This window comes from Agelaius phoeniceus, chromosome 1 (assembly GCF_051311805.1).
Source record: "Agelaius phoeniceus isolate bAgePho1 chromosome 1, bAgePho1.hap1, whole genome shotgun sequence".
In the NCBI taxonomy this organism is placed as follows: Eukaryota; Metazoa; Chordata; class Aves; order Passeriformes; family Icteridae; genus Agelaius; species Agelaius phoeniceus.
The window spans coordinates 94,296,887-94,368,975 of record NC_135265.1 but is presented as its reverse complement, the minus strand read 5'-3'; the positions used below and the strand labels follow the sequence as shown (position 1 = coordinate 94,368,975).

Below are 72,089 nucleotides of genomic sequence, written 5' to 3'. Positions count from 1 at the left end.
ATCTCTCTTCTGGTCCTTTCAGTGGATGCCATTCTTCAAGTTACTTCTGGTTTCAAATTAGTTGTGTCTTTTCAAGGCCCTCAGCACTGGTTTGGTTTTGATCTATCTTTCTTTTCACAAAATTACATTTGATTACTTTGGCTCTAATTATGATAAAAATAAATTAGCATAAATTTTAAAGATGTTGGAACAATAGAGGACATGTAGCAGTATGCAAATTTTACCTGCTGTGCATCTTCCAAAGTTAAAAGTTTTAAAATGCTTTTATAATGGCTAAAACATAATAAGCTTTCATATTATTTAAGAAGGGAATATTGATTTTGTTTCTTTAGATTAGATATGCTGGATTTACTTACTTATTAATTACAAAGCTTACCTAGAAAATCATATCCAAATGAGTGCTTCAAACTTGTGGGCAATTATTTTTTAGGCACCATGGCAATTATTATTTGGAATTTTAATATGTTTTACAGCAGAAGCAATTTTTCCCTTCAGTAGTGATTGTTATCAAGGATTTGAATTTTCCCAATACTTTCTTCAGGCTATTTCTATGAATCTCTGTGTATCTGAACATCTCAAACAAATTTGTTTTGCATTTAGTGTGCAAACACCTTGCTAATCTTTTTCTTATAGGCAATATTTATTTTCCTTATAAGAATTCATCCTGTACATATAAATTTTTTTTAATATTATATTTATACCATTTAACCCTTTTAACCATCAGTATATTAAGCCATTTTAACCATCAGAAACTCTTCCTTGAATCCTTCCTAGAGAATCTGGTCTAATGTGACATCCCTTGACAAAACAGTGGGCAACCACCCAACTCCAGTACCCCTTGCTTTTCTAAAATTGTAGCCCAGAATATACGAAAGAGAGACTATGAAGTTTGTGTTATTAAAGAAATAGCAATGCTTTTAACATGGAGAAAGGTAACCCTAGAAAGTTAGGGATGGATAATACAGGAGTATCTATATCATAGTGAACTGGGGATTTATTCTTTTTCCATTTCCCAGTGAAAAGCTCCAAGTAGTTTGAAGCTTAACATGAAATGTAATAATAGTTTTATGTGTCAAACTTGGATGACCCAGTAATCCTTCATTCCGAAGGTGCTAAAATTTTGTTCCACAACTGAAGTCAGAAGTCAATTAAGAAAGTATGACATCACAATGTACATGTGTACAACAACTCTTCTCCATAAATAGTTTGTAGCACATAGGAGACACGAGGATGATTTGCTATCTTTGACTTATTTTCTATCAAGTCAATTTTCTATCATTGACTTATACTAAGAACAGCTACATCAATAATGGCATTTATTTTTTTTCTTTTGTTCAAGAAGTATATTGCTTCAGGGACTTATTGCTTTTCTGGATTTTGATTCACAAAAAAGAAAAAAGATTAATTTTTATGCCATAGAATTTACTCACTGAAGTCATTATTAAAAAGTAATAGTAATAGTAAAAGATCCTTTTACATTGTTTATATTTGTTGCAAGAGCAAATTATGTCTTTAGATGTATATCACTCTATGTTTCTTGAATATAACTCATAAGAAAATAGCAATTTAAAGTGAAAATTTCTGCATCCCAAAACAATCTTTTGCTTTTTGTTCTCTAAGATGGCATTGAAAGCAAACAGGAAATACTGGCTGTGGTTTGGTTAAATGCCTTCTGTGGTTTGGTTAAACTACTCAACAGTAGGCAATGCATATTTTGGGGGGCAAAGGCTTTGCTTGCCAATAGACTTCATGTTCTGAAACTTTTTGCATATTCCTGTTCACTTGCTTTTTGAAGCATGCTGCAATAGAAAGAACAATTCTACCATTTTTTGTGCTGTTTGTAAGCTTTTCTTTGTATGGTGTTTTAGGAAATTTGACTGAGTTGTAAACTTTTTCTAAATATTCAGAAAACATAAAAACAGTTTTTCAGCTGATTGCCACATACTTCTCTCTTAGTGAAGTTGGGCAGGTGTTGTTTTGTTAAACGATACCAAAAAAACCATTAGTAATAGTGTTCATTTAAACTATTTTTCAACAATCAAATGTAATTTTGTGTCTGCAAAGTGAGATAGATAGCTTTGAAATGAAACACAAAGCTGACCTGATGCATCCCCAGCTGAGCTATTTGAGCACATGTATTGCCATGAGGGAAACTGTTTCAGAATCAGCAATATGCTATGCATGTTTCCCTCAGATACAAACAAAATGTTAGAAATACTTATTTTGACATTAACATGAGAAATGCTTCCAAATTTTTTTCCCTTCATCAGCTTCTCATCATAGTTAAAATGTACTCTCCATAGTTACAGTATCCTATCATCTTCCTTGGCACTCAGTGATTAAAGGCCATAGATACCTATTAGTAATGAATGCTGTAAATCAGCTTCATGTCCTTAATTGTTAATCTACATTTGCAGGCTGTGTCAGCACTGTTAGGAAAATTTGGTGTGCCCATTTCCTACAAGAAGAGTTAGAAAACTTTCCCTTAGTTTTCCCTGAAACTTAGACTCACAGAAGCTGATCTCTGTACAAAGCTACTGCTCTGGTGGGCTGAAGCCACGTAAGTCATCGTTTGCAAGACTGATTTTTGATCATGCTTTATATTTATATTATCATGCTTTTTTATATTCATTAAAATTGACTGGAAATAAAGGGTGTAACAGAATGTAGTTTGTCCTAAGCAGAAGTACTGTGCAGTAACAGCACTCACTGACAACTTAAATGCAAATTATAGCAACATAAATTACTTGAAATTTGCCAAGTTTACAAAGTCCACCTATGACAAATGAGACTACTGAGCAATCACAAAGTCTTTTTAACCATCAGACAGCAATTTGATAAGCAATTTCTGTGGTAATTAAAAATTTAATGTATTAAGCTGTCAGAGGAGCTACTTGCTAATTAATAGCCATGGTTGTACAACAGTTTGCAACACTTGCAAACATTTTGGTGTTTTCATAATAGAAAAATATTCCTTAGATAAGGAAAAAGAATTTCTCATCAAATTCAGAAGAAAAGATTTCCACTTTCTTGATGACTCATAGGGAAACGGTATAGCTTAAATAAAAATAAAATATTGTTGCTGGAATTAATCTTTTCATTTTAGGGCAAAAAAGGAGATTTTTATTTCTCTTACTAGGGTTAAATCCCATCATTTTGTGTCTTGATATTACATTTTCTCTTCTCAATATATAGTAAACATTTCCAGTGTAAAAAAAAAAAAATTATCAAACTAGAGCCTATTCAGTTAAGAAATTCTCTTGACTTGCGTAACAGTAGAGTAGTTTTGCCACATCCCTTCCCAGCTGCAGCAGGGACTAAGATAATATCTGTATCGGTAAAATAGCAAAATCAAAACACAGGGTAACCAAAGGCAAGAGAAACTAAAATGGCAGAAATATATTTTCAGAAAAGGAATGCAACTTTGTAATCTGTCATTGTGGTAACATATAAGAAAACTGCTTGGAAATTGTCTGCAAGGGAAGCCTAGGAGAAGAAACTGTTCAAAACTACAGAGTTTGTAATGGTTAGACAACAAGTTAATTACACACAAAATTGAAATCTACACAGAACAGAACTACTTTAATAAAGGCTGAAAAAAATGAAATTATGCATGTATTTTATTTTAATGGAAATACTGTGTCTTATTAGTTAATACACTTAGGGTATCCAAATGATCATAGAAGGAATGACAGCAGATATTATTCTAAGCTATAACCCTTGATGCCCAAAATGTGTTTTCACATCATGTTGGAAAGTAGAAGTTAGTTTGTTTATAGGAGGGCATAGCATCTTCATTCTGGCAGTTTCTCTGTTCTGTTCACTGGTACGTGCTTAGTCTTCTACAAGGCTCATATCTTGGCTTTCAAGACTTGACTGATTTGTTGTCTGGATTGCAGTTTTCCAACAGCAGGGAGCTGGAATTTAATGGAGTCATCAAGCATCACAATGAGAAGCAGGTAGCTGAGTAGAAAGACCTTGACATTTAACAGCTTCTGTCAGTATTTTGGGGGACTTGATAAGATCGTTTGGTTTTTCTTCCATTTAAGCTAGCATGCTTTTTTTCCTCCTTCCTTTTTTTCTTACTTTATGCATTTTGTTAGAGCCTGGCAATACTTTAGCCTGCCATTATTAATTATCTGTAAATTTCATTGATGCAGAGGCTTAGGTGGAGTATGCAGTAACTTTATGTCTATACATTAGAATTTTATAGAGATAGTCTGTGTTTTGTATGTTCAGTGTTCTTTATATATTTTAGGATCAATAGTAAAGTTTCTGTCCATGTAAAACCTTTTTATTACACAGATTTTGGCAAGTTGAGTTATTAAATCAGAATTCTTCCTTCCAAGAGGCCTGATGAACTGTGGGTTGTATGCACAGTGTAAATGCTGTTGGATTGTCCTGGAACAGGGCCACAGAAACAAAAACCTTGTGTCTTCTCTTTACTGAAACATGGTCATTCTACTTCTGTAGAAAAGTACACATTGATGCTTTAATGCATGTCAGATTTGCACCTCTTCGATTTGATGTTTGTAACTTTGAGTTCTAAGTGGAGTGCTCTGTACATGTCACAGAGACACAGAATCACAGACTGGGTAATCTTGGAAGGGACCACAGTGGGGTCATCTGGTCCAACCTCCCTGCTCCAGGAGGGTCATCCTATAGTACATGGCACAGGATTGTGTCCAGATGGTTCTTGAGTATCTCCCTCGAGACTCCCCAACATCTCTGGACAATATGTTTGAAAAGTGTGATGAGAATATGTGAAATCCAAATTTTATATATGTTCACTGGAGTTTAAGCTGGAACAGATTAAATCAATTTAATGTTATCATTAATTTCAATGGGGAAAGATATTGAATCCAACCATAAAAGAGAAAATAGAGAAAGAGGGGGGAAAGGCAATTAAAAATAATGCTAAAGCACTGAAGTTTTATTTCAACTCTTTTTTAGGCTTTAATTGGCAGCAACCGAGGCCAGGTTAAAATTTTAAGCAAGTCTATAAAACACTTCTATAATCACCAACCTGGAGACTACTATCCAATTGTCCCAGCTTACAGGTTGGTTGGTTAGATATGCAAGGGGGGGAAAGGCAATCCAGCAGGGTGGATAAGATGGCAGTGTGATATCTGTGCACCTGGGACACACATCTCAGCTTGGCTGCTCCTGGGAGGAAAAAAAAATTTGATTTTGGAGAAGTGCAGATGGCGAACAAACAAAAAGATGTGCAGTTCTGGATTAGGTTTTGCTTCAATATTTTATTTCTCTTCAAGTCTGAACTGGTTCAAATCTGAACAAATGGTGTAGTTTAGATTTGTGATGCTATCGTACCCAGGCAGATATTTCAAGATTATATGCAGAAATGGCAGTGCTTGACAAGGATTAGTGATTCTGTCACATTGATTGGAAATAAAAATCTCATAAAACTAGATTTCAGTGTTCATTTCATCAGGACTAGGAAAGACACATCTCTCAATAACTTTTTTAAGTCCAACATGCTCTCTAAAAAAAAAAAAAGCTGAGAAGACTACTTCTCTTTCAGAGATATCTATCTATCTATCTATCTATCTATCTATCTATCTATCTATCTATTTGTCTCTCTATCTGTCTATCTATTTATCTATCTTTAATTAAAAAAAAAATTGGTCTCTAATTTATATGGATTCTTTCACCTCTATTTTGATCCTTTCCAAAAGCAATGTTTTAAATTCCTCAAATTTAAAATCTATTTCTATGTTTACTTTAGCATGAAAATTAAAAGAATATATAAAAGTAATCAGAAGCAAGTCATTAATACTATATTTTTTTTTAATGGAAAGTGCCATTATTTCCATAGCTTTTTAAATTTTTTTTACTCCACATTTATATGCCAAAAGATCTTTTAGAAAACAATATAACTAATTCCTAAGAAAGATCAGTAGCAGTGGTGATCTGCAATACTTTGTTTCTCAGCACTGTAGCTGCCAAAAAACTATTTCAAGCAACATTAGTTCTAAAATCACTAGTAGGGAAACACAATTTGTTCAATATCTTTTCATTCAAAACCAATTTAAATGCTCCATACTTAATTTTAAATTACTGAAAAGAAACATTCTTGATTTGGCTCAATTCTATAAAAGCAAACAGGACCATCTAAAATGAGAAACTTTCCCAGATGAAGATCTCCAGATAATAATCTGGCAATATTACCAGGGGAGAGTTTAGTTACTTCTTGAAGCCCTTCTTTACCTATTGTATGTTGTGCAAAGAGTAGGAACATACACAACTTGGGGAATTGATACATACTTGTTATAACATTTGGGAAGCAAAGAAGACTCAAAAAATTTTTTTAAAGCTGGATTCATTCAGCTATTTTGGGTTTTATTTGCAAATACTGCCATAGGGTGGTTTATAACAAATTAATGTCCTCTAAATACCATTGTGGTGATGTAGAACTGCTTATGAATCCATCTGAATGCATAAAGATTGTGTTGTGTTCTGAAATGTCTGATGAATATAATTTTTGGTAAATACTTTAACATGATTAAAAAATGTTAAATAACATAAAGAATTTTCAGGGAATTACTCTTGAGCAATGATCTTGAGATTTTGAAATTGTGAATAATAGCAACTGATATTAATTTCTTCTCAAAGTGCTCTTTTTTCCTGCCATGAAATTAGAAAGAACAGAACTCTTTATTTTTGAAAAGAAACAAGACTACAGATAGTTTCAATGAGCTAATGCTGACTTGAAAAAATGAGGTGACAATTATAGTTTCAAGAGAAAAATGGCCTTGCAGTCTGTGAAAGGAAATGCTAGAGGCAGCATGAGAGTGTGAGGTAAGATGGATGCATGAGGTAAGAGTATCTGAAAGCCACTGGCTTTTGATTTTCCTTAAGGAAAAAAAAGCTTAAATCCCTCAAATAAACCAACTCTGCAAAATTTCTAGAAAGCTCTTCAACATGCCCTCCTTCCTCAAAGCTTCAATACATTAAACAGGCAGATAAAACTGCCTGCAACAAAATATGCTTGGGTTGTAAATTATTGACATTTACATATTTGCTTCTTTTGCATTGCAGAGTGTGACTTTCCCTCTATCTGCATGGTCCTTTGGTAGCTTTTCAAATTCTAGCCCAGCCTATTTTATTGCTTTTTTATATATCATTGACTTATTTTTTACACCCTTTATACTCTCTCTCATGGGATTCATGCTCTGATTGGAAATAGATAAAACTAGTCTGAATATAAAATGGACAGAATATATTTTATAAAACATATCTGCAATGTGTTCTGTTGGTATGGTTCCCACCTGATTTTTTTTTGCAAGATCTGGCTAGTATATATTGTGGAAAAACCAGTCAAAAATATGTTCTAGATGGCTGTGTAAACATTCCTATTTCATGGTGACATAAGCTATGTTCACAGTATCAGGATAGAGATGCTAGTGAGTTATATTCTTTTTTTATTTTTTGAAGACAAATCTGGAACTTAGTACCTTGTCATGTTAGGTACTTCTGATACTTCTGAGAGTGGAAATTTTTGTTCATTCCATTATCCAACTCTATCAAAATTGCAGAGTGTGTAAGGCAATATGCTTCATTTCATTTCTTCTATTTTCTCTTGATCTGATGGCTAAACTACCTGTAATTCTCTTGACAACTCATCCAACCACCTGAGGATAATAACAGGTTCATAGAAAACCAGGTTTTTATTCTGAAGCTTTCTTTATTCAGTAACATAAATTTCAAGCAGTGTCCATATGTCTTGCCTCTTCACCAAGAAAATAAGAGTTTCAAATTAAACAATCTGCACAATCAGTACACAGTCACTCTCTGAATCACTTGCTCTGAATTAAAATAAGTTGCAATTTCTTTCCTCTTTCTCATCAACATGCTATGCCAGCATAGAATAACCCAGAGATTTAAAGGGTCAGAACTACAGCCAGACTTGTAGTTTACTGACTTAGTTTGCTTCACACTTAAAATTGTGGTTTACTTTGTGATATTTCATATAAAACTCTGTATTTAGTGGTTTTTCTTTTAAAGTTAGAAGTATATGATCTTTATTTATCTTATTCTACTAACGTCATCTTTCTTGTATTTTAATTTAAAGGAAAATTTTAACAGTTCACTGAAATTCTTCATTTTGGTTCTGAAAATGAAATGTTTTTAAGTATCTCTGTAACATTACCCAGCCCTGCCTAGCATTCATTATTTGAAGGACCCTAAGAATCAAAAACAGAGTTCATTTCTCTTTTCCTAATATAGGTATTTGTCTTCAAATGCATAAATTTTGTGCAGCATGGAAACCTACATCTTAGTAATATGACAAAGTAAGGCATAAAAGAAATTGAAACAGCAGTACAAATTAAGTAAATAGCTGATTTAAAGCACTCATATGTACAGTATTATTACTCTTAAAAATAATGTAAGGATTGCCTGAGGTTTTTGCTGTAAAGATAAGCACTCATATAGTTTGAATGTATGAAAATTTATTAAGCTGGTGAAAAAATTTAAATAATGATCGTTGTCCTCTGTGTCATTATTACTCTTAAATCACTTAACTGAGCTTGAGAATGCATTTCTAAATACATCCAGTGGAGAGCCATTGGATTGTTGGAGCTTATTTATCCCATGATTCAGGTTTAGTATATCTGTGTTCACATCATCAACAATCTGAAACCCAGATAGTCCAGACCATGAATTATAAAATTCATGTTAATGGCTCAGAATGATATGGTATTGTTAATAAACTAAGAGTGAAGGCCATAAGTGGGGTTTTGAAATAAACATATTTCAAAAACCTGAAAGCTACATACTCCATAATAATGTTCTTGATTAGCAGAGAGCATCAGTCCCTCTGGGGCACACACAGAAGTTCTTTGAAAAAGATTTGTCTGTGAGTGGTATCCTAAAAATCACTGAGCCACAGGAGTTGGAGTGAAAATGATGACAGAGAGTGCATAGTTACATTTTTATCTGCAGACTCCTGTGTATCTCACACCTTGCTTAACCCTATTTCTGATCCCTCCTGAGTGGACATTTTGGAAAAATCAGAATAAGAAAAAATCATACAAAAAAATCCTACTGGCAGTGTTATTTTGTTGTATAATAAGAGTCACCAACTTATTGACACTTTTTAAGAACAAGGAGGAAATGTGTTTGCTCCTACTGGGAAAGTGTTTCAGGATCTCACTGTGTGGTGATTGGAAAGTACTTTCCAATCTCTAGCCTAAATTCAGTCACAGCCAGTTTCTGCCTATTGTTCTGCTGCTGGCATCATCTTTTAATTTAAACATCCCTTTTCTACCTTTTTGGAAATTGTAATGATCAAAATCTCCAGCAAGATAAAAAAGCAAAACTTTCCCCTGGTTTTGGGAGGGCATTATGAAAATCAACATTGGTGTCCTCTAACTTGTGAGGGGAGAAGCCTCCTAAAATCCCCATTATGAAAATGCAGTTTAAAAAGGAAATTAATATTGAAGTGACTGAGCACTAAGGTACTTTAATATCTCAATAGGAATTTGCTGTATCTGGTTAATCTTCCTTAAGAATAAGCTTTTCAATTTCTGTAAACTTATTGAGTTGTAGGCAGAGCACTTCTGACCAAATACTGTGCTGTACCTGAGATCAGCATTGTGCAAGTTTGGAAGCAGGAAAGAAAGTTTTTGCTTTTTATTTACTACCCTAGCAAATTCAAGCATTTCTATTTCAGTATAGAATTCAGTTAAATATAAGACACTTTAAGTCCTAACAGTGAGGCTCAAAAGCTGGTTAAGATGTTTGCCATCAGGCAGCAAAAGTGCTCCTGAGATGCTGGAGAGGCTCCAATTAGCCAGCACTGATTAGATGGCACATGGGTGTGGGAGGGGGTGGTTGTCCCCTGGGAACAGTCAGCTCTAGGAGTGCATCTGCACCAACAGCTCCGTGCAGAGGTTTCCTTCAGCTCTGCATTTTCTCATGTCTGTACCTGATGCTCTGCACAGCACACCTCTTCTCTCCACTCATGCTCAGATAATGATTTTCAGGATTGCTCATTAGACCAAAAGCTGGTCAGGATGTTCCCAGAGATTGCCAGAGTGAGGTAATGCTTCTAGAAAGTTATAAAGAGCTTGGTTCAAACAAACTGGAATTAATGAGGTCCTTCTGTACAAACTCTCCAGACAAGGCAATCAGACTGAAAAATGTCTTAACTTAAACTCGTTAGCCTGAGCAGTCTGCACTGTCAAGCAGCTGAGCCTTCTACCCACTGCTCCAAAGCTCTTTGTACCTGGTGGGAGAAAAGAGGGCTTTGTCTTTTGTTTCAAAATCGCCTCACAAGTGTTTAACTCATTGTGTTAATATTATCTGCAAGTTTAGGCTGTGTAGCCTAAATTGGTTTTGCATTGGAGAAGGAAAACAGGGTTATGAAAATAATCTGTAGTGTTGAACTACTTTTTCCCTAAACTATTAAATATGTCCACCTCATATATATATGTGAAAGTAGGACATTTTAAGTTATGAACCTTTTCTCAGTGTCTAAGCTACATATCCCTTCTCTAAATTTAAGTCCTTTGCATCTTCCCTTTTCCATTTGGACATGGGGAGGCATTTTAGCATACATAGATTGTCCTTCAGTTTTACAGCTCTGAACGAGAATCTCAGTTGTGTTTAAGCCTTTTTTTGTGGAACCTTCTTACAGAGTTGTAATTATTCTTTTTGCTGGCACTTTGAAATCTCTTTGCTACCCATTACATGCAGTGTGATACAGCTGGATATAACACATCATCCTCTTGGTATAACTTGCTTTAGAGGAGAAGTCTTCTCCTTCCTGCCAGGATGATCTTGGAAGGAGAGGATGATGCTGATGCATCTTCAGCTTGCAAGATTCTAGCATGTCCCACTCCTCTTCCACAAACCATTGTTCACCAGCTGTGTCTTTGCGCAGCTGACTGCTCCTGCTTGAAGGCAGAAGCCTGTAGATAATAATTCCTGTAAAGCCTGTGGATAATAATTCCTTTGGTTCATAGGGACCCACCTGATTCTGCCCACCAGGAGACTGCAGCACTTCCCAGTTTGAGTTTTGCACTCACCTGTATTTTTACCTTTTTGATATCTGAAAACTTCCTTAAAAGACACTGTCAGGGAAGACCTGATTATATTTTAAAGGTTTGATTCAGAGTCTGGATATGAATACCTGCAGCTTCCTCAGGCCTTCTGCCCTCCTGTCAGAAGGGGGGATTTGATTGATTCGATATTATCAGGAGAGTTCTGTTAAGTGCATACATTTTGATGGTATTCTTCATTTTTTTCTTCCATACCTTTACAAATAGTTCACTGGATTATTTTTGCTGACAGTGTAGCACAATATATAGCATCTTCTAGTTCTTCTTTATTCTCTTTTTAAAACAGCCATTATCTTATCCCCTGCAATGTTATGCTTCTCAGTTCTCTGATATCACTTTATTCAATTCTTTAAGCTTACTAGCATTAGTTTTATCTACTTTATTATTTTATTTCCCACCATTTTCCCTTTCTCTAATATCAGTGGTTTTAATTCTGCTAACTCTCGGTTTATTACTTTTATTGAAGAACAAGATAAAAGTGCTGACATTTTCACAGTTATTCCTCATGACCTGTCACTTCCCAGGTTATTGCTAGCAGATTTTCTTCTTACAAAATCATCTGAGTAAGACCTTCCTTGGTATTTTCCCTATCCTAATATGCAAAGATAGAAAATTGTCCTTCCTCAAGTTTGTTGAGAAGAACAGGCCATGAATTAGCAGTAGCTGGACAATTGGAAATACTACTCATGATAAAAATTTTATTATCTACATTATAGACATTTTATTGCTGTCTCATCAAGTAACATTGCTACCTAACAATGCTAACCAACAGTGTTGCAAAGAAAAAAACTTTTCCTTTTTTGATATTAGGCATTTTTGAAATTCCACCATGTGGAAGCTAAACAAAAATCTTATCAAAATGAGAAAGACTACAATCACTACTAAAGTGATTAATTGTTCTTCTAAAGGGTGGAACTGACAAATCCTGCTATTCATATAAAAGAGTGAAAGAAAACATATGGCTAATTGTTCTAACCAGTAACACATATTTAAGAAAAACAAACTCAACAAATTACTAAGCAAAAAAATAAAACCCCAACTCAGATCACTGCAGTAGCGTATGAATGCAATTCACACTGAAACTTATGCAGTAAAAACACCCTGAATTACAAAAATATGGCACAGAATGTGAAAGCAGCAGGACAGAGGACAGCTGCCAGGAAGCCCCTTGCTCCACAGACAAGTGAACATTCACTGACCTCTAAGCCATGAGAACCAGGGAGTTTTTGTTGTGGGAAACACATTTGTGTGGCAATGGCCATTAAATGGCACAGAGTGAGAAAATGGCAGCTTTTTAGATGATGTAGGAGTATGTAGGAGCAAAATGCTTCTAATTCTTTCCTTCCCCTTGTTTACTCAGCTGTTTTCTGGAAGGCAAACTTCTCTCTGACAAAGGCAAATTTCTTTTCTGACAAAATTATTGCTTCAAAGATGAGGGGTTTTTTTTCCCCTTGGAACTTATGCATGGTTTTGTTGTTCTTGTTAGACCTAATGAAGGATGAAACAAAAATCTCACTTCAAAGAGATATGACTTAGTGCTTCAATACTCAGACCCATCAGTAAATTCATAAACCATAACCTACTTCCTCCATTTCTCATCTTTCCTACTTTTTGGATGATATTATTGTTCATCTTATCTCTATTCTTCAACCTTATTTTCCACTCAGAAATTTCTTGTGTATCCTAAGATTGATTCCATAAGTAGAGATGAAGCAAGAATTGAAATGTTTTTCTGAATTTTTCATTTTCCAGAACAATCCATGTGCTGTAAAACTTAGACTTATCAGAGTATTATTCATAATATTTCACAAGGAGAAATGAAAAATAAAAATAACAATTTTTATAACAGCTCTTACTACTCTTTATGCTGGGTTCTATTTATTCTGATAAATAAATTTTCACATAGAACAACATAATTGAAATGGGTTGTCAGTGAACTTATGCATATCCAGATTACTTAGTGAACATATGCAAATCTCCTTTAAGTCTGGTTTGTTGGAATTCCACTAAAATTTAAAAAATTTGCACTCTGTGTAGAAATACATCAGAAGACATGAAGAAATAACATATTAACTTCTTTAATGCTTTGTAGTCTCTTTACATGAGACTATCATGAGTCACATCCTAATAGAGACTTTCAACAAGTTCCACACCAATTCAAAAACTATTTCACTCTGTGGGGTATCTTAGGGTAATTTATTGCCTTCATAAACAATTATGATATAAATTTTGAAAATGTGAGTAGAAGCAAGTCCCATGATTTTAGGAATCTCTTTCTCAGCATCATAAAATGCAAAACTTCCTATTACAAAGTAATAGTGCCTATGCAAAGTTTGTTTACATCATGAGATACATTTATCATAAAGGCAAATAAAAACAAAATAGAGGGGGAAAATCATGTCCTGGAATAAATGAATTTGTAGTACTCCTTATGATATTTTTATATCAGGCATAGTTTTCATTCTTTAAAAATGGTTTTGCCAGCTCTATTGTGTATCTTAATTACTTATTTTAATCCCAGGGGTAACTACTTTTTCTGCTATATTATATGAGCATCCCCTTTTTAATGCAGGCACAGATTATTTGAAAAAAAAGTGTATTTTACCTGTGATAACTTTCCCTATCAACTAGTAAGTCTAATCAAAGAAGTTTTCATTTGAGAAAAAATTTACTAGAGTATAAGGAAAATAGCCATTTTTCCAAAAGTTGAAAAAATTCAGAACAAACAATGATATGAAGCTGCAAACAACCTGTCAAATTGTAGAAATATAAAGAGGTAGAACTCAGAACTACATGAAAAGGAGTAGGGATAGCAAAGACAAGAGCTAAACACTACACATTTAAAAATAATCTTGCTAGTACATCCTAGATATGTGGAAAGGAAATTAAACTCAGTTTGTAAATATTTTCCTTGGCTAGAGGAAGTTGTTCAGACATACAAATCTCTCAGATTTTTTTTGATTCTTAAAACGTTTTCTTACAGCCAAGAAGATCTTCTATTTTTTTAATGTCTTATTGTATATTTCGAATGTTTTCTCACCTTGATTAAAAAACAATATTTTAAATAGGCCAAGAATATAAACCTCAGTATTCTCCACAACCATTTCAGTGTTTGATTGAATCTCCTGTTACTCCAGTGCTCTGCATTTCTGGAGCAGCGCAGCAGGAGGGTGGTGCTTCCTTGGAATGGTGCTCATGGCACCACAGCTGCAGAGAACCAGGATGCACAGTGCAGAAATAACTCACTGGAAAGGTCTCTGCAAAGATGGGCATATAAAAAAATTCATAAATTACCTAGACAGTGCACTCTTCTGCAGAAAGCATAATAGTAAAGTGAAGTGAGAGTCTGAGAGATCAGCTACTTTACCCAACCTCATCTAATAATCCCATCATTTCTCAATGCTTTCTAACCTGCAGGTACAGCCCTAATCCTTTTTTATCATTGAAGCTTTCTACATCAGAGAGTGGTAAATATGTCCTTCAGGTTCATTTCTGAAGAAATACTGTCTGCCTGATTATTCCCCAATTTAGGTCTGTGCTGCTGGTTATTTCTCTTAGTTCAGGAAATCATGCCAGTTCCTGTTGTGTCCAAATGCTATTCAAGTGGTTCCAACTATAATGGTATCCTCAAAAACCCTAATCTGTCTCTTTTTTATGACATCTCTAGCTTTATAACAGGTCTGTTATCATACAGTTGTGCCAGAGAAACTACTAAAGAAAAAATAATGCAGTTCAATTGAGAAAGAAAAAAAAACGCAAAACAACACCCAACCTTTAAATGTTTTGGGTTTTTTTGTTGTTCTTGTTTCAGTTTTAGTTTTGTTTGTTTGTGTGGTTTTGGTTTTTAGTTTTGTTTTTTTGTTTTGTTTGGGTTTTGTTTGTTTGATTTTGGTGATTTTGTTGGTTTGTTTGTTTTATGAAGATCTGTCTTTTTTATTCGGGAGAACAAATAACCTGTTTGAACAGCATAGTGAAATGTGGACTTGAATAACTCAGGCTGGACCTACATTCATCTGTAGATACACAAACCTTACTAAATCCCATTTCCTTTAGAGGCTGGATATCAAAGTGTCTCAGATAAGAACTACACTTGCAATAGAAGAGTCTCTTTAAATCTCTGACATATCCAAACTTCCTTTTCTTTGGAATAAAGTAGCAGAATCTTTAGTGTCACTTAGCTTTGCAAGAGCATTTTTAACACAGGGGACTCTTCACCTTTATTCTTCTGTAGGGTTTTCAGACAGTGAAGAATTAGAAGTATCTATTTTCATAATAGTATACTTTATTTTTCTAGTGGTGCACTATAAATTTTCCACTAATTCTCTAGCTTAGAAAATGAAATGCTAAAATGCATGGCCACTTTTCATTAAAGTGAAATACAGTTTTATATGAAGCTCATTTCTTAGATTTAATATAAGGAAAAGACATTAGATCTGCCTCTCTGTCATCTTCCATTAATTCCATGTCATCTGAATTCACTGAAATTTTGTACTATGTTTTATATCAATAAATTTCAAACCCTCTCTTTTTGATTTATCAGTTTTAGAGCTTTGGAAACTCCATGAGTCTCTCAGTTAAACATGAATATGCTCATACATGTGCAGGGTCACTTAGCCTGTAGAAAAAGAAGGAACTTTGCTCCTTTATTACAGTCACCAGTGTATGACTACACAGACAATCAACCCACATGAAAAAGACCACATTTTTACACAGCCATTGAAGTAAGATTTCTGTCTGGAGATCCAATCCAAAGCTTTACATTGCAATTGCTTCAGATCTGGCCTAAGAATCTAAAGGAGACTCTCTTCACGTCTGTCTCTCTTTTTTTTTTTTTTTAATGAAAAGTAAACTGCATAACTGCCTTTATTTAAACCTATTGTGTGAATGAAATTTTCTGAACTACATTCCTTAACACATTTAACAAAAAAAAATTAATTATGACCTTGGCAGCTTTTATAATACAGATTTTCATAATCTCTTCATTTTGTGGCTTTGTATCTTTTGAAATCTTGTAAGCATGCCAAAAATCAAGCTTTTATAATAGGTATCTTTTATGACACACAGCAAAAAGTGGTCTAGATTTTCAGAGTTCAATTATGTGAATTTCTTTTAAAATTCAGAAGATAAAAGGGTATGAAAATTATCATACACATCAAGTTCCTGCACTTCAAAAACACTACTTTTAGGAATAAGCCCTGCATTAGGCAGATAACAGGAAATTTATTTTGTGTCTTTGTTCCCAAAGATTTGGTCATTACATTTAGGAACCTGACAGACAGAAATATTGCTAAAGGAAAATGAAAGGCAAAAGATTTTTTGCTGCAGTTTTGTGTGATGCATAGAAGACTCACTGCTTTTGCAGGGATGAGGATCAGGGGGCAAACAAAAATCAATGGAAATGCCAGTGGACCTCAACAGGAAGGAACAATAGGCTTTCAGATTAGAAACATGATGAAAATGCTCATCACACCAGCTCCATTTCTGGCTATTGCACTGCATATTTTTTCTACCACTTTTTAAAGACTGAACATATTACAAAATGGAGGATTGTACCCCAAAGCATTTGCAGTAGCAAAGTCAGATAGGCTTGGGATTTCCTAAGATTAAATTCATCCAGAGAACCCAGAGCTTCTGGCTGAATAATGCTCCATTGTTGGTGGATTGACGTTATTAAGCTTTGCAGAAGCCTACCAGCTCCCTAAAAAGGATGTGTTCAAAGTAAAACAAGTTTTAATTTCCACAAAGAACTTGTCGCAACATCTTTGTCTCTACTTCCATCAAACTTTCCCAGATGAAATTTATTCTGGACAAACAAAAATAACTAAATTTATCTGACAGCTGCTGATAGTTACACACAATCTTATGTTTCAGTTTTTACACAATGCTGAAAAATAATGCATGCAATGTGGTTTTAAGAGCCTCACAAAAGGAAGAAGACAGATGTGGATGTGGTTTTGATGCAACATTTTTCCAAGTCATTAATACTAAACATCTCCTATCCCACTTGTGTTTGAAGACAGTAATTTCCTGACAGAGAGATGGCCTTTCTTTGGTCCTTGCACATTTCTTAGCATATAGTCAGGCACACACATTTTCCTCAGCGCATGTAAAATGTTTTAGATGTTAAAGCTAAGCTGGGTTTGCTGTCTTCAGGTAACTTATGGAACAAATGGACAACTCATTTTGTCTTCCCTTAAAGGAACTGAAATGAAACATTTGCACTAAAGAAAACCTTATGTTACTTAAAAGGGACAAATTATTAGATACTTATACACAAGCAAAAATTGAATGTAAATTTTAGTAATTCTTTGAGCTTCTTATGATGATCATATCCTTTTCTGCCATCTGTGCCATTGGCATATAGTTTATAATCCTGATAAAATCTTTTGGGAAGCAACCTCATTGCTAGAAACGACAGTAACACCTGAGAAGATGTTTTTCATTTTATGTCAGTAAGACTGTGCTCTTGCTCTTGTTGAAACCTTATCAGAGAACACTGAGAGTAAGGCATCTGAGAGGGAAGAGAAACTCCCTTAATTTTTTTTGCTAAACACACTCAGAAATAAATTTATGTTTACTAGGTCCAATGCTAAGTTACTGAATTTACATTAAGCTCTTTTGAGAGTCTGAACTCTTAATGGTTACTTTGTTGTGAATAATTATGGTGGCCAAAGTTAAGCATGAAACATTGCAAATCTAAAATTTCAAAATCTAGCAGAGATGTATCTGATGAGCTTGTCAAGAAGAAAACAACAATGAATGTTCTACTAATATGTAACTGTGGTAGAATGGCACCAAGAAGACTGTGAGACTGTAAAAGCATTCAAGGTTAATGATATGGTGCCAAGACAATTGCTCTGCCTCATTTACATTGTCAGTCTAAGAAAATAGAAAGAAATCAGCCTTGACTAAGCAAAGCTGTGCCCAGAATCAGAGCCTGACATGAATCCTGCTTCAGACTTTCCAGGACATTCTCTGGCTTCCAGAGGAGAATGCAAGGCAAGTCCAGACCATGGGGACCTGTCAGAATTTCTTGTGCCCAGTCTGGTGTCTGTAAGCCTTGAACTGTGCAACCTCACTCTTTCTAAAATGAAATCAAACTGAGGCTTATTTTCTCTTGCTTGAAGCTGTTTTTCCTTGGTGTTTGAGATTATTAAAAACATTCAAACTGTGTGGTCTCCTTTTGTGGTTTTGATTTCCTTTTATTTTCTTTTGTTTTTTGTTCCTAAGACCGGTACTTTGAAGTGGTTCTTTAATCTCACTTGTCTGAAACTTTTTCTTGGAGGAAATAGAGTCTATTTTAGATTTAAGGTTAGATTAGAAAACGTACTTTTAGATGAAAATTTCTGTGTTAGTCACAGTACTGATTTCACAGTCTAAACTCTTCTCGGTGCAGTTCACAAGGACTGCAGTCTCCCTCTCACATTAACCTGTGTTTGATTTGACTTGGTAACAGGCTTCTTTGCTGGCAGGAAAAGAGTGAAGACCAGAAATGCAGTGCCTGCCCAGCCAAAAGGACAGAGCAGAAAGTAGAACCAGCTGCCTTGAAATGGATCCGGTCATTAGCGTGTGCAAGCAAAGAAACCTGGCACTTAAAGGCTGCAGTAGTTGCTTGTTAAAATTTAAAACAAAGCTGGTTGAACATTTCTGCCATTTGATTTAAAAGGAATGTGGAAATTCCAACCACTGCTTATCAGTTCTGCCACTTAATTTTTCATTTTCATTTTAAATAAATACATCTGCCTTTTGGATACTATCCTAACATCTTATGGAAAAAAAGTGGTTGTGTTCATGCTACAGTTAACAGCAGTGGAACAGGCTTAAACCTACTAAATACAAAGCAAGAAAACTCCAGTAACTACACTCAACTCTAGAGCATATATTTAAAATCTACAAAAAGTTCCTTGAAAATGTGTATTATAATATTCAGGATGTTACTTCTCAACATCTTTCTTTTTCTCTTACTTTCTCACTTATTTTTCCCTTCAGTACAAAGTGTTTCAGAGTATCAGAGGATTTTCTTGGAGCTCACTGGTAGAAATTTTATAGCAGGCTGTGCACTGCGTGTGCTGCTGCTAAAGGGCACTTGGAGGTGCTTGGAGGTGCACAGGCTGCTGGAAGAGCAGTGAAGGATGCAGTCACATCCACTATGCTCGAGGTGAGAGCTTAATGGAACAAACTATATCTTCAAAACTGTTTGCAGGCTTTTCTGCAGAGAAACATTATAGGAGCATTACAAAGCAGACCCAGGAGCAAGAGGATATGATCCTCACATTTGCTCCCTGGCCCTCTCTGAGAAGTGTAGTACACCCAGTTAAGAGCTACCCAGCAAGGTCACTAGAAGTCTAAACACTCTAAACCCTACAAAATCACTTTGGAACTTGATTCAGCATAATGTCTTGCATGTGTGTGAGTGCATGTGTGCAATCTGATCTGAAACCAAATGACTAATATCTTAGAACAGGTTCATAAAACACCTGAAAATGGAACAATTTATTCTTTTTCCTATAAAAGGGAGAGGACTAAAATAATTGGTGAATGAGCCAACAGGGTGAATTTAAGGCATAACATCTCAATTCTTTCATTTTGTTTGTTATGTTTGTGTCATAACAAACCATTGGGACAAGAAGTGAATCCATACTTCGGTTTGTGCAGCCTGTTTTGGCTGTTTGTGGCAGTGGTACAGAAATACCTATGCTTCAGGATTGCTGTTGGGTTGTCTTTTTTTGGTTTTGTTTCTCTTTTCTTTAATTGAACTCTCCCTCAGACACTGGTTTATCACAAAGAGGAGTTATCTTGTCTCCAATTTTTGTCTCCTAGGTAAAGGAAAATAACTGACAATGATCGCCAGGCTTGTATACACCAACAGAGCAGCAAGCAAAAAACAGGTGAGTAGTGCAAGCCAGAGGTGATGGAGAGGCAACTCCCATTGGATCTGAACCCCTCATTTTCTGTGTGTGACCAAAATCAAGAGCATTCAGAGCTGGGAGGATGAGAACTTTTTAAAGCTTTACAAGTTATATCTTTATCTCATTTTTTTCCTCTGGATGCGATAAGTTGCCCAGCTATGAAGCACTGGGAAAAAGAATAAAAGAAAATCAAATTTTAAAGTGTTTTCCTTTTTTCTCTAGACTACTAGAGATGTATTTGTACTATGGCAACAAAGAGCACAGCTCTAGTCAACATCTGGAAGTTAAAATAAAAAGTACCTTGAGGCAACAATATAACTTTCACTACTCTTGGCACTAAATATGTCATTTAATTTTTACTTATGGAGTCCTGCTGGTAATCTCCTGATTTATCTTCATCTTCCAATAGCCAATGCTTTAAAGTAGTATTTTTCACGTATCTTATTGAGTCACCTTACTTAACTTGTTGCCTTGTAAAAAACTCCAATAATGTTACTTTTCTTGGCTGCATTTGAAATAAAAATAATATCTTACTTTTGCTTCTTTTTATTTGTAGACAGTCAGAAAAATATACTAATTTGTTTATTTTCCTGTATTCCTTTGCTTCAGATCAACAGGACATATACAAAGGCATTAAGAATGAAAGGATAACTTTGGGAAATTCAAGCTTGCATAATTTAAGAATCTGGGAATTCCACATTATTTAGGATGAGTTTCTTTTTAACTTATAAGCATCCAACTACCTAAGAGAAAAAAAATTATATTATTAATTTGATTCTTTAGGTTTCACCACAAATCTTTTCTGCTAGCTAATTAAGTTCTGCCTTTCTTCTGTGAAAGCCTGAGGCTTCTTCAATTTAAATTCTCATTTCAGTTCTTACTCCTCATTCTTGCCCTCCATTAATCAAGATAATTACCATTAATGATAGTGTGCATGTAGGGGGGAAATAGACCTATTTATTGGATACCATTTTTTTTGACTGATGTTAAATAAAAAGTCATCAAAACACTGTTTCTGTTACAGTAGACAGATTTTTAAATTTTTCATTTATACAATCATACTTATCAAATTTCTGTCAAATCTTATATGGAAAAATAGTCCAAAAAGGAACCAAAATAAAAGGCAGCTGAGATACAGCTGATTTTGAGAAATTCATGACACACACAGAGGCAAGCAAATCTCAGTCATCACTGTACAGTAATTTGAAAATCCATCTTTTTTCTTTCCCTGATTTTATAGGGATTTTGTGTTTGAGTGATCTGCATTTCACATACAGCCTGAATGTTCATGTTTGCAAACCGTGGAAAGCAAATAGTAGGAGGGCTGCCGTGTGACTGACTCTTCTCCAAGATATGAATCAGACTGGAGCATGCATCTCAGGTCTTTTTTATTTTTACTTTTTCCCCTTAAATGATTAGAATATAAGAGGGAGTTCTGCATGAGTCTGTGAAGTCAGAAGCACTCTCACATTCATCGGTGTTAAGAGTGTAGCATGCAAGACGTCTTTGCATGAATCAACTGACCTGTGAGAGGCAAATCAAGTGCTAGTAATTCTCGGGCCGAGAACAGGTAACAAAAGAAGGGCATGATGACATTGTTTGGATGCATGCTTTGCCCAGCTCTTGAAGGTACAGTTCTGATCCTCTTCGTCACTGCAGAAGAAGTGAGAGAGTAGAAAAGAAAGCAAATTAATAACCTGCTTACACTTGTCTGACTGCTGAGACTCAACCTGCCAACCCAGTGGAGAAATAGCCCAGCAAAATGCAATGTCATTGAGCCACATGGGAGGGAAGGGGCAGAAGGCTCATTCTTTTAAAACAATCAATAATTCTCTACATGGAATTTAAAGAATAAATTAGACATCCTTCTTAATTTTCATGAAGATATTTAAGGCTGATAAAAACATATGAAATTTTAGAATAACACCACTTACCTTCAGTATTCTTTCCTACAACATAGCTGAGAGTAGGCAGAATCAGATTTTCATATCTGCTAGATCACTTGATGCCACTATGGCAGCATAAAAGAGATTGTAGAGGAGATGTAAATTACGTTGGCACACGCATTAAGGTAAGGTTGGGATAAGGTCAAGTGCCTTCAGTGTAAATGAAATACTTTTTTCAGCTATGGCTAGTAAGTGTATTCAATTATACTAGTCAGCACCACATTAAATGGACAAGGACTCTCAGACATTATGGAATAAGCCAATGAGTAATAAAGGAGGCATGAAAAAAAAAGGTTTTAACAACTGAATGTTAGCTTTGCATATATTTCTTCTCATTTCTATTTTTTGTTACATTTCTACATAAAATCTTGTTGGCTACTTCTGGGATACTGGACTAGGTGCAAGTACTGTTTGGCAGATTTTGGTGAAGAAACATTAAGTAGAGCAGTATTTTTACATTTTGGAGAAGGTCGTTAACTCATTTTTCCACTTTAGGGAACCTTTCACAGAATTCTGTCTTGCTCATGTTAGCAAATTCATATCAAACCATATATTGAGCAGGAATTGCTTTAGATTGTTTTTTCTGAAATTTTGCCTTCTTCTTTCCTGTAAAAATATTCTGTCATTTAGGAAAAATATTAATTAATTTAATATAAATATTAAAATTAATAAATTTTATTTATTAGTTGTATTTATAAGAGTTAAAACTTTCCAGAACTAGTTGCTTGCATAAAAGAGTGATTAGAAGATATGTTGTTTGCAGATCAATGTGCTGCTTCAAACAATAATAATCCCTGGGTGGTAGAGATGAACAAATCACAGCAAAATATATGACAGTAGAAACAGCATTTCCTCAGGCATCCAGTGATGCTCTAAGACATTATATTTTTCAACAGGAAAACCAGAAGTAACCCTAGAAGGCAAACAGCCCATTTATGTTCCCAATTGGGAACTCCAATATTTGGTCTCCTAGGTTTACAAAAAGAAATACCTTTTTATTTTGGACAAATGAGTCTGTATCCCTACATATCCAGGTCTGGATGGTTGATCCCCTACACATACACACACACACACACATATATATATATACACATATATACGTGCGTGTGTATATGTGTTTATGTGTGTGTGTATGTGTGTGTATATACATTTATTATTTATTTATTTAAATACATGTAAATATGTATACTGATATATCATATACATTATAATATATATAGAGAGAGAGAGAAAGAGGGAGATCTGTTTAAGGGTATTCAGGTACAAAGATGCTACCACTTCATAAACCAGGCTATTATGTTCCAGCCTAAGTCTGACAATTACTAAACCTCTAAATTTAATGTTAGGGTAGTGGGAAAAGAACTGTAGATAAGATAATGGCCTGTCTTAGGACTCTGACAGTTTTGTCATTATGCTAAAATAAGAAGACATACACAATAGATGTTGCACTGACCCAGTCCAGGCCTTTTGCCCAGATTCTCCTCACTAATTTTAGCTGTCAAAAATTTAGATGGCTGATCTAAGCTAGCTATCCAAGTGTCCTTTATTCAGCAGAGATAAAGGCACTTCTGCAGTGTGATTCATCTGGTTTATTTTGCAGAAGTGCTTATTGCATCTGTGTTGGTCCAGCTTAGTTAACTGAGTTGTTATAGTTTAAATAAACAACTTGACAGTGAACGTGGCAGGGGGTCATACAAATTGTCAGTGCTGGTCAGAGCCAATTCACAACACTGAAAGCAATTACGATCAAATAGGAGAAGTAATTTTTGAACAAACTCTGTGGATCGCACGTGTGATGACACGAAATGAGGAAGCCTGGTTTCTCACAGGTCTCTGCCAACGATGCATGAATACTGGCAGCAGCTCTTCCCACATATGGCACAGGTATAATGGATCCTCATGGATCTTCTGGAACAGGGGATTACCATGGCAGTCACCTCTGCAGGTAGATTACCTGCTTTACCTTGGCTGCTGCATTTTCATTAATTTGTTGCCCATTTGGGGTTATCTTACCCAGGCAAAATGAGGAAAAGCTGAGCTATGGGTTCAAATATTAGTGAGGCTATGGAAGAAGGAAAGGTACACGTACACACACACAAATGAATGCTTGTCATGACCACAAAAACCGTTTCATAACAGCTCATGCTTAGAGGAGTGGAGCACCTCTCCTACAAGGAAAGGCTGAGACAACTGAATTTACTCAGCCTGGAAAAGAAAAGGTTTCAGGATGACCTAATTGTCACCTTCTGGTACCTGAAAGGTGCTTTTAAGAAAGATGGAGAGGGAGTCTATGAGAGCAGTTGGTGACAGGGCAAGGAGGAATTACTGAAAGGCCAGGGTTAGATTAGATATTAAGAAATTCTTTACTGTGAGGATGGTGAGGTGTCAGAACAGGTTGCCCAGAGAAGTTGTGGATGCCTGACCGCTGAAGTGCCCAAGGCCAGGCTGGATGGGGCTCTGAGTGACCTGTTCTAGTGGAAGCTGTCCCTGTCTGTGGCAGAGGGGGTTGGAACTAGATGATCTTGTTCCTTCCAACTCAGGACATTCTATGATTTTATGATTCTAAAAAAGAAAACAATACTTCTTCAAGAAAAATGAGATGCTCTAAAACCACGATCTAGTGTTTAATCATCTCTGTCTGCCCACTAATTAAAAATGCTTTGGCTGGCCTACTTTCAACTTCAAGTAAGGGAGATGTTAACTAGGAGCTATCATAATCTTAACCACAAGACCTCCAACACTGCTCAAATGGAAAAAATTTGCACAGTGATACCAAAAGCTGTGAGTTTTATGTAGAAAATGATGTAAAAAATATCAATGAAGAAAAAAAAAAGTAGGAAGGGTTAAGGGCAGTCAGAAAAAAAATTTTTTAGTGATTAAAAAAAAAGAACTAATAACATTAGCATGTCATTAGGTAAACATTGTGGCAACATCAGTAATAATTCAGAGAAACTTATATTCTGAATTTAGGAGTACATAAATAATTTCTGTTGAAGAAGACTGATTAATAAATATGTGCTAATTGAACTGTTACTCAGAACAGGGTGATCAATAAAGACACAGGTTTCTAAGCCAGCAGCTGTCCAGGAAGATCCTTGAGCTGACAGAAGACCAGCATTGCACCTCTAGTCAATAAAATTGAAAAACATATGTAAAAGTTGATTAGTCCATCAGCCATGGCATCAATCTTGGGAAAAGTGTAAAAATTACTGCCGCAAGTTTTAGGAAAGATGGGGCTGAGAGGACTGAGGAGTAAAGTATCTGAAGGCGAGTCTTAGATCCACAGACTCAGTAAAGCCTCTTCCTGGGATCTTATCCAGTGATAATCTTTCAAAAAAATATATAACTGTCCAAATACTTTCGAGGATAAATTGTATATTGGAAAGTTGATGTACCAGTTTTGGATTCCACAAAGGTCATGTACAGTAAAAAATATTATATTAGAATACCTGTATGTGGGGTCAGTGGCCACCATTTCTTAGGGAAAATCGCAAAGCCAAATAAGGTTGTTACCTAGACAAGATTTGAAAGGTTTAAAAAACCAACAGCTTATCATCAAAATATCACAAGACATAGGAAGAAATATTACATAAGCTCCAGTTATTCCTGCAAGTTTCATTCACTTTACAGACCATCTGAACTCCTCTTCAATATCAACTTCATAAGCTGACTTTGCTAGCAAAGTAAACACAATAAAAGAACAGCCTGTATGTGCTTTCACAGTTTTAAAGATGTTCTTCTCTCTGCTGCTAGCACAGTTACTTCTTGATGAGATTGCAAGTTTGGGTGATAAAAATAAGATTATTGATGTAGCAGACTTGCTCCTGCAAGGCTTTTGACTTAGTGTTGATGATATCTTGATTAATTATCCAGGGTGGTACTGTATCAACATGGCACTAATGAATTTAGGACAGATTAAATTACAAGTCCCCATAGTAATTATAAATAAGAAATTATTACTGAGTGCTTGTGCTTCTTGTGATACCCTGCAGAGATTTTTGGCCTCTAATGTGTAATGATTTTATCTGTGTGCTGAAACAAAATCAAGTATTGGTGATGAAGTTCTCAGTTAAGATGGAAAATTAAGTGTTGAATTATAGGGTGTTTGATTATGAAGGTAACATGCATTCACAACAACTCTGTTTCTGCCTGTGCTGTGGAATGCAGTCAATCAACAGCTAAAATCAGAGCAGTGGGTTGCTCTCTGCAGATTTTTAAAGGATGTTTCAAAATCAGATTTCTGGTATGGTTGAGACAAAACAGTGAGGATTGTGCTTGAAGCTGTGAAGCTCATTTACATTCTTTTTGAGCACTGTAAATCCAGCTACAAAGAATAACAAATTGGTTTTTGCATGGTAAATGATCTGAAATAGCTCACTGCAGGCTGATGAATGCTGTGTCCAGCATGAAGAGGGCAAGGTGAAAGCACAGCAGAGGAAAGGGGTGCAGTAGAGGGCAGGACCATGGCGACCAAAAATCACATCATCTCCTGTGAAACTGTCTTGTACAGAAAGATCCTCAAACGTGAATTATATAACCTCATAATTCTATTTTATTTACTCATGGGGATAAATGCATGCAATAAATGCATGCAGAACTAGCCTAGCTCTCACTTGAAAGCAAACTGGAGAGCATGGCTTCAGTCTGAAGTGCCAACACAAATAAGTACACATGTCCTACAACACAGTGTCTTGGTTTGAAAAGACAGGTGTCTGCTAAGGAAGGCAGGAGCCTCTCCTGAAATGGAACATATAGACCCTCTCCCTCTGAATTATTATAATTTTGAAATTAAAGGGCTTTTAGGCAAAGATATGGGAGTAAGAATAATAGTTCTTTATTAGGAAAAAATAAAACTAAAATAAGAATGCAGCAATACAGAACAACACTGACAGTCAGAATATGACCTAACACCCTGTTGGTAGCAGTCCCATTAAATGGTGGCTGCAGTCCTCCTGGAGTGACAGGTGTGGTTCTGTTGAAACAAGGAGCTCATGGAAAGGATGTCGTTTTCTTCCGAAGGTCCAGTGGTGGTGTAGATTGGGCCTGATCTTCCTTTGGGAATCTAGTGGGAAAAAGTCTGATCCTCTGGGAATCCAGTGGGGAAAGGCTGATTGTGGAGTTCTAAACCTCAGATTATATCCAGGTAGGAATGCTTGGCTCCCCCCCAGGGCAGAGCACCTCCCAGTGGGATGATGTAATGTTATCATTCATGCAGTGTCACTCGGTAGCCCATTAACAGAAGATATCTCCCCAGAAGGGGGACTGGTTGTGGAAGAGACAAAGAAAACTGCCCCACCTGGTTTTAACAGGTGGCCCAACTAACAGAAGATGACTGCCCCACCTCTAGCAGGTGGCAAGAGAATGCACACCCCCGGCCACATCTTGCGTTTGCCGCCTAAGACACACTGATCTATTAGAAGATGACAACAAAGTTTCAAGGGGTGTCTTCAGGGCTTGGAAATTTCTGCAGCAGGGCTGCATTTGTTGCCCTGTTTGCAGCACAGGCGTGCAGGGTCACAACCTGCTGGAATGACAGTGGGCCTAGTGCAGGGCTACAGCTGAACATACAGCTGAGATAATTAAGCTAAAGGACCTTAATTGTGATTCTATTTAGAAACTAAGAGCACATGTTGTTTTTAATTTTTTTCCATTTTTTTCCATTTTCATTTTAACTCTGTTGGTTTCATTGGAGCTATTCCCTTTGAAAAGACATTGTGTGAAATGTGGTTCTAGTTCTGTCTCTTAGTGGAGAGAAGGTTAGTGGAAAGCCCACATGAATATAACATTTTGCCTTTCGAGGAGGGATTCTTTTAAATGAGAATGTCCCCATGAGAAAGCATTCCACAAAATACTCTATCAGACTAAATCTGTTTAGAATAAATCCTTCTGTGTGACTTTCAGTCTGAGAATACAAAATTAATCTAGCTCACAGAGGCATTTCAAATTAAGCCCTCTCACTGTGATATTTTAACTATACCAGTTAGTGAAGCAAAACTTCAACTTAAGTGATACTAAGATAGACATAGAGAGTAAGATGAGAAGTGAGATTGCTACGGTCTAGCTGGAAAATATTTCTCTGTGATGAAGAAAGTATTTGAAAACATATCTAATGTTATATGTCTTCACAAAGCAGTGTGGAAACTTTGCTGACTGTGAAGGAAATGGCAAAATATTTATACTTTCTGAAAGTTCAGTGGTATGTATATGTATCTTCTTCAAGATAAATAACTTCTATTAATGAAGTTGAACCTCTCTCAGCAAATAATAGGAGATGATAATTTTTGTTTTGGAGAGGTTTTTTTGTCCCTTGTGCTTTGGACTTGCCTTGATAACTCCATGGTGACTGGGGAGCTAAGGGAGAATTGTTAGAATTAATATTTAATGTGTTCAAAAAGTTAAAAGTTTTATAACACAGCAATGAGTTACCTCAGAGCAATTTTCAGTAACATAGTGCCTAAGTTTTCTCTGCTTCTTTATATAGACTCCTAAAAATTATTATTCACATATCACCACCATATGATTGTTCCATCATTTATGTTTTAAAAAAAGAATTAGATCATGTTTAGAAACTGTTAAAGGTACTTATAACAACCTGGACAGGCAACAACAAATATAAGCACATCTTTTTAACTGAAACATAAATAGAAATGGCATTTAATTGTTTATGGTGATATTTTTACTAAATTACAGGCATGCAGGTGGAAGCCATGGTTTAGAAATAGTTTTGTATTTCTAGGGCAAGATTCTCATAGTACCTACCTTTTGATACATTGTTTCATTTATTTTGCTTTCATATTTTATTTCACTTGAGCAAAATACATTGACAAATGAAAATCTTTCTTTACTCATAACCAATCCTAAGTGGCATGGGATAGTCTTGTTGAAAGAAGAAAATATTAACTGAAAGGCTCATTGCCTGAAGTCCTGCACTGTGTTACCACAGGTCAGCTATGAGACGGGCTGGTCCAAACATCCAACTTTATCCTTTTTGAAAGAGAGCTCTCCTCTCCTCTCCTCTCCTCTCCTCTCCTCTCCTCTCCTCTCCTCTCCTCTCCTCTCCTCTCCTCTCCTCTCCTCTCCTCTCCTCTCCTCTCCTCTCCTCTCCTCTCCTCTCCTCTCCTCTCCTCTCCTCTCCTCTCCTCTCCTCTCCTCTCCTCTCCTCTCCTCTCCTCTCCTCTCCTCTCCTCTCCTCTCCTCTCCTCTCCTCTCCTCTCCTCTCCTCTCCCATCCCCAGAAGGTTCCTGATGGACAGGGAGCAGGTCTCACTTGCCATCCTGGCATATGTATTTATTTTCTGACTTACTGGAACTAAGCCCAAAGGTTCCTGCTCACATTTTACATTTGAGGTGTAGCCAGGGCAAGATGGTAAGTGTTCAGCTGTGCTTTACAGTGCTTTTTTGTCTGGTGTGAATAATCCTCTGATGTTTATTGAGCTAATTTGAAAGAAAGCAAAAGGACAAAGCAGATTCTGGCTTATTGCCAGAGGAATGTTTGCAGAAGTCTGTGACTGTAAATCTGTACCAGATAGAGTCTGTGATTCTTTGGTATAAAAATGAAAGCAGAAAACTTAAAGCAGGACCATGCTGGGTATACAAGCAATAAACATGCCCCACTGGGATTACAAATGCCTACTACCACCAGCTTGAGCTTTTGTGGTGACAAAAAGGGAACTAAAGCTTTAGAATTTGATTTCACTCAACAGCATTTTGTAATGACTATAATGTCACTATAACAGAAATAATTTAGTTTCCAATTCCAAATGTAAAAAATTAATCTATTAATATAAAAATGAGTGAGAAATTGCATTAATTTTTGTCAAAGGTATTGATCAACATTATTATAGAAAAAAAGTCTCAAAGTATGAATTGATTTTTTTTCTTTGTCACTGGAACAGTAGAAGTTCTTAATGGTAGCCTGGTATTTGCTCCATACTAACAGAGCAACTAATATAACTTCTTACTCCTACAATTACACTTCAGAAAAGAGAAAGGTGGTTTAATTCAAGAGAGAACAATGCATTATCCCTGAAAGAGGAAATGCTGAGCCTGATCTTGCCTTGCCTTCTTCTTTTATCTGTGTGTGTTTCCACAGATTATAGCCACTTGTCTTCAAAGCTATAAAAATGGCTGCACAGAAGACAGGACTTTCTTGACTCTGTATCTGGGGGTTTCAGAGAGACATAAATTCAGGGATAGTTTCCTTTGATGCTGTAAAGGAAAACATCTTTGTTTCCTGTCTGCCATGTAATTGAAAGAATGGCTGATTTCCTAATATTCCACAAGTAGCTATCAGAACAATACTATAATACCTTGTAGGTAAACCTACCTACTCTTTCTATATTGTAACCACACCAATTCTTATGGAGTTTCTATGTAAGAGATGTCTTTATGTTTTTTTGGCCACAACATCATTTCTTTAGTTCTTAAACTCTGCAAATAAAAAATATCGCTTACTAAAAATGATGTAAAACAAACACATTTCTGTTTTTCCCACTCACCAGTGATCACAAATCTACTGTCCCACTCGTTCCCTTTTCTGGCAATAACAGAACATGCTGGAGAAATCAACATGTGTAATACATAACTGAAATATACCACAGCCCTGGGGTAACTGCACAGTTTGGATGTATTTGGATTGATCAAGTGAATATTCAAGTTTTTCACCCAAGCTGCCTGTATCTGACCAGGTATCTGGTCATTTAAACTACAGCCCAACACAACTGGAGTTCCTCTTCAGTCCTCAGCTACAAAAGCAACCTTCAATGCCATCAAACCTCTAACTGGCCTGGGCTCAAAAAGGTGGTTTCTGCAAAAAAAGGGGAGGGTGGCAAATTCAAAACTCACTCCTGGACTTTTCAGCTAACGAATTATTCAGATTACATGGAGGAGAATAACACATTGTGCCATTGCAGCTCTCTGTTGCTTTCATACTTCACATTTTAAATAGTGTTCTCCTGGAGTTTGACACATGAACAAAAAGCCCATAGCAGGAATCAAACTAAAATGGTGAAGGGAACAGATTAAACAGTCCTAGCCTCTAAACACCTTGAAACAAAATTACTGAGGACTACAGCATGAGGCCAAGAGAAAGGCAAGGGCTGTTATCCTGGCCCAGGGGCTGACTGGCAGGGAAGCAGGAATAAAGGACTGCACTCAGGCTGCCTCATTAATGAGAGCAATGGAGTAACAGCAGAGAATAATACCAGCTGCTAATTTTGTTCACATCTGTTGGCAAAAAGAGGCAATAGGAGATGGATGGGGCCAGCTCAGTCATTAACATCAATCGTATGATCTCCCCGTAACGAGAGGAAATACTGGAGAGGTCAGGCAGAAATCCTGTTGCCACACTCATGGCTCACACTACTCCCCTCAAACAACCTCCTGCACTTAAACTGCATCAACCTTCCTTGCTGCCCTCCTGCCTCTACCCAGCAACATTCTTCTCATCTTGTAAGTGTTCATCCAGAAACAACCACCTGCCATGTCCACAAATGGTTTAGTCAGACTTTTCTTTTTGATATCCCATGAGAGACAGCACACAGGTGACCCCTTTTTCCAGTTCAGTTCTTTTTTTGTCTCCACTAAAACATCATCTGAGAGGTTCAGTGGTTCTGAGCACAGACATGCACAGAGTGTTCAGCTCTTGGTCCTCTGGTTCAAGAAAGTAGGTGGTGACCCTGTCCAGAAGGCTGTCTCTCAGGTGGAGTGGGTGGGAATGAACAAAACACTCGTCAGGAACAGTCTGGGGAGAATTTACTGGCATTGCAGCAGCAGTAACATGTTTGGTCCCCAAAGTCCTGTCAAATAACATTCTTATGAAGGACATTTGCTCTGACATGTGGCACAAGCACTGCAGCTGAGTAATGGCCCATGGGACAGATTAGTTCCATATTTTCAGCTTGGTTGTATTCTTCCTCCATATACTATTGTGATATTACTGACCACAGATTCTTGTAACAACTGCCTTTGGGTTTCAATTCCTGCAGTTTTCTGCCATATTTTCCAGGATAATTTGCACTGCAAAACCAGAACCCTGTGAGACATGAATTTCAATCCACAGTCTGTTAAATGCTACTAAATTATTTTAGAGTAAACTTAATGTGATTTCATTGATGTATTCCAGGATGGAAGGAATCTGGGGGATGGAAGAGATGAAAAGACAGTCTCACATGATAAGAATGAAAGGAATAAAATTTGATGTAGCAAACAGCTGTGCAGAAGGGTAAATCTGAAAGCAAAATGTTTTAACTGAACATCAGACTTTCAGCCTCATTTACATAGTTTAAATGTTAGCTGCATTTGCAAAACATCAGATACTAAACAAAATTTAACTCCTTTTACTAAACGAACCCTAATTGGAGGTAGGAGGTTTGTTCCCTTCCAGCCAATCTAAAGACATGATACCACCAAAATGGGGGAAGGAGATGCTGGTGCTCCCACCCACACTTTGGTCTTGTGTCCCCTCACTTGCTCTTATTTAAATTAAAGATTTTGATTTAGCTGTGCAAGGACTGAAAGTAAATGTTATGCACAAAAGAAGGATTTATGTTCAATCAGAGTAATTAAATAGTCAAACTCATAAGGCTCAGCCATCACATGTGAATATAGAGTCACAGCCAGGGAAAGTGCAAAATCATTGGTAGCAGCATGGTTTTAGACTGCATGAAAAATATGCCTTCCATGCTCATACCCAAAATGTGATGCACAGAGGACACAGAAAGAAATGTAAATTTCACAGCAGGGGGTATTTTCATCTGAAAACAAGTATTAATTACATTGATTTCCAAAGCATGTGAGTCATCTCTTGTTGGGCAATGTTTTCACCAGGTCACTGACCATTAGTGCAGCCTTCTTGTGAGCTGCAATCTGGGGCAGTTCATTTGGTCAGAGAGCCTGGGAGAATGAGCTTCCTAGTCCAGAACTTCACTGGGTGCACCAGAAGAAGCAAAACTTGTTGGAAGTGAAAACTGGGGCAGGCAACCAAGTGATAACAGGTATAGACAGCAGTGTAAGACCCAAATCCCTGGCAAATAAATTAATTGAATCTATTTATTTATTCAAAACTTTGTGCAAATAGCTGTTCCTTATTTGTTTCTGTAACTGTCTTCAAAGTGAATGGATCTGGGTCTCTCAGATAATAGATAAATGAGTACAAATTCATCATCTCCTCTGTGTATTTAAAAAAAACCAGTACTATGAATAATAAATTCAGCAATTACATATACAGAATCGTATTGTCCCATTTGCATTCACCATAAAATTACAACAGCAAAAGCAATTTCAGCCATGTGGCAGGTTAGCAATTCTTATTCCCAGACATGTGTCTCCAAGTTTATCAAAAATAAATTATGATCTGGAACAGGAAAAACTGAACATGGGGAAAGCCCCAATCCAATGTCTTTATTTTTATTAAACCAAATGTATTGCAGCAATTAACTCAGTTTACCTTATGCATCTCATTAATTAACTTTTTGAATAATCTTTAATTTCATTCTTGTTAGTCACTGCTATTAGTTTCGTTGTTTTTTGATCTTGGATATGCTCTGATTCTGTTTTTCTTTTTATTTCTGTTTTATTTAGACAGAGACCAATGTCTCTAGAAATTAATTTTCCTCCCTGTAACTTTTCTGGGTTTGTTACTTAACCTAGCTTTGAGAGTTCTTTAACATTTTCTGTATGTTTTATTTGTACAAAAATATTTTTCTAGGGCTAGTAGTACCTCAGGTTAACTTTCTTGAATTTTGTGATCCATTTTTCAGTCACTAGCACAAAAAAGGGGGTAACTGGAAAGGAGCAGCTAACAAAGACATTTGAACTACAGTTTTGTTTAAAACCAGTTTGTAGGAGTAGATGGTGAGAGCTCATTCTTCTCTGTTGGATGAAAGAAGACCTCCTCAAGAGGTTGATCCCATTGTTTGATGCCTGACTTTAAACATCTAAATGATCATTTTCAAATAAATTTAGATTTCTATAGGAAGCAACAAAATTTCAGAGGCACTGAGACAGAGAACGGATTTTCAGAAAACCTTATTTCCACTACTGCTGGTTATTTTTAAGTGTTGAATGTTGAAAAGAACCCAGCCTTAAGAAATTTTTTGTTTGTCTTCCAAAAATGAGATCTCTATTCTACCAGTTTGTCTTCAGCTTACTGCCCCACTCCACGCTATTCTGTTCATGTTATCATTGTCTTTGAATTTGAGTAAAGCAACCTCAGTCTCTAGAGAACAAGGGTGTAGAGTAGATTAAGGAGATTATTTTAAGCCAAATCTCAGCAGTAACTGCATCTGGATTGTTGTCATCCATGAAATTGAATAAAAAACATCCTGGCTTCTGGCCCCACCATTGCCAGCTTTTTTCTGCTGGGGACTCAAAAGGTTTGAAATTATAAATGGAGTTAAAAGAAGTGAGCTGGAAATGACTGAAGGTTCTGCAAACATTTATAAATACCTTACCTATCACCTGTGGCTGTTGTATGAGATGTGAGTTTCTTGGCTCAGAGACCTACCAGTAGCAGATTTGTAAAATGAACTCATCTGTGTTTGATTCAACTCTGGATTAGCAGCCAATTTAGGAGAGCTACTGGAACAGGAATTTTGTGACTCATCATCATCTTTTCTTGGCTAAGAAAGATCCAAATTTTATGTTTGTCACAATTAATAGGCAATACTTTCCTGCTTGTTTTTTTTTTTTTTTTTCCTTCAAAAATCATAAATTCCAAGCAGCTGGGGCTGTTGCTTGATCTTGTTGATGTCATCTACAAAAGAGTCCCGGGAAAGGTGAACAATGACTGTAGCCCCTGTGTTCCTTAGCACACTCATCAAGAGCAGCCTGGGATGACCAGCAGCAGCAGCCACCACCCTGAGAGCTGTGCTGAGTTTCTCTGGAGTGCTGCAGTGTGTTGAGGACAGCAGTGAAGGCATTCTGAAGTTTCAGTCCCATGTCAGTCATGTCCAGTCAGCAGAAGCTCTCTTACCAGAGCTAGTGCTTGTGAGGCAGCTGGCAATCAACCACATGTGAAATTATCCTGCAGAGAATAATCCTTTATTTGCTGAAGAGTGGAGAGCATCCAAAGGCAAGGCTATCCTGCCCAGGATATTTCCCTGTGATGCTGCTGCAGCTGCCAGTGCAAGGACAGCAGGGTGGCAGCAGCAGCTGCAGCAGCACCATTGCCCCTGCTGCCCTGTACCCCATCCTTCCTGGGGAATGCTTGACATGGACAGGGTGACTGGCAACCTGGAGAGCCCAGATGGGGGAATGGCAAGCTCCTGCTGCTGCTGCTGCTGCTGTAGAGCCTGCTGCTATCACCTTGACAAGCTGTGGTGGGCTTTTGTGTCTGTGCATTAGAGCTACTGTAGCTTTTCCTTTCCCCTTGCACTGGCACACTTACAGCCAGCAAAGCTGCAAATTTGAAAATCATGACCAGTGCCACTGATGATGTGGTCTCAGAGTAATCAATCAGATCAGTGATCTGCACTTTGCTATTTCCCAAGAAATGCTCAGGACACTGCATGCTGAGTGGAGAAATGATGGTCTTTTTTCCTTAACAGTTTGTGTTGACTTTGGGCTGCTTAGGGGCTGAAAATTCCTGCTGAGGGTGACATCTACTGCAGAGTTTGCAAAGCTCTCAGGCATTGGCATATGTCACACACGCCTGTCTCTCTTGACTCGCCAACTGGACTTGCTTCTGCTCTTGCAGTGCTTCCTCCTGCCCTTATTGCCTCTACTGTCAAATTCAATTCATTGTCCTAGCTAAGGGTGGTCCTTTGTTCTTATATCCATCTACAGCTTGGCTAAAATAATTGTTATCAAGCATGCATTAATGAAGGGAACTATCCACATCATGGGGAATAAAAAAAATTACAATGTGGTGCTTTCCTAATGCCTAAAGTCTTAATATCATCAGGAACATCCAGAACAAGAATCCTAATTTGTGCTATAGGGGACACACTAACTAATTTACTTTTCTTATTTTACATTTTAGTGTATTTTTATTTTCTTTCAATAAATACCACTGATTCATTGGAACCTCCTGCTTGTTTTAGCAATGAAAATTATGAAAATAAGAAGATTATTTGGCTTGTTCTTTGTGTCCCTGGACATTTTCATGGCTGGATGACAGCCACCAACCACTGACAACTGCAGCAGTATGGATATTTCATAGAAGCCCCTGCTCCAGAAAATGAACATAAATGCCATGTTTTGTTTCCATACCAGCTGATCAAGCAAATGTAGGCTGTTTATCAGATAGCTGGAGGATGACAGAGATAAAATTATCAGCCTCCAGTAAGGATACTGAATATAGCCTATTGTGCTGCTCAAGGGCTATAAAATCTGGAAATTCTCCCTGTTATCAATTATATGCATATATGCAATAAAATCTTCTTCAGTGTCTATTAAAGAAAATCCAAAGTTAATTTCCTGGAACCAGGAAATAAAAACGTGGAGGAGGTAATTTATTTTGGTGTTTTTTTGCTTGGCTCTACAGAGCTAAACTCTGTCAGAGTGCTCTGAGTTTCCCATCTGTGCTGCTGTCCAGTCTTGCAGGTCAGCCTTTTGACCCTTCAGAAGTTCCTCCTTTGGTAGCAAACACATTATTTAAGTGTTAGCAAGAGATAGCCACAGCTAAGATATTTTTCTCCTCCTCCCCTCATGGTTTATGAGCTCAAAGGAAGGATCAGGAATCACCCAAAATTCAGAGTCACTTTGGAGGGCACTTTTCTGTTCATGTGCTGCTGTTACACGCTCTCTGCAACCACTAGAAGCTGAACACTTGCATTAGGGTTGGTTCAATGTGCTAGGTGTGCTTATTTGAGTTTGCTGTCATTGTCATTGTTTCCTCCCTTCTCCAAATGATGCTTGGTTTTCATTCATTTCTGCCAAGGCAGGTTTTCCTTCCCTACACAGCTCCAACATTTAAACCAATGCCTGTAGGACTACCTGGCACTCGTAGGTGGTGGCATTCTTAGCTCACCTTTCCAATTATGAAATATTTCCATTCCATTTTTCCATAACAAGATTGTAGCTGCAAACATTTTTCTAACTAGCCCTACACACCAATGGCATTTAAACAGCAGTAATACAGTCATGGTATATGCTTGTTATTTGAAATATTAGGTACTAACACTCTTTGCTACAAATATATTAATTTCTCTATTTTCTGCATAGTAATTATGAGGCTACACAACAGATGAAAGCTACCTGGTTTTCATTTCAAAAAGCATTAATTTCTACATGAAATGCCAAATTATAAAGGTCCATTTCAGAAGATTCCTGATGGCTAATTATTAAATTGACTTTCTGGTATATATTTATTTTTCAAAAACTCCTGGTTTAAATGCCATCCTGATGTTTTACTGGTGTCATAAACACTCACTTTAAATAACTGGAACTACTCTATCCACAAAAGAATAGCCTGATAGATAAAATACACATTGAAAGGAGAGGATCTCTTTGACACCTTTGGATAGATCAGCTGTACCTCAGAAAAATTGGCTGAAACATATTGAAAATAATTACTTCATAGCAGGTAAGTAAGGTATGCAAAATACTTAGGGATTATAGATATCTGCAAAATCTTAGGAGTGGCTGAGGGAGCTGGGGATGTTCAGCCTGGAGAAAAGGAGGCTCAGGGAGGACCTTATCACCTCTCCAGCTGCCTGAGAGGAGGGTGTGGCCAGGTGGAGGTCAGTCTCTCCTCCCAAATAACAAGAGATGGGACAAGAGGAAACAGCCTCAAGTTGCATTAGGGGAGATTTAGGTTGGATATCAGGAAAAATTTCTTCATAGAAAGGGTTGTCAAGTGTTGGGACAGGCTGCCTAAGGCAGAGTCAGCATTCCTGGTGATATTTAAAAGGTGTGTAGATGTAGCACTTAGGGGCATGGTTAAATGGTGAACACTGCTGTCTTAGGTTAACGATTAGATTTGATTATCTAAATTACTTTTTCCAACCTAAATGATTCTATGATTGCATTTCCTCTCCAAGGTGTATGCAGACCTTTCAGCATTCCTGAAAGCCTCTGAGTTTGTCTTGCCAATGTAGCTGAGGGAGGTGAATTTAATCACAGAAAAATGGGCCATGTGTGACTGCACCTCCATGGGCAAAAGGTTTGTCTCATTGCAATGGTAATAGCAAGGCATCCAGTGATGCCATGAGGAAAATTACTTACAGGCTCCACTCTGTTATCTCACAGAGTAAGTTTTGGAGCAGAACAAGACTCATATTTGTCATCTGATATGAACACAGCATGTGTTTTCCTCTTCTAGCAACAGAGAAGTCAGAGTCCCCCCAGCCACTGTGCTATGGCTCTGCCTCTGACACTGACTCACTAACCATGACCATAAACCCTCAACCCTGCTTCACCACTGCTTGTCAGTGTGACACACACTCTAGTAATACCATGGATATTGTAACAGGGAGCCCCCCTGAGCGGACAATAATGAACCTTGACTCCATGATTTCAGAAGGCTGAACAAAATGCTTTATTAAGCTATACTACATACTACACTAATACTATACCATATTTTACTAAAGGAAAACACGTGACCCCTTACAGACAGTCATGACACAGCTTTGACCTAATTGCTCAATCAGTCCAAAACACCATCACCAGTGTCCAATTAAGAAATCCCTTTTGGTAAACAATCTCCATGATGCATTCCACATGTGCCAAACAACAGATGCAGAATGTGAAGATAAGACTTGTTTTTCTTCTTTGTCTGAGCTTTCTCACAGACTTTCAGCTTCCCAGGAAAATCCTGGGAGAGAGAATTATGTCTCTCTCTGCTCAAAGAATATGTGAATACCACACATGGATACAGATTAATGTACTGAATTTACTGCTTTAAAATTCTGCCTCCTTTTTGATGCATGCAATGGAGTCTTTCACACCTTCCCTTGCAGCTGGATTACTGTGGCAATACATCTCATATAATAAGATCCTGAATAGATATGCTATATCCCCCAGAGAGGTGTGTGAGACTGAAATGGTTAATGGCTTAAACATTGCTAAAATCATTGAAGAACAATGGGTCTTGCCCAAAGACCTTTTATTGTGGTGGTCCCACAGCCCCAGTGGCCTCAGCCTGGTCAGGTCAGGTGAGCAGTGGGAAGGGAGTTCTTCGAGAAGGTGTTGGGGAATTTCGGGAGTACAAGCCTGTATTGGGTTTGCATGGGAAAGTTTTGGCAGCAGGGCAGCTACAGGAGTGGCTTCTGTGAGAAGCTGCCAGAAGGTTTGCCATGTCCAACAGAGCCAGTGCCAGTCAGCTCCAAGACAGACCCACCATTGTCCAAGGCTGAGTCCATCCGTGACAGTGGTGGCATCTTTAGGATAACAGATTTAAGAAAGGGGAAATAGTTGCTGGAAAACACGAGTACAACCAGAGATAGAAGTGAGAATAATTGAGAAAAACATCTCTGCAGACAAAGAGGGAGGGGCAGGAGGTTCTCCAGGTGCTGGAGCAGAGATTCCCCTGCAACCTGTGGTGAAGACCATGCTGAGGCAGCTGCACCCCTGAAGGGAGAGGGACATGGAGGACCCCATTCTGGAGCAGGTGGATGCATGAAGGAGGCTGTGACCCTCTTGGAAGCCCACGTGTAGCAAGCTTCCTGTGGCCCCTTGGAATGAGGAGATGCATTAGGGCAGGCAGTTCCTGTTGACTATAACATGTGGAAGGGACCCAAACTGGAGCAGTTTGTGAAGAGCTGCAGCCCTTGGGAAAGATTCACACTGGAGAACTTGTGGAGGTCTATCTCCAGTGGGAGGAACCCCACACTGGAGCAGGTGAGGAGTGTGAGGAGTCCTCCCTCTGAAGAGGAAGATGCAGCAGAGAACATGTGTGATAAATTGACTGCAGCCCCCATTCCCTGTGCCCCTGCACCACTGATAGGAAGGAGGGATAGAACTCGGGAGCAACGGAAAGAAGGGAAGTATAGGATTAAGAGGGTTTAAGATCTGGGTTTTTATCCCATTATCCTACTCTCATTTGACTGGTAATAAATGAAACTAATTTTTCCAAGTGAAGTCTGTTTTGCCTGTTTTGACAGTAACCAGTAGAGTGATCTCTCCCTGTCCTTATCTTGATCCATGAGCATTTAGTTATATTTTCCTTCCCCTGGCCTTTTGAGATAAGACAAGTGATAGAGTGGCTTTGCTGGGAGCCTGGAGTCCAGCCAGGGTTAACCCTTCAGAGAGCTGATTGCCAGGGAAGCTGTGGAGGGGTATTCCTACAAGTTATGTCAGCTGTTTAATCAGCTAGTCCTTAATTAGATTCATCTTTTGAAGCAGTCACATTAAACTGGGCAAAACAATTTCAGAAATTACTGTACAGTAAAAATAACGAGATATATTTTACTATTTCTTCTTATAACATTGCAACTATCATTTTGTTACAACATATGGTGATAACATTATCCTAACTGTGTGTTATTATGCTTAGGGTCTATCTGGCTTTGTGGAGAAGAGAAAAAATGAGGAGCAGCTGCCTGTCCCTAGCAAAACAGCCATTCCTTCATCAGAATTAAAATCCCAAAGTTGCAGTTTTTAATCCATAATCCATTGAATCACTTATCTGCAAATATTGGGGTTTTACCTAGTGAAATGCAGAACATATCTTTTTCTTGAAAAAATGTTTGACTTAAATCTTACTTGTAATGACATTGGGATCACTATTGTCATCAAATAGTGACTGTGAAGGCACCTTTTATATTTATCAGGACTCTTGGTGTTGAAATACAATAATTACCTGGTTTGCATGTGTTTCAAGCCTAACACAAATACCCAGCAGTGTGATGCTATTACCATGAAGCCATGGTAATAGCATATATATTGCCTACATACATTGATAAGGACTTCCCTACCTCATGCATCCAAGACTCCAAATAGTCTTACATCTTGTAAGGAAACAAAAAGTTAATCCTCTCAAGTCCTAAAATCCATTTCCATATGCATTGAGACAAAAAGCTTGGAAAACAGCAACAAATATCATAGCGCTGTTATTTATTATTTTAACTTCCATGTTGGCCACACTTTAGGAGTTGACATGTGACAAAGTTAGGAAGTAGAAAAGCTCTATCTTCTTTCCCAGTGATATGAAGTTTCTGGCTGCCATTTAAATCCATTCCCACTCTTATCATCATGCCCCAATGCAATCAGTCTCTACACAGCATGCAGGATGAAGCAGTTTTAGTCCACATCCTGCTGGCTGCTCTGGCATGGTTAGACATATTATTTAGGCTGCAGGACATATTACTGCAGCAGTACGCAGCTAGCATCCACTTGCATCTGTGGAGTCTTTTATAAATAAATTCTAAGTAAAACTCTGCATCAACAACTATTTTAAACAGGGAACTTTTCTATTTAAATAAACGTTAGGAGGAATTTCTCTCCCCCTCTTTTTCTCTCCCTGTACATACATACCATGAACTAGGAAATGCAGATGGGTGAGGGCCATAAATTTTAAACAAATATTGTCAGAGGCTAAAGACAGCCCATTTTGTACTGCAAATGTGACAGAGAACTGGAGTCCTTCCTTATGATGGGAAGGACTTATCTTGGTGCAGTTCATGCTCTATAAAATTGCAGTTTAGAGGCAAGATTCAGTGTCTGCTTTCTGATTTGTCAAATGAAGGACATAAACTGAAATTGAAATTTCTCGGTGAGAGACTTAAAAGTGGAGCAGATATGGCAGCTGCAAGTAGCTGTTTTGAAGTGTTCCTAGAAGAAAGGGTGTTTTCCCATCAGACTTTATAATCTGAATCCACAGAGATGAACATTCAGAGGACTGAGCTTCAGAGCATTTTCAGATGGACCATGGTGTGCGTACACACACACCCCAAGCACTGCACATTCAGAAACAGAGACATTTTGTTTTACTGAACTGGAGAGTAGATTAACATAGGCATGGCCCTGGAAAATGTTCAACTAAATATTCTAATGCTAATAACTAGAAAATACCTAGTCTGCAGGCAGTAATGAAAGGGAGAAGTCAAGGTCAGGTTAAATGGACTGAGCAGTACCATAAGAACAGAAAGGAAGGTTTGTTGGATGAGTTCTCCAAACTAAAGCAAGACTCTGGAAAGGCTCCTAGAAAAGTAATGATTTACTAAGTAAGACTGAGAAATCCATCAAGTGCCTGAATGAACAATGCATTTTTTCTGCTCTTCTGCACTGAAAATTTGCTAATGAGCTCCCACAATATTTTGAGACCCATAAAACCAGATACTTGCAAGTGAGGAAATAAGTGAGATCTGGGATGAGCTCCAGAGGATGAGAAAAAAGTCTGTAATTTGTTTCATGTACAAAGGGTAAGCATATGTCCTAGATTGCCAAGCAAATTGTATTCTATTTGCCATCTGTATGGCAGTTATCTTCTGTTAAGTGGGCAGTTTTCTTTATCTCTTCCACAACCACTCCTCCCTCCAAGGAGGCATCTGCTGGTAACAGCTATTGAATGTCACTGCATGACTGAGAAGAACGACAGCATCGGACTGTGAGATGCTCCGCCCAGAGGGAGGAGCCAAGCATTTTACCCAGATATAATCTGGAGATTCTTGAACCCAGCATGGCTTTCTTCACTGGATTTCCCAGAGGAACAGCTGCCTCTTCCACTGGATCTTCAGAGGAAGACTACACCTTTCTACAGGGTCCCTGCTCCAACAGAGCCACACCTGCCACTCCCGGAGGACTGCAGCTACAATTCCAATTGGACTGCTACCAACACCCTGACCCACAGGGTGTCAGGTTCTGTTCTGACTCTGTCAGTGTTGTTTAGTTCACTGCATTGTTTATTTTATCTTTTTTCATTTTCTTCCCTAGTAAAGAACTGTTATTCCTGCTCCCACATTTTTTGCCTGAGAGCCCCTTAATTTAAAATTTATAGCAATTCAGAGGGAGGGGGTTTACATTTTCCATTTCAGGGGAGGTTCCTGCCTTCCTTAGCAGACACCTGTCTTTCCAAACCAAGACAGTATATTTTGAAGTCTTTCCCATGAAGTATGTGCTCACAGGACTACCTACCCATAACCAAAGATTCAAGTTTGCCCTGTGCCCTGAAAAAGTATCTTATAGTCCCACGAATTGCAAAGAGAACAATATCTTCGCTAGCACTAAAGATTGGATATCAGTGAAAATAAGCATAATGTTAAAAAGCACTAGTTTCTAGTTGGTGTAAGTCTTATTAACTTGGCATTCACCAAGGAGAAACAAGAACAGTGTCAAATTTGTTTTTCTGCCAATCTTTCTTTTGTGGTTTTAGTCATATTGTAAAAAGTTGTTGCCAAATGCCACTGTATTGTAACATATCATAATAAAGCATAAACAGAACAGGTTCTCACAGAACACTATATTCAGTCTATTCAGAATCTGAACATTTTAATGTAATGTAGCTACACACTTTTCCAAGAAATGGTGTATCACAAAATCCTCTCATATTTGCTTTTGGCAATACATGCTAGAGTTGCCAAAGCCCTGGGTTATTTACATACAAAATATTATTTGGGATTTTCAAGGGACATTGATCTTCCCTGTCACTGCAGGGTTTAAATAATGAATTAATGGTGCCCTCTGCAGTTATTTTGGAGTCAGAGCCTCTTTCTACTGCTCATACAGTAGTGGTAACAATGCTGTGGTTACTACAATGGTCTAGGGATATAAGAAAAGCATTTCTTAAATTAAACTATTGTAGCTTGGGAAAAAACCCCAATCATTTATGAGATTTGGGGATGAGGAAGCATTTCTTCTTAGACTAGGAGAAAGGTTGTTGTGCTGAAAGCTCCTGTGTTTCTTCCAACCTCTATGATTAGAATTAATTCAAGTTATCACCACTCCCTACAAACTTTTCCCACCTCAGTAGCTGAAATAAAACACAGATCACATGTTGAATAAATGTATAAGGACACCCAGTTCTTCTTAGCTGTCTAAGAGAGTCCATCTAAGTATTTTGTCTAAATATAGAATATCCTGAAGGGGACGGGACCCAAAAGAATCATTGCATATAAAGACTGACTCAGACGTGGAAGACTGAATACTTCTTGCAGAAAATGAATTATAAAATTTAGGGGAAAATGGTAAGCTTTCAGGTCATTTTACAAGGAAGATGCATGCTTTACAAAGTGGTGCAAAAAATAGCAAAAGCAGGCATGTTGATGTTAATGTCACCACAGAATCGGGTACTGCTCCTCATGCCTGTCATTTAACTCTGCAAGCTTCTAGAAATATGGATTTATAACCATAAATCTGCTGATGTGTATTAAATCTTACACAGTATTTGAAGCAGAAATCATGTTTTCAGATAGGCTACTAGGACGTGTTGCTATGAAGAGATTTTTGGACCCCACATTGCCTCATTAGTAAGAAGTGAGCAAGTCTTGAAATATTATGTATGTTGCTAGAATTTCTCAGACTTCAAAGTCCATGAGCACTAAAAGTAGGATTTGGCAGGTTTTATTTGAAGTTTAGGAATATTGCTGGAGTTGTACCAAGCAAATCAACAGCTGCTTGGCTGTCATAATTATACAAACTCTATAGCTTTCTCTTTCTAACTTCTTTGAAATGAAAACCCATTTATTTATGAATAAAAGGATTGCAATTAGAATTAGTGTACTGCATATTTTTACATCTAAACATCTGCAACTGGATGAGCTTGTAGTCACAGTTTCTTGGTAGTTAGCATTCTCAATACTGACGAGACAACAAGAAAGACCCAGGGACGGATAACTTTAAGGACCTGCACCCTAAGTATGTCTGAGAAGCCAGTGGTTAGTTTTACCTGCTGGAAGTTAGATTCATGTCAGCATCCTTAGTAAATTATTGCCACCCTACTGATGTTGCATACAGAAGTATGACATAGAAACACAGAACCATCACTGACTTAGTGTTAATTCTTCACATAGTAGTAATTTGAGGGCTGTAAAGACAGTCGTGTCAATAACTTTTGCATATAACACAACAGTTTTCGCATATGCATTTACATTTTGTTTATTTTTTGACTATGGATCATTGTTTTTAGTTGTGACGGATTGAATTTTATTTCAGTTCCACTTAGGGATGTTTTCAATTCCAGTTGGTTTTTTTCCCAGTTTGATGTTGCTTACCGTTAAAAAACAAAATATTGCTTACTAGCTGAGTAAGAGTGACCTTTGAATTGTCAGCCAAGTTATCAGTAAAAATACTGAAGAATACCACCCTGTGATCCCCTCCTTTACTCATCCTAGTGTTCCCTCGGAGTGCACTTATAGCCCTTAGTGCCTCCATGATATTCCACAGTGCTTACCTCTGACTAGAAAGAAGTAAGACAACAAGGAACTTATGTTCATACTGGTATATGCATTTAAACAACTGTTCATTTGTTGAGCTCTTTTGAAATCTGTTATACCAGAAGCTTGTTGTATGTTATACAATTTTAAGTCTGTCTCTCTAATGAGTTGGCTTGCATAAATTAAGAGGAGGATATTAGCATTGCATACTTTGTTGAAACAGCCAAATACAGAGAAATTCCTCAAAGGTTTGTATCCATAGTTCTAACTGCAGGCAAAAATTGTTCCTTGATAAAAAAAAAAAAAAATTGGGGGTAAAAAGGAATATAAAAGATAACAAAAATGGGTCTGAGAATTCTGGTTACAAGTCCAGGATTCCCATTTGTGTAACTTGCAAGCTAGAAGATAGTCAGAAGAAGCAGAGCTGATGATAAGCAAGAAAAACTGCTGTGAGCTTTGATGAATACCAGGCTCACAGAGTATCCAGCTCCCACCATTTTCCTGTGTTTTGATCAACACTGCTCCATAACTGATCCAACCTGAAAATGCATCTTCACTCCCATAATTCACACAAGTACACTTTGAAACTGAAGCTTGTAAGCAGACTCATTAAATCAAAGGCACAGTGTCAAATATAAAGCACTTGTCATTCCTTTCAGGCCTTCCCCTGGCTCTGTTCTCACTTCACCTCCTCTGCTGTTTGTCACCATAAAATAGTTATTACCCATTAGTGGTGACAGCTTCATCAGTGACTTGTCTTTCTACAAGAATTTACAGAAAATGTACATCTTCAGTCTAATAAGCTCCTTCACTTAGAAGAAAATTTACAGCCTCTGTAGGCAATGTGAACAGAGTGTCAGGAATGGAGGTGAAATGATTTGTGAAGACACATGTAGTCAGGTCAGGATTAGAAGGAGGTGGCAATCCAAGTTTGAGGTCCTGTGCATTGACGTGTTTGCTTTCCTTTCACAACAGCACCATCCTGCAGCAGTCTCACATGGCTCCCTTTGTGGTGTATTCTTTAGAGGACATTTTGTTTCCTAGACTGGAAAATGCCATGTATTTGTTGACTATTAATACTTTAGCTTTTGCTTTGAGCATACTGATAACATAACCTCATGGCTTTCTGATAACACTAGTGAGCTTTGATGTAACTTCACAGGAAAAAAAGTATTGCAAGGTTTGTTGTGCTGGATGCAGTCCTATCCTGTGTTTTCCTTGAACCACAGATGCAATGCTAAGAAAATTGAACACCATAGGTGTCATTAAACTGGAAAAAAGGGAACAGCTGCCTAATGTTATTAATCATCCTTTTCCCTTGTCCTAGCTAATATTTGATAACTTGCCTTGACTGAAGTCCCAGATAATCCCCCTTTTTCTTCGCCTCTAAATCTCCTTTGCTGCTTTAATTGTGTAGGGAGAATGTAGGGAGAATTCTATGAATCAGCCCTACTTTATTTTCTTGAGCAGAGTGAAAGCAAAGATAAAAGTTAAGTGGCTCAAGAGAAATATTTTTCTGCAACAACTTAGCATGCACTTGGAAGATGTCTTTTAGACAGGGAAAATTGAAACAATTTTGAGGGACATACATCAAAGAGTTTCAGACACACTTGTGTGTACTTCATTTAATAAAAATCTTCTGGTAAAAACATCCATACTGTAGTTGTTTGGAGAAGCTGTTGAGCAGAAAATTTCAGATACATGGCATGGCTTCCCACAAAATTTTTTGGTTTATTGCTATAAATATGTACACACAGACAACATGACAAGAAGAAAGAAGCACTCCCTTGGTTCATTCTTTTTTATGACAAAGCAAAATACTGCAATGTTTAAGCCCAGTAAGTATGAAATTTCAAAAAGTTGCATGTGTTTATATATGACAAAATAAGTGTAAATTCAACCATTATCACTTAGTTGTGATATTATCTTAGATATTACCATTATCTTAGTTGTGCTGCTTTATGACGGCCTCTCTACAAGATAAAAGAGAGGATCCAAGACAACATGGGAAAACATGGAGTTTCATATTAGGCTTTTTCACCTCGAAATTAACTACAGGTTGCCAAAAGTGAAAGGGGAAAAGAGTTCATCTAACTTTTTGTAACATAATCTTCAATGTGTTTTAGTTGGTTATGTTTTGTCACTCATCACCAATGCCAGCTCATTTAGGGGAAAGAGTAGAGTGATAGGAAGGAAATAACATTAGTATTTACTGTTCCTCATCCCCAGTATGGATTTTAGGATTCATTTATCTCAGAAAAGCCCTGGGACATATTATAGGAAGAGAACATAAGTGTAAGAGGAGCAACAACCAACATGATCCAATGTGCATGTGAAATTCGTTTGCCATGGGAGTTTCACAAAGCCTGTATCTGTCCTCCTCTAGTTTAATGAGCCAAGGTTCTACAAGTGCCACCATTCAACCAAACTGCCTCATTTACCAAACACAACTCTGGGTTCTTGTAGACACACTTGAAGAATTTGAACTAACCCAATTAATTATAATAAACACCATAAATATCTGTAATTTCTCTCCAAGCATGTATCAAAACCACTTTGGTTTTAGTTATGAGTGTGCCATGGCATTACTCCTCAGGAAGTGATGTGGTATTTTTGGACTCTATGTATCAGCCACAGTGTGCCCTCCAGCTTGCTTTCACTTTCATGGCGTGCCTCTTTGTCCCCTTATCCTTGTGCTGTGCTCATATTGGTGTGTGGGTTGTAAGGTAATTGTGTGAAACTGTAAAAATCTTCATAGGATCAAGGTGAGAAAACAGCCACTCCTGTCCTCTAGTCACCAGAACCTGTCCCTGCCTCACAGGTCATCAGTATGGTCAGATCAAACTTGCCTTTAGTTAAGGAAATCAGGATGTTCCCAATCTTCTTGTACTTGTATATGACTTCCAGGAAGATTTTCTCTATAACCTTCCTTGTGACCAGAACTCCTCTGTAGCTCCGTGCAGCATCACAAAAGGATAGAGTCCTTTTCCTGCTCATAAGGCACAAAGGAAATTTCAGCAGTTATTCACCCACTATCCCAGCAACAAACACCTCAGGAATGGGGCTCTGAGCAGCCTGCTCGAGTAAAGGTGTCCCTTTGGAACTAGATGATCTGTAAGGTCATGTGCTGCTGTAGAGCCTTGATTGGTCGCTCTAAATGTATGGGTGAATGCTTAATTGTGCTCCCTTGCTGCTGTCTTGTTGTTCTCATTTTTTTCTGTAGCAGCTTTGTCATAGAACACAATGCCTTTCCTGTCTCTGAAACTCCACCTTACACATGCAGCAGCTCCTCCTGCCACAGCCACAGGGCCACTCTCAGTTGCATCAGAGGTGGTTTCAAGTCCAACTTAAACCAGTCACCATCAGCTTCTGACCCTGAAGCACTTAAATCTGTCCTTTCTTTAAAAATGGTGATTAATGAAGTAAATCATGGCTTGTCGTAGGCACAGGGTGTAAAGTCATCTCTCACCAGATAATCCTCATCTTTTGGTAATAGTTTAGGGACCTGAAACTCTTGGACTTTTAAAACTGGGTTCATCTTTCTCCTCATGACTTTGACCAAATCCCTAATATCTTGTATCTTCCTTATTGCAGTTCAGTGCTGTATAGGCATTCAAGAGGATTTGGAGAGGGAAATTGGGCCTTTCAGTCATTTTTCCAAAAATAATGAAGATGTATTCAGCTCCAGGCAGCTGAAGTTACAGGGGAAGGATTTTAAATTATTCTGAACACATTTTCTTTTTCTTTCAGAAACAAGGTCAAGAGAGATTATTGATTGAATAAATCATCCTTTACTTATCCTTGAAGTAGTCTCAGGTCATCATGACAGGAACTCACCTGAGTTCAGAGAACAGAGAAAGAGGAAGAGAAACAAGAAAAAAGGAGAAAAACTTGCTAGGATTTCACCATGGTAATTTCACAATTGCTGCTTTACAATTCATCCATTGTCCCCGAAATAACTTCCATGTATTTTGCAGTTCACACGGCAAGCAGGGCAAAAATATAATTCCATTGTGATTAATTCCATTAATCACAATGGAATGAATTGCTAGCTCCTAGATTAAAAGAAAAAGAAACTACAGACTCTGAAACACACTCGGGAAGGAAGCGACCTTCAGGAATACTGGAGATGGCATTAAAGTAATATATTACATTTAATCAAGTAAGATCCAAATGTTCCAATCAAACTCAAGTCCTTCTTGTGTAAAGTGCTGAGAAAATGCAGACAAAGAGACAGGGCATGGTCTCAGTGGTACACACAGAGGCAGCTCTCAGTGGGGTTTTGATGCACCAGAGACAGTATTGTGAGCTGAGTAATGCACATGGAACTCAGGAACCTCTGCAGTAAGCAAGAGACCATAAATGCAGCAGGCAGTGTCATTGGAAACAACCCATCCATGTTCCCAACCCATGCCATGTTCTTGTGCTCCCTGTGATGGCATTTGTAGTCACACCAAGCCTCATGCCATACCAGTGATCTCCAAAACATGGTTGTAAATGTCTACAGACATTTACAGATATCATCTTTTGCAGTTACCACCCAACATCAGCTTCTGAAGATTTATACCTTCGGTTTCAGCTGCAACTGCAGGGTAATACAGTTCTTTTTTTCAAAAAGAGGACCTAAGGCTTTTATTGTGTCATGGTTTGACTTTATGGAGTGTAAGAGAATACCAAATACAAGATTTCTCATTAAATGGAGGATTAGCAATACAAATATGAAAATAAAAAAGCTTTTCTTCGTACCTCAGTTTATGCATCAGCAGGCACAGATAATATTTGCTCAAGTGTTAAAGTTTTCTGATTGCTCAGGGCTGCAATTAAACCTGTTTTAACTATCATTAGCTTAATCATACCTTTCTGCTCTCCAGCCCAAGACAGAACAGACATTAGTATCTCCCTAGAATGGAGTAGTAGATGCACAGTATTTTTACATGGCCTTAAATAAGGCATTTTAATACAAATGCTTTTTCTATTTAGTTTTGTTTGGAAACTAATTTTTTTAAGCAAATTCTGAATGGGTGCTAAGAGAATTCAGGTACAAACTGTATGTTAGCACTGAAGTAATGCTAATGAATATTTACTCCTTAAGTAGTAAAATAGAGAAACTCAGCTGGAAAAAAAACAATCTGTATGGAGACAAAACAGCTGTTATATATCCATAAGATACTGTGGGACTACTGCCATCTTCTGGAACATGAAACAAAGGCATGGGAACACTAAATGAAATACTTCTGTGGACCAATGAGGTTTAGGGCTTGAGATACAGAATAAACAAAAATTCTTCAGGGATGAATCATTTGTATTTTTTCATATCGTATTCCAGTTCTTCACCATTTGCATATTTGACTTTTTAAAAGCAGGTCAATATCATTTTATATTATACTATATTATATTATTATTTATATTATACTCCTTTAATTTAAGTTATGAGGAAGAGAGATATAAACATTTGTTTTATTCTACTTCTGACAAGTTTCACAGAATGATCAGAATGGAATAGTGTAATTTTTTTCATTTATATCACACTGATTGATATGTCTTTACATGGTTTACTATTAGGGCTTACTGAAGTAAGCTATTTTATGCTAACCTATAATTCAGAACATCTATGTTTGTGCGGCGCATTTTGTGGTAACCTTCTTGCACATTTCAGGCTTTTTCTGCTTTGGCAATGACACGAAACACTGGGAGATCTGGATTCATCACATAACATCAGACTTCCCAGAGACAGGTTAGACTTTAGGATCACTGAAAAGAAGGTCCTAAAGTGTAAATAAATAAATAAATAAGACTCTTTATTCTCCCTGACCGGTATAACACTCCCTTTCCAAAAAACAGCACCTCCCACTCAACCTTAAAATCTTGAGTACCCACCTACTGGTAGAGACTTTTGAATGCATACATCTGATTTAAGGAATGCACTTCTCTCTAATATCTGCCTGTGGCATAATTAATCTTAGGATGTTTTTGTCCTGGGGCCTTCCTCTGGTCAGAGAGACCCCGAGATAACTTAGAAAGTCTCTTTTCCCAGCCCGGCGCTTGAAGAAGGAGTCAGAGCTCATTTCTCGGTCTCAAGGTTGTTTATTGAATCTTATCTATAAAATTCTTTCTCCTGTCCTGCCCAGGTCCATCCAGCAGGACAGTCCAGGGCACTCTGCCTGCTCCCAGGGTGGTGTTATCTTTTTATACTAAAAACTACACGTACAATATTTACAATTACTTTCTAATACCTATCATCTATGTTAGACAGTGAGCTTCTACTCTAAACCAGTCTAAAAGTGCCAATATCCCAGCAGAAGATGGAGGCCAAGAAGAAGAAGGAGAAAAGCTGGACATGCCCAGATTCCTCCTTCTTGCTCCCTGAACCGCCATTCTAAAAACCCCAAAATCTACTTTTTTCACCCCGTGATAAATTCACTATCATTCTACTTAAACTGTCATAGCTTGCAAATCTTCATCTAAAGTTAGTAACTTGCTCCACAGGTCATAATCAAAACCACAGGCATCTTGGGCTTTGTGCCAGGGTTTCTGAGCCCCCTGGCAGGGGCCTTGGCTGCTCAAGAAAGCCAGAAAGATGTCCTGAGTCCCAACATGTTTTCATTTGTTTTACCAGTTTCTCCCAATCTCCACCTTATTTTGTGATGGATGTCTTCCAGCCCAGAATTACAATTGACTCCTGGCTGGTTTTCCACAGAAAAACAGAAGCAAACAAACACAAAACGTTACCTGCTGGAGACCACTGCCCACTGGGGATGTGTGTCAGGAGCAAAAATGCAGCTGTCTGCCCAGAGCCCAGCAAAACATGAGAGATCTCAGGTGGCCTTTGGGACAGGGCTGCCAAACGCCACTGCGTGAGTTCTGCATCCCTGGGCACCCTGCCTTGGGTTTATCTTGGCTGTTCATGGCAGCCATCGGTCTTGTTCCTCCCAAGGCTGGCTGCTCAGGAAGGAAACTGCTTTACCTCTTCCCACTCATTGCCACCCACTCAGAAAAGACAGTTTTATGCTCTTGGCACAGCTAAGAGTACCAGATTCTTGGCTCAGGAGAAATAAGCTCATGCCATGAAAAGGTCCTTCAGGCTCCTCAGGTGAGACAGCAGAGGAAAGATGCTGCAGAGTCCTCAGGTAATCTGGACTTGAGTTAATGAAAAATGGCAAGTGAAATACGCCACTCTTAAATGACAATTAAAATTAAAATCTTTGACAAGACATTTAACTCTTACTAAGATCCCATTTTGTGAAAAATCCTGATTGGTTTCTTCATTTTATCATGCTAATCAAAATGAGATACAACCATGAAATTCTGAGTCCATTTATTAGTTACCTAATACTGTTTTTATAATGTGAAACTCATTTTTTTAATGTTCTGGGGTTGCACTATTCTTGATAAGAAGAATGTAAACATTTATTTACTATGAAAATCCAGAAGAAAATGAGATCTGTGTTCCATCTTTTGGCTGGCACCTGATTGAGTATAAATTTGTATAATATTATCATACTGAATTTATATTACTTGCTCCATTTTTAACTGTGTTGAGTTGGAGTGTTTTAACATGAGAACCTTGGCAAAAGAGGAAAGAAATGTTTTCATCAGTTTTTATCCTAAGTACCAATTTTGCTTGTAGTGAACAGTATTTTGCAGAGCATAGGTTGCATAAAGCTATGGAGACAATCTGTCATCTGTCAGCAAGTGTTATCCAAGTTATGTTGTGTCCCTAGGAAACACAAAATAGTGCTTAAATAAGCATGACAGTGTAAATTAGTGATTGACTCCTTACCCTTGGATCTTATGCAAAACTGTTCTCTACATCCCAGTATTAATGTTTTGAACAGCTACTAGGATGTTGGCACCAATGCTACTTGCAGGGAGGTGGGGGATTTATTGCTTCAGGCTTCTCTTGCCTTTGCAAAGCAAAGTTATTTCTCACTGTGCCTCTGTTTTCAAATGGAAGCTGTGCAGTCTGTCAGACTATGCAGACATGACCTTTGAGCTCTTTGTAGGCGCAGAGTGCTCAGCACATGTACGCATGAAAATATGCCAGGTCCTGGAAAGCCTCCTGCATTCCAAAAAATGCACATTTAGTGCACAAGTAGAGAAATGTGTGTGGTCTTCCTCTTATTCACTTTTGTATAACTGGAAAGATACTGGAACTGGTAAGTTAATTAAAATGTACTGAATAACTAGCAGTAGCCCAGAAGCAGCAAATCCTCAGGGTGCCACCCTTTGGTTGTCTGCTGCCCTACAAAAGCAGCTTTACTCTACGGGGATGATCCATGTGATGGAGCCTGGACTGCTCTTCCAGGAGTGTTTCCCAACAGAGACCCACATTGTCACGACTGTGAATCCAAGATGGGTCATGCTCAGGGAACACTTTAAGATCTTCACCCACAAATATTGAAGGCAGTGTTCTGTAAACAACTCCTACTAGGTCTACTTGCGTGAAGAAAAAAAAAAAAAAGAAAACCAAACCAAAACCAAAACCCAAAAACAAAAACCAAAACAAAACAAAAACAAAAGACAAAAGCAAAAACAAAAACCTGAATACAAAACCAAAAATAAAAATAGTGGAAAATAAAAATAATAATAAAAATAAAAATAAAAATAAAAATAAATTAAAAATAAATTTAAAATAAATTAAAAATAAAAATAAAACCAAAAATAAAAACAAGAACAGAACCCAAAAAACAAAAACAAAAACATACCCAAAACCAAATCAAAAACCAAAAAAACACCAAAAACTAAACCAAATAAAAGTGGAGTGCAGTGGGTAATGAATATAATGGCATTTTTTCAGATTTGCATATCTGTTAAGCTTCAATGCAAGGTATTTATTTAATAAATATGGAATATTTTAACTAAATATTACCTAAATAAGTTTTTTGTAAATTTTGACAAATTCAAAATAAACCTTAATTTAACTTCAATGTAGCATATTTTTTAAGTGAAGGAAATTTTGACAACATCTAATTTGATACTTCTGGGGGAAAAAACTTTAATGAGTGTTCATATTCATAAGCCACTCTAAAAATGATCAAAATATAAATGCACTGTCTATTAGACAAGGTGGTAAAAGCTCCAGTGCACATCCACAAAGGAGCATGGAGAAACAACAACAGCAGGAGGAGCCTGAATAATAACTTGCCCTGGCTGCTCCCAGGCCCATTGCAGAGGCCCTCTTGAAAACATTTTGTGTGATTTGTTTAGAGCACAGATTGTTTACCAGATTGGTTCAACAATTTAAATTCAGTTTTGTGGCTTCCAAAGACATCGAAGCCACACTGCTCTTTCTTCAGCAGAGTTCCTCAGCGAGTACCAGGAGGCCTCTCACCCCAAGAACACATTCTTTATTATTAGCAGATCCTGGTTGCACTCCTTTTGTATCCTGCTCATTTCAGTGAAGTTACTGGTGACTGACTCAAGCAGGATTTACTGGGACATCTCCGTTTCCTGACCTGTGCAACTGCGTTCACTTGTGTGACTTGCTTGATGACTTCATGACTTCCAGCATCCCTCGAGTTTTGTAGAGAAGAAATCTGTGGAGAGCTTTGTGGACAGTTGGCTGGCTGAGAAAGGTCACATAGACATAATACAGTTGGTTAAGTTAGAAGGAGGCAAGTCTAGGATTCAGCAGTCAGTGTCCAACCACTGACAAGGACATTGTACCCTTGATGCAACAACTGGATAGATGAGAGAATGTTTTGCCAAAAATATGAGGATAGTTTCAGCAGAATAACCACAAAAATGTAGAAGTAGTAACAAAATAACCATAAGAATATAGAAGTAGGCGTGGTTGACCGATATAATGAGCTCAGCTTTGCAATATGTATAAGCTTCATTAACACCAATATAAAATATGTGTAAACTATCAATAAAGTTTGAGACTTGCTGATCACTCATATTGAGTGCCGCATTTCTTCCGCCGATCCAACAGAAATCCATTGTCTTTCACTCGCCTGCAAAGACCATAAAAGAAAATTACGTATAATTTTTGTAGCTGTTGAAATCTTACCTTTACTAAATGTATAAATAGTACTTAAATATCCTGGAAAGTTAAGTATAAGTTGTTATCACATAGACTGATAACACGAGAGTGATATCACAAGAGCTGGGAAATGCAACTTGAGTCTTGTGCCAGAAAGGCTTTTGGCTCGCAGGGAAACCCATCCTGAGCATGTGTCAGGAACCAGGACATTCCTCTGACTGCCCTGGATGACTTGAAACCCTGGCAAGGGGCTCAGAGACCTTGGCACGGAGTCAAAAAGTCACTTGTGCCTTTGATTTTAGCCCATGGAAAAAATTACCAACTTTGTTTGAAGATTTACAAGCCACAAGAGTTTGAGTAGAATAATAGTTTATTTGTCACAGGGTGAAAAAGTAGAATTTTGGCATTTTAGAATTGGAGATCAAGAAGCAAGATGAAGGAATCTGGGCATGTCCTCTCCTTCTTCTTCTTCTTCTTCTTCTTCTTCTTCTTCTTCTTCTTCTTCTTCTTCTTCTTCTTCTTCTTGTCCTACATCTTCTGCTGTGATGTTGGCACTTTTGGGTTGGTTTAGAGTAGAGACAGACTGTCTAACATAGGTGATAGGTATTGGAAAATTATTGTAAATAAAGTACACGTAGTTCTTAGTATAAAAAGATAACACCACCCCAAGGGTAGGCATTGTGCCACAACATGAGCTGCTGGACAGATCCCTGCAGATCAGAGAAAAAATGTTATAGATAAGAGAAAATAAACAACCCTGAAAAGCAGAACAGATGAATCTTGACTACTTCTTCAGTCCTGGGGCTGGGAAAAAAAGACTTTCTAATAACTATCACCTATTTCTAATACCTATCACCTATTTCTAATACCTCAAGAGTGATCTCAACCACAGAAACCCGAGGAGCATGAACTCATAAGGTTCCTTGGAACATCTGCTGGGTTGAAAGAGCTCTATGGAATATGGGAGTATTAGGTGCTGGGGGACTCTAGTGACTGCCACTGTATACACCCAGAACAGTCTGACTAGTAAAAGCCTAGCCTAGAGGCTGGGGATACATTGAAACTTGCCCCATTTGGCAAATTTCTAGTTTTAATATTACCATAAGTGTATTAAATAGTAATTATGAGCATTTTAGAGGGATCATCAAGAGCAATTTGACCACTGCTTATTGATGGTACATTTATTCATATGTGGCATAAACCAATAAATGACACCTATTGCTTCCTTCAAAATCAAGCTGAGCCACACTGAATTGAATACAACTGCAAACACAACTAAAAGAGTAAGTCATGTTCCTACTAAATGGTCAGGCACTTCATGGTCTGATTCAGAAAGGTATTTAAATCTAATTCTAACTAAAAGTGGCTGCCTTGTTCTACTGCAAACTTACAGATTGTAGTAAAATAGAAGTAAATGAGGCTTTAAAATTACCCTGAAATGAAGTCACTCAGCTGTATTTATGCTCTTGAATATGTAGCCAGTTTTGAAAATAATAGAAAATTGCTCTGAAGATACAGAAGTTGTGTTACATCAATCTGCTAATTTTAAAATACCTTATTTAGAAGAATTATGCAATATCTGATGCAAGAAAATCCTCCTATGGCAATATGCAGCATTTCTCCATTTAAATTATGTATTTTCATATTAACCTTTATATTTGCATGCACCTCATCTTTGTTTTCATTTATGAAGTTTGGCAATTTATGAGAGGACAGAAAAGGAATTCATTAAATTTAGCAACAGAAAACTCATTTCTCATTTTTCTAGGGTCAAGCAGCTGCTACAAAATTAGCTAAATCACTATATCACAATTCTTCACCATTGGGATTCTTTAGGTCACCCTCATGGGTCTTCAATTTTATTATGTTCAGAGCTTGGCACCCGGTAATATTCAGAATCCAGAAATAGAAGGAAGCAATATATTTTTATATATTTTTCTTCTGAGAAGGATTTTTCTTTATTTAAGAAGACAAAGTATCAGTCATTTTGAAAATATTAAAAACCAGAATAATAACCACAGCAAGGTCAATGCTGACTTTGTTTATCAAACTTTGGAATGAAAATGTTCTACATGACAAAGGAACCTTGCCTGTGAGAGAAATTGCCCATGTGCAGGGAAAGTTGAATTCCTTGTTCAATAGCCAAAGGAGTTTAAGAAAAAGTTATGATAAGACACCCAGGATTATTGTTCCTTAAAAAGTTCTTTCTGCTGCCAGCTTCCATGGGCTATGTTGGCCAAAATGAGAAGAAGATTAAATAATTGTCTCTCTATATAAAATGGTTATATGACTTGTACACCAGTATTAGTGCTATCATCTATCATTTGCTGTTGCCTTCCCAGAAAAATCAGTTATTCAGAGGAATATTTGTATTAGGAAGCTGGAAGAATGCCACCTACAAGCATCATACAGCATAACAAGTCTAAGACTATGTAGGGCAGGACTGATCCCCCTCAAATTCAAAGCTGATTTAGAATTTTCATACTGTAATAGATTTATGAGTATAAGCTATTCTTTAAAAATTTGATTCTGTGTTTAGGATATGTTCTGATATGAATGGGTGGGTTTCAGTCCTGAATCAAGGATGTGATTTCTTAACATGGTTTGAAGAGATTTTCTTAACCCTTCTGGATATTCCCTGTGACTTTGAAAACCACTCATGTTGGTGTTTGCCTGCAACACACACACACACACACACACACAGACATTAAACCCCAGCAGTTACTAGTTTGGTACAAAAACAGCATAAAAAGCTGCATGTTATTAGCAGGGTTTTTCAAAGCTGAAATGTGGAAGAAGAAATCCAATCTGTCAGGGGCTAATAGCATGAACTACAGAGATATTCTCCCATTGCAGTTACAATGCTGAATAACTGATTTTCATCACTCTGGGATGTAATAAACCATGCTTTCAGAATAATTTTTAATTAAATCTTTATAAAGAAGCTGTCAGTGTTTTTCAGAGATGCTGCTACGCTGACCAGATGTGTAGTCCAAGGGGAAGCTTCAGGAGTAAATATATCAGGATCTTAATGGCCATTCTGCTAGAAATGTGTAAGTAGTCATTAATGTCAGCAAAACAGGCTGGGAGATGGCATGGCTGTAGAGGAGAAGTGTAGCCATAATCACTACTTCTATGCAACATTTAATTTCAAGAGCCTTGATTTGAAAATCAGGCAGTTAAAAGGTTGCTGTTGTTTTGGGTGTCATCTCAGCAAAAGCCCAAGATTTACAGCAAAGCATACCTGCCCACTTCTTCACTATTGTGCAAGAAATCCTGTAGCTGGTTAGCTGGCTGACTCAGCTGTGCAAGGGCACAGCTCATGTAAATACCTATCAGATCACTAGATGTCCTCCTCCAACAAAATTTCTTGTCGTTCTTAGCTAGCAAACATTTTCTCTTAGAAAGGACCTACAGCCTTGTGCAGCACTGACAGATGCAATTTTGTGTATTCTCAAACCACCTGTGCCCAGAAAGCAGCCTCAGGGTAGGTCAGATCCTTCAAGTCCAAATGCAGGAGCACCACCCTGGCTGAGAATGGGAAATGGTGTTCACCACTCCATCCAGGCAGACTCATTCTTTACCACACCTTTCTTATCATCATAATTTTCAGTGTGTTAAAGCAGTGATGGATCTCATTCTAATGACAAAGGCCCACAACTGGAATCACCTGTATGCTAGCTATGTAAGTAATGATAATTTTTTGACTGGGAAATGAGGAGCAGATCATAAACTTCAATGTGGAAAGTGAGGTAACTACAGTCAGGCACCAAAAGCTTAATGAAAGTATTGAGTTGCATCATTATACCAACAATAAAGTTTTTGCATGATCAAAATGTTGTGTAGCAGAGCCTGGTGTCTTTTCTAACCTGAGAAATTATGCAATGTGTTAAGCAGAGTGAAGGGTGTACTTTGACAATAACTGACTATATATTTCACTTTATTGGCTTGCTAGAAGAAAAGCTGTTTTAATTACAGGTCAAAGCTTGCCCTTAATTTTTCCTTTTATGACTATCTACTTCAATGGATGACTGCATCCATGGCAAATGTTGACTCCCTGCCTTGCCTAAGAATCTGAGCTTATTATTAGTTTGTGGGGGTTTTTTTCCCCTACAAAGCATGATTTCCTTATTTAAACAACTGAGAATGGATGTGATATGAGAAAAGAATATTTGGATGAAATTTTACTGCAATCTTGCAAAGGCATTTGATTCTTTGAAGAATCAAAAAATTTTGGCTAGGATGTGGATTTTTCAGTGCATTTTTTTGTTCCAATTTCAGGCTTACAGAAATGCAAAATGTCAGGTTTCTTTCACCCATGGCTGTCAGCATTCCATTCTAAACATTAACCAACAACTAACACTTTGGCTTGAGGCCACAGGGAAGACTTTGTTCTGCAGTTTCTGCTACCACAAGCTACAATATCAGGAAATGCCAAAGACTATCTGTGGGTCAAGGTTGGGCAAGAGAAATGACTGGGAAGAAGGTAACTCATGGAGCAGTCAGAGAAATCACCCTGAAGAAAGGAACTGAAAAACCCTATAAACTGTAGTGATCATGTTTAATGAAACAGTCCCACTTCTAATCAAGTAGACTTTCTATTAATGCTTGATAAGTGGTAAAAATGAAATCCTCTCTTCTCTCCTTTTACTTGCATGTATCTTACACAGCAGGACCACTTTGATCAAATAGCTCCTTTTGCACCTGCACAAGTAAGAGTTATGTCACAGATAGACAGCATAAGGTCTGCCTCATTTCCACTTCAGAATACAGCAATTCACGATGTAATTGTCACTTCACATGGTATTCACTTCACCCACATGAAATTGCCATTTGAAACACCAGGGGAGGAACTCAATGACACCAAATCCATGTTTGCCTCGTTAATGCACTTTTGTGGATATTGGTGTCCTGCTGGTAAATCTGACCTTGTGAGAAAAAACATTGTTAGAGAAAGACAAACATAAGTGTTTCCATGTAGCATCTTTCCAAAACAGACTAAAGGAGTTAACCTGTGAGAGATAAAGTACCCTTGATTGGGCCATCTGCACAAAGAGAGTTTGAATGTTGTTGTCATTTTGTGTCTTTTGCACTAAACAAAGTTAAATGGAAACATTGTCGTTATATCTTGCTACTTCTACAGTCTGTTTTTTCCCCAAGCAGCTTCCCCTTGTAATTATAGTATGTCATGTGCAAATCCCAATTCAGCAATATGGTTTTTTAAGCAGCTATTCTGGAGACATTTATGCTCCAGATGTAGTCAATCAGCTTATGAAGCATCTCACACGTTCATGGCTTTTTCTTATCCTAGGCACTAAAGGCCAAAAAGCATAGAAGTAACTTAGATGTGTGTTCATTTTTCTGACTTTGTGTTTGTTTGTATTACAAGGTCTAGGAACAATACAGAGCTGAATTAGTACCCACAGTATCTTCTCCTAAATGGACTTGGATGGACATGGAATGGGGTTTTGTATGGGACATAAGTTTGTTCTTGTCTCACAGCCTAAAAAAGAAGGAAATTGTATATATATATTGGGCACAGTGAACTACATTTATAGATAATTATGAGGTTTACATTGTGTGTGAAAGTGAAGTTGTATTAAATCAAGAATAATCTTCTTTAGGGACAGGAACAGGTACTTCAGACATTTTGACAATTGCCTTGTGGACAAGTGCTGTGGCACTGACCTCCCCGTGCAGCTTCCCTGCTGCCATGAGAAATCTGTAAAGCAGCTGCAACAGCACCAATTGGTTCTGAGCAGTTGGTAAGAAAACAGTTTTTGAGTTCAGCTGATCCTGTCATAACATGTAAAGGTGCTGTAGCTCACAAAACACAGCACAGGTATACATGGCTTTGAAGTCTCACAGCATTTTAGAAGGGTGTTATTTTGCTCTCTCAATATGCATGTAAACTTCAGGTGACAGCTTTCCTTCCAAGCTGACAAAGGGTGCTCAGAAAGAGATGATGCAGAACAGGTATGAAGAGACAAGGCTGTGGTGAGAATATGAAAGCACTTTACCAAAAAGCTCTAATTCTCCTGCCTTTTACACTGGTGTCACACCAGTTTCCCCTGAGCATTACAGTGCATTTACACTTGGCCTAGACAAGAGATCCAGCTGAGTACATAGTGGTGCCATATATTGGTATTATGCATTAAATAATTATGTATTTACCTTCCAAATTTCTAAAATTTGGGCTGAGAAACTGGTCAAATTAATGAGGACCTTACACAAGAAGTGTTTAATCAAATTTAAGTACAGAACAGGCAGTGGTCATAATTAATTGGTAGAAAACAAAAAAGGTAAAGTTAAACTTACTTCTACTCGCCCTCATTTCTTCTCTGTTTAATCTCTGATCTCAAGGGTCAAGACTGTAGCAAGAGGATTTTTGTTTATTTCTAGATAATGCTGTAATAAAAATTCATAGGTTTTGCTTTCTGGTCAGATAAAAACTAAATATGGGCTGACACTCCTGCTGCACTGTAGGTGAAGTAAAAGCCTATTTTTTTTATGTTTTTATTTTGGAGCTTGCAGCATCAGCAGTTTCAGGATGAGATGTTTCCTGTCCTGTTAAATGGAAGCTGTGGTGTAAAAATAGACAGTGCTATATATTGAAAGCTTAGGCCTACTGAAGTTTTACAGATTTAGAAAGTTCGCTAATCATTACCAATTAAAAGGCTGCTTCATTCTGCATAAATTAATCATAATGATGCACTTAACTGCAGGGCCTGCTGAAAATATTTATTTGGAAAAAGTGGTACCATATTTAATCCAGAAGTGGTGCTTATAGTAACAGTCAAAGCTTTTAAACTGCTACAATTACAAGTTTTTTTTCTGAATACCATATAACTCAGCAAGTCTGTGCTACCAGTGTTTTTGCATCTGGTAACTATCAAGCAGGTTCTGAAAGGCAAGAACAGAAAAGCAGTACTTTGAGTTTCTGGAGGACTGAGGGTATATACAGTGTTCCCATTAGACTTTCTTACGTTCAAGATTATGGCTGAGAACAAAAGGATTGATTTCACATTACTGCGAAAGAGAGTAGCACAGTTCTTACCCAGTATCCTCTTCCTGCAAATGCTTGGATATTAGAAGGATACCCTGGGTTAAATTCCTTCTAGGTCTATGCCAGTAGCAAGGCTTCTGTTATGTCCTATCAGGTTTGTACCTGCTGTGGTGCTAACATCCAGGATGTTTTCAGAAGGAGAAGCCGTGTGCTTTAGCTCTGGACCAGTAACAGAGGATTCACACAGAGCCCTCGAGAGGTGTGTGCAGTTCCCTCTTTAAACCTGCAATGTCGGACTCCATGGGTTCCCAAAAATCATTACTGCAAAAGCTTCTTAAAGAGTGTTGGAGGCAGGAGGGTCTGCATGCTCATCATGTGTTAAAGCAGAGACAGTGCACAGAGACCTACAAGCTGATCCAGGAAGTCAGAACCCATTAACTTTTACTGGAGTTATGACAAAAAAATCATCATTCTCTAAAAAAAACAGCAACCAGCTGACAAATGGTCGAGAATTAGTTCCTAGGAAACACAACATGAACAGATGGAATTGTTTTATTCAGTGCAAAATAATACAAACAAACAAAAATATCTGAGATACTGTGAATATAGCATGGAATTACTATTATAATAAAAATGATAATTTTTATTTCATGAAAAGTATCTTTCCTAGCAATTTTGATAATGAAGCACATGTGGCACATGTTTATCACTAGCTGAATGTTAAACTAACCATTGTTAAATCATCATTTTTAGTCATAAATATTTATTAAGTTTGTAACTATGCTGTTCTCACTATTCAAATAACCAGTAATCAGTCATCAGCTGGCTAGAGTTTCAAGTGGAAGCACCTCAAATCTCTAAGGTTTTCAGCTTTTGTGATATCTCCAAGGTGTATACCAAGGAGCAGACAACACTGATGACCTTCCACACATGGCAGTGACTAGACAACATCTCATTTTAAAAATTCAGCGCTGTTTCAATGATGTTTTCTTGTAGGCAGTACAACAAAAAATGTATTGAATACTTTCAGTTTATCTGTTTACACTGTGTCTAATATAAATATGTTGGTAAGTGATGTAAAAATTCTTTTTCTCTCAAATTGGCTTTTCTTCAATTCTTTGTAATGAGCATAAAGATTCTATCAAGCCAAGTCAAATTAAAAACTCTTATTATGCTTCCATCTTAGCAAAACACACATGCAAGGAAAACCACCTGCTTAATGACTGTGAGTCTGGAGCTAGGAAACTACTGCCTTTATCAGAATGAGGATTTCTCTGTATCAGTCCCACAACATGTGCCATCACTTGTTTTTGGTTTTCATAAAATCAAAAGGCAGATCCCACTACCCTTGCATTAGAAGCATTTCCTTGGTTTTCAGTTTAAAGTTTTGCTTGGAGACATATGTGAAGAAATATCATGTTTGCTGTCAAATGTTTTTATATTCTGTGAAGCTCATGGATAGCTGGTTTAAGTACTAAAATAGCTTTTCTTTTCAGTGAGGCTCAGATGAAGCATGTTATTCTCCCATATTTTTGAACTGCCTTCCTTGAAATCCATAGACTAAACTGCCTTTAATTTTTTGACATCAACACCATAAACCAGGTGCTAACCTTAAAAAATTGTGCCAAACTAGCATAAATATTTTTTGCAATTTTCACCTGAACAGTATAGTATTAAAGCACTTACATGGGATTTGAAACTACTATTCCAGACAGAAATGATACTGTGTTCTGCCCTCTTGCACTGTATGTTCTATTTTATCAAGAGGAACAGAACAAATCAGTACAGGAGAAGATAAGACCATAGCAATTCATTCTAGAGTTAGAACAACTTCTACCTCTCTGAGACAGAAATATGGGTTACTGATTCCGTGGTGTTTCATATCTGCAGTGAGGTTAATAATTACTGACAGCTGTACCCAGCTGGAAGTTTGTTCAAAGCTATTGGATCCTTTCACTTGAAATACTCCAGCCAGGGATTTGTGTCCTTCGATGGAGCATAAACTAGAGCATCTCTGCATGTCTAGAGGCTCTTTCCCAATGATCCCACCACAGAATTGCTCTCCATTTCCAAATGGCTGCTCTGAGCTGAAGAGCACTGGATTTGTGAATGTGCTGGCTCTGCTGAGCTGGAGCTCATTTCCCACAGCAGACCCACAGAGTTCTGCTCTGCAAGGTGTTGATAACTCACCTGTGCTTTGGGTCCTGCTGAGCAGGGCTGGCACAGCATCAGCACTGTCCCTCAACATTCCCCACTCACCAGTGGCTGGGGACAGACCCAAACTGACCAAAAGGATATTCCATACCAAATTAATACAGTTTGCAAATAAAACAAAGGGTAAGGGTGGGGAGAAGAGAGGGGCATTTGTTATTACCTTTGTTTTCCAGAACAATCACTATGAGTGCTAAAGCCCTGCTCTCTGGGAAGGAGGTAGGCATAACCTGATGATGAGAAGTAGACAGTAAATCTCTTGTTTTCCTTTGCTTCTGTATGACCTTTATTAAATTGCCTTTATGTTATCCCACAAGCTTTCTTCTCTCTTATTTTCTCCCCCCACCCCTTGTCCTGCTGAGAACAGGAGTGATAGAGCAGTATGGTGGGTGCATGGCATCCAGCCAAAGTCTCCCATCACAAGTTAAAATTGTAATCCTCAAATTGTCACTGGAAATGACCTGAAAAGTCTACCCAGATATTCTGTGGAAATCCTTCTTCAGTGCACTCTGGCGTCTTAATCTTCTCTCACTCTCACAATTCAACTCCAGAGACTTCAGGTTTGAATCAAACTACCTTGGCACATTGTGGATGCACAGTATCCACTAACTAACTAACTAACTAACTAACTAACTAACTAACTAACTAACTAACTAACTAACTAACTGTTATCTTTTAACATTATAAACATAAAAGATGTCATTCTGAATATTTGTTTAAAATCCAAATATTAAAAATGCATCATTAATTTTATTCAGGCAAATTGAATTAATTAAACCCACTGTCATTGAATTGATTAAAAAATTCATTGATTTATAGGTTTTCTGACTCTCTGGAAATTCACTAAAAGCATTGTACGATCCTTTGTATAACTGATTTATGTAGTCTTTCATTCAATACAATATATTAGGTACAGATTATTGATAGCTTCCATCATAAAATAATGCATACTGGTGCTTTCATTTAATATTGCAGACTACATACCCACTAAGTGCAAAAAGGGATGGTTTCTTCCTAGCAAAATAAGTCAGAAACTGATTTATAGAAATAATACAGAATAGTACATATTTATATTTTAGTATTTTTACTTAAGATGCTTATTTGTGAAAATCAATTATTTGAAAGACACTCTTTATATACAAAAAAAAATCCATAAAAAAGACATTGTATCTGAAGTATCATGGATTCATACAGCTAACACATTTTTATTTAATGCTTATTTGTAAAATTGACTACAGAAAAGACACTCACTATAAAAAAGACACTGGATCTGAAATATTGTGGGCTCATACAGATAATACATGTAATGAATATTAGTGTCAAAGTTAGAGTTATATTGTTTCTTTCTCTTACTGCACAAAATACTTTAGCACAAATATTTAGTGCAAGACACCTAATTTCTCCAACCACATCTAAAATATTAATGAAAGCTTTTTACCACATTAACTGTGCCTTAGAACGATACTCACCTGTATCATAGCTGTGCCCTGAACAGGTTTGGGGCAGTTCTTAAGTAGTCTCAAAGCTCACCATCCAATTCTTCCTTCTTTTACCATCCACTCTTTCTAAAGTTAATTAAAACATCACTTGTTGCTATTAAAGAAGGTGGCCATGCCTTTATTTCTACAGTCTAATTTTAAAGTAGTAACCTGGCTTTAGTTATAAGCCATATAATAAATTATGAAAAATAGCAATACCCTGAAGTATTTATCACAAAATAACAGCCCACAGAGGAATAAGACATTATCTAATTGCATCTGACAGAACTCTCACCCCAAATGACTTTCTATCTCTCTGCTCCTTGGATCCACTGTCCCACTTCCTCTTTGCTCTTATTCAGTGGCCTGTTTTAAGTTCTGACATTTAATCCCTTTAGGACTATTAAAAAAGAAAACAAACCAGCAATAAAAAGAACCCCAACAACCAAAAAAACCCACGCCTATCTGGTAGCTCTGCTTGGAGCTTATACCTAGTTTAATAACAATAAACACAAAAACTTCTCTTTCTTTGTGCCAACTTTTCTGAAGAATGCATTGTGGTTAAATACATCACTTTCTTCACTAAAAGTGAAATATTAACATGTTAAAAGGGACATTGATACCTGTGGATTCTCCACACTTTTCATTCCTTACATAGTTTTTGATGGTCATATGCTTTCAATTTGTACTTATTTAAAACCTTGCCTCTCTTTGGAACAGAATGAATTTTGGCTTCACTGATTGCCTGAATGTTATCAGTGCTGCCCAGATTTTTCTTTCCAAAACCCACACACTGCTGGTGCTTTTTTGTTTCTCTTGGCCTCAGAAAAATAAACAAAATTCAACTAAAAGGATCAGACTAACATTAGTCCATGTTTTTTTGAAGTTGAATGGCATATTTATTGAAAATTACTCACTTGCTGGCAAAGCACAATACTGCTAAAGAACAGGAACAACTTTACTGAATCCTCAGGTCGCTTAGAAGTCTTTACAACATTGTCAAAATTAAGCTTGGAGAAAAGATAAACATGTCTTTTCAAAAATCTCAGTGTTTGTGAAAAAGTATTCTCATGACTAGAAAAGGTAGACTGTGTGTCTCCTGTTGCTGATACATTTCTTATCTGATAAAAGAGAATCTATTTCTTACTGAAAAGGGCTGGCTATGCAAGATGGCCTCATCTTCTATTTTTACAGCCATCTCATACAGGTTCTCAAGGGCACCATCAGTCTCATCGTTACCATAAAGCTGATTGAATAATTCCTTAGGGATTAAACTCTTCTTTTTCCCTAGAAAACTGTGGTGGGAGAGAACATAATATAGAACACAATTCTCTTTTCCCTTGCCTGAGAAGAATGAATAAGAAAAATTCCCCAAATATGACTTTCAGATATTTTCTGATGTATGTGTGCCCTTCAGAGATAGGCACTAAATCAGACATATATGTGCATTCTCTGGTTTATTGACAGAAACCAAATATGTTTTCTCCCTTCTGCCATTTTTTTTATAATATATTCATGTTTCTGCTCTGGACATCACTGCTGAAATTTGCACATCTTTTCTGCCTTCCAGTTACTCTTCCAGCTGCCATAAATAAAGAGTACCTTTATTTAATCTGAAGACAGTATCATTGTAATTTCAGAAGACACATAATCTGCATAACCAGTTTTGTAGTAGCTCACTGATAGATTTCTGAGTAAGCGTGAAAATATTATGATTGTTTTTATGATTGGGCTAGGGGATTTGATAATGTAATTTATGTCATCATTGCATGAAGAAGTGAGTGTTTTTTTCCCCCTCTTTAGGATATACAAGTCATAACATTTTTAAAATCTGTGCTGTGCTCTGAAAACCTTTTCTTCCACGATCCATGCACCAACCAAGCCAAAATTGCTGTCTTGTGTATACAGATCCCCCGTCACACACACTAAGGTGAAGTTACATGAATCAAAGAAAATTGAAAAGAAGAAAAATATCTCTGCTCTGCAGGTCTAAGGTGGAGAAAAATATAAGATCTTTATGTCTTATACCTGGTTTTCCATACACACAGGCTGTTATCTGGAAAGCTAACAGTTTGTAGAGACTGTTCTCCCTTCACAGCCAGCATTGCCTTTGGTAAAATTAACTCAGAAACAAATTTTGGAAGTGCATTGTGCCCAGAGCCCATATAGGATCAGGAATTCAAAGCACCTCTAGTTGACCAACACATACATTTGTCACTGGTCTGGTGCAATGAGGATGACCTGATAAAGACACTAGGACAAAAATGCAAAATTTTTCTTTTTCTTTTGCATTGGCTGCTGAACAGATAGGAGCTGTTTCCTGTGGCCAACTCCCTTCTGCCACTGATGCAGATAATGGTAGTTCCACAGGCAAATCAAACCTACATTTTGTCTTCATTTTCATCTGAAATATGAGTTGGTCTGTTGTACACAAGGCAGACATTTACTACTCATTTTCTTTTCTTGATGTTTAGGAGTTGAAGCATAAAGTGATCCTCAAATGTAAAGTGAGGCAACAGCTGCCATTGTGACAATGACTACAACAGCACCATAACCACATAAATCAAAGTTTCATTCATTTTTGAGCCAGAACACAGTAGAAAGTATCCTTAAAATGGAGCTCTATTGTAATTATAGAAATGAATTGCTTTGTCTGCATGGGGACTGACGGAGACAAAAGCTGACCTTAGCAAACAGCAACAGAACAGTAAAGTCTTTCTTACTAATTTGCATTCAAGGGCTTTTCTCTACACCATGTCTGGGAAATAATTTGCAAAATGGTCTCTCCTACATGCTTTTTAATATTTTCCTCACTGAATTATCACTAACAAAATAAACGTAACAAAATGCTGCCATACACAGAAAGAGGAAAAAGCCAAGGCACTCAATTTATTTCTAAAATGGTAAAAGACAATTGATAGAGTGGATAAGTATTTTTATATGCATTTATTAATTCATAAATTACAGTATAGCTCATCTCATCTTTCAACAACAGCTGATGTCTCTATTTCCTTGGGAAACCCCTGCAGTTCCATTATAAGAAACATAAATAATATGTTTTAATGAGATATGGATTGATTATGTTGGGAAAGCTGACATTTTCATCCATCATTCTAAATGTTGTTTAATGATGGATTACAAGCCTGCAATTCCTCTGATATGAGATTAAATAAAACATCAAGCTGTTTCAGCAGACTAGTCCAAGGAGATGACAATAAATCTGCTCAATTATCGTATCAACAATCTGGTTTTCACTAATAAGGATATTATTATTTCATTTAGACTTGCTCAGGCATCATAGATTATTTTATTTTAGTCAGTCAATGGGAGCAAGTGCAGTATTTTATTCTCAGAGTTGCAAAGAACCAAGCTTTGAGAGAGTACAGTACATGCAGCTCAGCAGGCTTCAAGCAGACAGAAAAAAGCTACCAATCCCCTTTCAAACCAAAAATACATTGTGAAAGAACATTTTGTTTTCAACCTAGCTAAGTAATCTGAAAGCCTCAACTGAAGGATACTGTGTGAGAAGCTGATCCATTGAAAACAATTACTGGATCCTGCGTGACTTGTGCTTCACTTTGGTTCTGTTGTATATTTATAATTAAGATCATTCAGACTATCTTTTGGCGTGAAAAATCAGACTGCAAATAACTGCAACAAAAAGAATCCCTCTTTTTTCCTTGCTTCATGCTCATCAAGCAGAAATCATGCAAAGTTTATTAGCAGAAGCCTAACACAGAGAGGATTTTTGCCAGCCAGTCCTAATAAACTCCCCCTCCTGGCAATCTAATAAAAAACGTTACATTTCACTCAGCAGCCTTGTTCTCCTCAGAATGTTTTGTAATGGCAGATAATACTACAATATGGAGCATGTCCAGTGCCCAGCAAGGCCACACAGACATGAGGGAACTTTTGGTAGCTGAGAAAGTTTCAATTTTCTACCCCACCCAGACTGCAAACCAGTGGAGCAAGTGGTCCATGGAAAACACATTCTGTGTTTCATGTGTATGCATGAATGATCTTTGTTGCTTTACCAGTTACTCTTCTGAAAAATAAGGGAATATTAAGATACTGGTTCCCCCACTCTCTAAACACCAGAAATGTGACAGCCTTGCAGTGGCAAGTTATAACCTGTTCCTTGCAGAAGGGAATTTTTCCAACTCTGCTCCAAAACCTATTTCCCAAGTTTTCATGGACTTGACTCTTTCCCTCTGCTTGTGGGCAACCCTAGATGTCAATAAAATAGGATTTTCCTCAAAAGCAAAAGCAAAACCACAAGATCACTTATACTCTAGTTGTGGAAACTCTATGCTGAAGTTGCAGGTGTGGGACAAAGAAGAGATATGGAATTTATTTCTTAGTATTACCACTAGGAGCCAGTGAAGAAGTGAAAGCTGCTGAGATGAAATGGAACCTTGCTCCAGTAAAAAATGTTCTCCCTGGCTCTTTCCTGGCTCATGGACCATCAGATAAGCTTTGACATGATAGACCAAAACAAGGACATGGTACAATCCACGATGGTGTCATCATGAAAGGATAACCACCAACTTCTCTGCAGTGCTGGACTAATTTAGCTTTAAGGCAATATGAGGGTGAATCTCATTAGTAGTTAAAAAGGCAAAGAGAAATGTTATCTCTTCACTATACAACTGTTTTGCCTTGTCTTTTTACTTCCCCCTTTGATTCCCACCTTACCAATATTTTTTTAACAGTAGGATGTATGACTTTTCCTGAAGATAGTCAAATCTCCCTTGGTGCAAGCTCTGTAAATATAGAGTTTGAATCTCTGAACTGTAACTCTGAAATTGTCTGACTGCATTTAAAATAATTTTCATGCTCTGTTGTTATGTCAATTTTTATTCCTCAGTTTCTGTGATTTCCATGGTTAGGCCACAGTTAGGGAGGCTGAACTCTGCTTATTTGATGTAAAAATAATTGTTCTAATAATAACACAAAAAAAGATCAATGAGAACGTTGTATATTTTTTGATGTTGACTGAGACTGCTCAGTTTAGAAAAGGAAGTGTGTGTAGAGAGAGGAAGCCTGGCTATCTGTCCTTACCAAGGCAGCCCCCTTTCTCTTGCCTTGCAGCCTTCCTGTCAGCACCCAGGGGTGATTTACAGAGCCAGTGGGGGAAGATGATTGACCTCCAATGCTTTGCATGCTCCTGAGTTCCTAATTTTACTGACTGGAGAAGCACCAGATATAGCTTCAGATTCTTCTGCGGGAAAAAAATACTCACTTGGATGCTCAAAGCTAGAGCTTTCTGAACCATCTGTGCAAGTATGCAAAGGGCTCCTTGGTGCAGTGCAGGCTGAGGGAGATAAGCCCTCTTCTCATCCTGCACAGAGGTACCTCCCACCATGTTAGTGAAAGTAGGGGAAAGGATGAAAACAGCAAATGTCCCCCTTGTTAGTGAAAGTAGGGGAAAGGATGAAAGCAGCAAATGTCCCCCTTTTCTTTCTCTGCACAGCAGCAGCTGGTCCAGTGCCCTTGGCTCTGTCACAAGCAGACTTTCCTTCTCCATTGAACAAACAGGATGCAGCCAGTCCCATGCAAACACAAAGGCATCCGAGCCAACAGCTCCCAACTGGGAACCCCAGCAGCAGCTCCTGTTGCCCATTCCCTGCCTGTGAGCTCCAGAAATGCCATGAAACTGAGGAGCAGACCGAGAAAGCAGATTACTGCATAGGGCAGAGGATAAGATGGTATTTTCCTGCTGAGCCAATTCTTGCCTTTCATAACACTGATGAGCTAATAGGTTTAACACTGGTGAACTAATAGACTGAGTGTGATGTAAGCTATCTAAAGACCATGGAAGCTTTAAAACACGGATCAACGTTGATTCACTTCCAGCTCCTTTCCACAGTAGGAGCACTCAGTTGGGCAGACAAAAGCCCTATGAAGCTGCCATCAGCCAGGACAGGTAACTCACTGTCAGACATCCAGGGATAGTTAGGAGACCTGGCAAACACCCATTCCATTAACATGAAATGGTGCTTCTCCCACCCACTTGGTGCTGGTGGCAGAGAAGCCCTGATTTGAGGCATAGCATTACTGGGAGGTTTCTCCCATTGCAGGGGGCTGGTGCAGCCCCCTGGGCACCCTGAACCCTGTTCTCCCTCCTTATCTGCCTTGTTCACAAGCCAGCCATCTACTTGGAGATGTGGAACATGCACAGGTTTGGTTACCAGACCTTGGTGAGATAGTTTTGTGCTT

General features: G+C 37.6%; 1 long non-coding RNA gene across 4 annotated transcripts; it reads right to left on the bottom strand.

Moving 5' to 3' along the window:
• Positions 1–54,168: 54,168 nt before the first annotated feature.
• Positions 54,169–68,296, bottom strand: LOC129130165 (uncharacterized). Of its 4 annotated transcripts, none has more exons than XR_013183552.1 (4): positions 65,862–68,296; positions 64,556–64,622; positions 61,494–62,175; positions 54,169–59,879 (listed from the first exon to the last, which is right to left on the bottom strand). It is a non-coding gene; the product is annotated as an uncharacterized LOC129130165 (long non-coding RNA). The 4 variants fall into 4 exon arrangements; XR_013183550.1 differs by having other exon boundaries at positions 54,169–61,583; positions 62,107–62,175; XR_013183549.1 differs by having other exon boundaries at positions 54,169–62,175; positions 65,862–65,957; positions 66,166–68,296.
• Positions 68,297–72,089: the final 3,793 nt, after the last annotated feature.